The 71,570-nt window shown below is 39.1% G+C and overlaps 5 protein-coding genes across 8 annotated transcripts in view; 2 read left to right on the forward strand and 3 right to left on the reverse strand.

Annotated features, from left to right (window-relative positions):
* Window positions 1-22,678: 22,678 nt before the first annotated feature.
* On the reverse strand, window positions 22,679-32,043 carry LOC111229069 (major facilitator superfamily domain-containing protein 8-like). Its single transcript, XM_022755231.1, has 11 exons — window positions 31,968-32,043; window positions 31,547-31,732; window positions 29,947-30,009; window positions 29,722-29,841; window positions 29,378-29,457; window positions 28,625-28,907; window positions 26,586-26,659; window positions 25,917-26,130; window positions 24,820-24,942; window positions 24,533-24,663; window positions 22,679-23,440 (listed from the first exon to the last, which is right to left on the reverse strand). Exons 1-11 carry the CDS (start codon window positions 32,041-32,043, stop codon window positions 23,360-23,362), a joined length of 1,431 nt encoding a protein of 476 aa, XP_022610952.1. The 3' UTR covers window positions 22,679-23,359.
* A 1,604-nt stretch (window positions 32,044-33,647) lies between these two features.
* Window positions 33,648-37,561, forward strand: LOC111228906 (calcium-activated potassium channel subunit beta-3-like). Its single transcript, XM_022755018.1, has 4 exons — window positions 33,648-33,733; window positions 35,559-35,768; window positions 36,414-36,588; window positions 37,193-37,561. Exons 1-4 carry the CDS (start codon window positions 33,648-33,650, stop codon window positions 37,559-37,561), a joined length of 840 nt encoding a protein of 279 aa, XP_022610739.1.
* A 2,380-nt stretch (window positions 37,562-39,941) lies between these two features.
* LOC111228886 (phosphatidylinositol 4,5-bisphosphate 3-kinase catalytic subunit alpha isoform) lies at window positions 39,942-53,063 on the reverse strand. Its single transcript, XM_022754995.1, has 21 exons — window positions 53,028-53,063; window positions 51,697-52,112; window positions 51,216-51,425; window positions 50,824-51,074; window positions 50,217-50,462; window positions 49,893-49,978; window positions 49,683-49,788; window positions 48,877-49,029; window positions 48,233-48,367; window positions 47,874-47,998; window positions 47,612-47,693; window positions 47,262-47,426; window positions 47,012-47,115; window positions 46,598-46,769; window positions 45,098-45,204; window positions 44,615-44,736; window positions 44,114-44,192; window positions 43,742-43,912; window positions 43,449-43,566; window positions 43,212-43,363; window positions 39,942-42,973 (listed from the first exon to the last, which is right to left on the reverse strand). The coding sequence occupies exons 2-21, from the start codon at window positions 52,046-52,048 to the stop codon at window positions 42,703-42,705; spliced, it is 3,207 nt and encodes a 1,068-aa protein (XP_022610716.1). The 5' UTR covers window positions 52,049-52,112; window positions 53,028-53,063; the 3' UTR covers window positions 39,942-42,702.
* A 2,238-nt stretch (window positions 53,064-55,301) lies between these two features.
* Window positions 55,302-56,709, reverse strand: LOC111229141 (calcium-activated potassium channel subunit beta-2-like). Its single transcript, XM_022755336.1, has 4 exons — window positions 56,651-56,709; window positions 56,355-56,525; window positions 55,879-56,074; window positions 55,302-55,586 (listed from the first exon to the last, which is right to left on the reverse strand). Exons 1-4 carry the CDS (start codon window positions 56,707-56,709, stop codon window positions 55,302-55,304), a joined length of 711 nt encoding a protein of 236 aa, XP_022611057.1.
* A 7,753-nt stretch (window positions 56,710-64,462) lies between these two features.
* LOC111228960 (F-box-like/WD repeat-containing protein TBL1XR1) overlaps window positions 64,463-71,570 on the forward strand; it is a 29,292-nt gene continuing 22,184 nt past the window's right edge. For 2 of the 4 annotated variants that reach the window (XM_022755083.1, XM_022755087.1), the window contains exons 1-5: window positions 64,886-65,058; window positions 66,801-66,867; window positions 69,893-69,996; window positions 70,122-70,267; window positions 70,463-70,682. In XM_022755083.1, coding sequence (XP_022610804.1) covers window positions 69,939-69,996; window positions 70,122-70,267; window positions 70,463-70,682 — 424 coding nt within the window. In that variant the 5' untranslated portion in view covers window positions 64,886-65,058; window positions 66,801-66,867; window positions 69,893-69,938. Of the gene's footprint in view, window positions 64,617-64,885; window positions 65,063-66,800; window positions 66,868-69,892; window positions 69,997-70,121; window positions 70,268-70,462; window positions 70,683-71,570 lie in introns of those variants that run through there. The other 2 variants (XM_022755086.1, XM_022755085.1) reach the window with 2 other exon arrangements.

The raw sequence follows: 71,570 nt of genomic DNA on the forward strand, positions 1-71,570 counted from the left end.
CCTAGTACATTAAGCCTTAAAAGGTCATAAAAATGTTATAGTATGGTAAGGAATGAAATTACATAGTACAGTAAGGAGTGAAATTGCCAAAAAATGTCATATTATAGTATGGCATAAAATGTTAAAAAAACGTCCTAGTACATTAAGCCTTAAAAGGTCATAAAAATGTTATAGTATGGTAAGGAATGAAATTACATAGTACAGTAAGGAGTGAAATTGCCAAAAAATGTCATATTATAGTATGGCATAAAATGTTAAAAAAACGTCCTAGTACATTAAGCCTTAAAAGGTCATAAAAATGTTATAGTATGGTAAGGAATGAAATTACATAGTACAGTAAGGAGTGAAATTGCCAAAAAATGTCATATTATAGTATGGCATAAAATGTTAAAAAAACGTCCTAGTACATTAAGCCTTAAAAGGTCATAAAAATGTTATAGTATGGTAAGGAATGAAATTACATAGTACAGTAAGGAGTGAAATTGCCAAAAAATGTCATATTATAGTATGGCATAAAATGTTAAAAAAACGTCCTAGTACATTAAGCCTTAAAAGGTCATAAAAATGTTATAGTATGGTAAGGAATGAAATTACATAGTACAGTAAGGAGTGAAATTGCCAAAAAATGTCATATTATAGTATGGCATAAAATGTTAAAAAAACGTCCTAGTACATTAAGCCTTAAAAGGTCATAAAAATGTTATAGTATGGTAAGGAATGAAATTACATAGTACAGTAAGGAGTGAAATTGCCAAAAAATGTCATATTATAGTATGGCATAAAATGTTAAAAAAACGTCCTAGTACATTAAGCCTTAAAAGGTCATAAAAATGTTATAGTATGGTAAGGAATGAAATTACATAGTACAGTAAGGAGTGAAATTGCCAAAAAATGTCATATTATAGTATGGCATAAAATGTTAAAAAAACGTCCTAGTACATTAAGCCTTAAAAGGTCATAAAAATGTTATAGTATGGTAAGGAATGAAATTACATAGTACAGTAAGGAATAAAATTGCTAAAAAAACGTCATAGTATATTAAGCCTTAAAAATTTATAAAAACGTCATAGTATGGTAAGGAATGAAATTAAATAGTACAGTAAGGAATAAAATTGCTAAAAAAACGTCATAGTATAGTAAGGCATAAAAATGTCAAAAAATGTCATAGTATAGTATGGCATAAAACGTTAAAAAAACGTCATAGTATATTAAGCCTTAAAAGGTCAAAAAAATGTTATAGTATGGTAAGGAATGAAATTAAATAGTACAGTAAGGAATAAAATTGCTAAAAAAACGTCATAGTATAGTAAGGCATAAAAATGTCAAAAAATGTCATAGTATAGTATGGCATAAAACGTTAAAAAAACGTCATAGTATATTAAGCCTTAAAAGGTCAAAAAAATGTTATAGTATGGTAAGGAATGAAATTAAATAGTACAGTAAGGAATAAAATTGCTAAAAAAACGTCATAGTATAGTAAGGCATAAAAATGTCAAAAAATGTCATAGTATAGTATGGCATAAAACGTTAAAAAAACGTCATAGTATATTAAGCCTTAAAAGGTCAAAAAAATGTTATAGTATGGTAAGGAATGAAATTAAATAGTACAGTAAGGAATAAAATTGCTAAAAAAACGTCATAGTATAGTAAGGCATAAAAATGTCAAAAAATGTCATAGTATAGTATGGCATAAAACGTTAAAAAAACGTCATAGTATATTAAGCCTTAAAAGGTCAAAAAAATGTTATAGTATGGTAAGGAATGAAATTAAATAGTACAGTAAGGAATAAAATTGCTAAAAAAACGTCATAGTATAGTAAGGCATAAAAATGTCAAAAAATGTCATAGTATAGTATGGCATAAAACGTTAAAAAAACGTCATAGTATATTAAGCCTTAAAAGGTCAAAAAAATGTTATAGTATGGTAAGGAATGAAATTAAATAGTACAGTAAGGAATAAAATTGCTAAAAAAACGTCATAGTATAGTAAGGCATAAAAATGTCAAAAAATGTCATAGTATAGTATGGCATAAAACGTTAAAAAAACGTCATAGTATATTAAGCCTTAAAAGGTCAAAAAAATGTTATAGTATGGTAAGGAATGAAATTAAATAGTACAGTAAGGAATAAAATTGCTAAAAAAACGTCATAGTATAGTAAGGCATAAAAATGTCAAAAAATGTCATAGTATAGTATGGCATAAAACGTTAAAAAAACGTCATAGTATATTAAGCCTTAAAAGGTCAAAAAAATGTTATAGTATGGTAAGGAATGAAATTAAATAGTACAGTAAGGAATAAAATTGCTAAAAAAACGTCATAGTATAGTAAGGCATAAAAATGTCAAAAAATGTCATAGTATAGTATGGCATAAAACGTTAAAAAAACGTCATAGTATATTAAGCCTTAAAAGGTCAAAAAAATGTTATAGTATGGTAAGGAATGAAATTAAATAGTACAGTAAGGAATAAAATTGCTAAAAAAACGTCATAGTATAGTAAGGCATAAAAATGTCAAAAAATGTCATAGTATAGTATGGCATAAAACGTTAAAAAAACGTCATAGTATATTAAGCCTTAAAAGGTCAAAAAAATGTTATAGTATGGTAAGGAATGAAATTAAATAGTACAGTAAGGAATAAAATTGCTAAAAAAACGTCATAGTATAGTAAGGCATAAAAATGTCAAAAAATGTCATAGTATAGTATGGCATAAAACGTTAAAAAAACGTCATAGTATATTAAGCCTTAAAAGGTCAAAAAAATGTTATAGTATGGTAAGGAATGAAATTAAATAGTACAGTAAGGAATAAAATTGCTAAAAAAACGTCATAGTATAGTAAGGCATAAAAATGTCAAAAAATGTCATAGTATAGTATGGCATAAAACGTTAAAAAAACGTCATAGTATATTAAGCCTTAAAAGGTCAAAAAAATGTTATAGTATGGTAAGGAATGAAATTAAATAGTACAGTAAGGAATAAAATTGCTAAAAAAACGTCATAGTATAGTAAGGCATAAAAATGTCAAAAAATGTCATAGTATAGTATGGCATAAAACGTTAAAAAAACGTCATAGTATATTAAGCCTTAAAAGGTCAAAAAAATGTTATAGTATGGTAAGGAATGAAATTAAATAGTACAGTAAGGAATAAAATTGCTAAAAAAACGTCATAGTATAGTAAGGCATAAAAATGTCAAAAAATGTCATAGTATAGTATGGCATAAAACGTTAAAAAAACGTCATAGTATATTAAGCCTTAAAAGGTCAAAAAAATGTTATAGTATGGTAAGGAATGAAATTGCATAGTACAGTAAGGAATAAAATTGCCAAAAAACGTCATATTAGAATATGGCATAAAAATGTCAAAAAACGTCATAGTATATTAAGCCTTAAAAGGTTATTAAAACGTCATAGTATGGTAAGGAATGAAATTACATATTACAGTAAGGAACAGAATTGCCAAAAAACGTCATTGTATAATATGGCATAAAAACATCAAAAAACTTCATAGTATACTATGGCATTAAACCTTAAAAAAACATCATATTATATTAAGCCTTAAAAGGTTATAAAAATGTCATAGTATTGTAAGGAATGAAACTAAATAGTACAGTAAGGAACAGAATTGCCAAAAAACGTCATAGTACAATATGGCATAAAAACATCAAAAAACGTCCTAGTATACTATAGCATTAAACGTCCAAAAAACATCATAGTATATTAAGCCTTAAAAGGTCATAAAAATGTCAAAATATTGTATAGAATAAAAAAACATAGTATAGTAGGGCATAAAAATTGCCTAAAAGGATCATAGTTATAGTATTGGCCAATAAAACTCAAAAAACATAGTATTGGCTTAAAAAAAAAACATCATAGTACATTTAAGCCTTAAAAAGGTATAAAACTTCATATTATGTGTAAGAAATTAGAATTACATTTTGACTGAGTAAGGAATAAAATTGCCAAAAAACTCATAGTTTAGTTACCAGCATTAGAACGTCAAAAAAACGTCATAGTATATTAAAGCCTTAAAAGGTCAAAAAATGTTATAGCATGGTAAGGAATGAAATTACATAGTACAGTAAGGAATAAATTGCCAAAAAACGTCTTTTAGAATAATGGCATAAAAATGTTCAAAAAATTCATAGATATAGTATGGCATAAAAAAAGTTAAAAAAACGTTCATGTTATATTAAGCCTTAAAAAAGGGTTATAAAACGTTCATAGTAGGTAAGGAAATGAAATTACATAATACAGTAAAGGAATGAAAATTGCCAACAAAACGTATTCATAGATAGTAAGGCATTAAAAACATCAGAAAAAACGTCATAGTATACTATGGCATTAAACTTCAAAAAAAACTTCATATAATTAAGCCTTAAAAAGTTTTATTAAAAACGTCATATATAGGTAATGGAATGAACTAAAATAGTAACAGTAAGGAACAGAATTGCCAAAAAAAACTCATAGTATAATATGGCATAAAAACATACAAAAAACGTCATAGATATACTATGCATTAAACGTTTAAAAAAACCAAATCACATTATATTAAGCCTTAAGTTTATAAATTTTTGGGTGCGGGAGGAGGGGGCGGAGCGGGGAGGCGGGGGGGCGAGAGGCGCGGGGTGGGGGGGGGTCATAGTATGGTATAGATAAAACAACATAGTATATTAAGGCATAAAAATGCCAAAAAAACGTCATGTATAATATGCATGAAAATGTACAAAAACGTCAAAGTATGTAAAGTCATAAAAAGCTCATAAAAACGTCATAGTATGTATAGAATAAAACTACATTAGATATAGTATGGCATTAAACTTAAAAAAAAACATCATAGTACATTAAGCCTTAAAAGGTTATAAAAACGTCATATTATGGTAAGGAATGAAACTACATAGAATAGTCAGGTACAAAATTACCAAAAAACATCATAGTATAGTATGGCATATAAACATCAAAAAACGTCATAGTATACTATGGCATTAAACGTTAAAAAAACATCATACTATATTAAGCCTTAAAAGGTTATAAAAACGTCATAGTATGGTAAGGAATGAAATTACATAGTACAGTAAGGAATAAAATTGCTAAAAAACGTCATAGTATAGTAAGGCATAAAAACATCAAAAAACGTCATAGTATACTATGGCATTAAACTTCAAAAAAACATCATACTATATTAAGCCTTAAAAAGTTATAAAAACGTCATAGTATGGTAAGGAATGAAACTAAATAGTACAGTAAGGAACAGAATTGCCAAAAAACGTCATAGTATATTATGGCATAAAAACATCAAAAAACGTCATAGTATACTATGGCATTAAACGTTAAAAAAACATCACATTATATTAAGCCTTAAAAGGTTATAAATATGTCATAGTATGGTATAGAATAAAACAACATAGTATATTAAGGCATAAAAATGCCAAAAAAACGTCATGGTATAATATGGCATGAAAATGTACAAAAACGTCAAAGTATGTAAAGTCATAAAAGCTCATAAAAACGTCATAGTATGGTATAGAATAAAACTACATAGTATAGTATGGCATTAAAAGTCAAAAAAACATGATAGTATATTAAGCCTTAAAAGGTTATAAAAATGTCATAGTATGGTAAGGAATAAAACGACATGGTATAGTAAGGAATAAAATTGCCAAAAAAACGTCATATTATAATATGGCATAAAAATGTCAAAAAACATCATGGTATACTATGGCATTAAACGTCAAAAAAAACCATCATAGTATAATAAGCCTTAAAAGGCTATAAATATGTCATAGTATGGTATAGAATAAAACAACATAGTATAGTAAGGCATAAAAATGCCAAAAAAACGTCATGGTATAATATGGCATGAAAATGTACAAAAACGTCATAATATATTAAGCCATAAAAGGTTATAAAATCATCATATTATGGTAAGGCATCAAATGACATAGAATAGTCAACCACAAAATAGCCAAAAAAACATCATAGTATAGTATGGCATAAGACGTCAAAAAAACATCAAAGTATATTAAGTCATAAAATTGCCAAAAAACGTCATAGTATAGTAAGGCACAAAAATGTCAAAAAAAAAATGTCATAGTATAGTATGGCATTAAATGTCAAAAAACATCATAGTATATTAAGCCTTAAAAGGTTATAAAAACATCATAGTATGGTAAGGAATAAAACGACATAGTATAGAAAGGCATAAAAATGCCAGAAAACGTCATAGTATAGTATGGCATAAAACGACAAAAAAACATCAAAGTATGTAAAGTCATAAAAGGTCATAAAAACGTCATAGTATGGTATAGAATAAAACTACATAGTATAGTATGGCATTAAAAGTCAAAAAAACATCATAGTATATTAAGCTTTAAAAGGTTATAAAAACATCGTAGTATGGTAAGGAATAAATCAACATAGTATAGTATGGCATAAAAATGCCAAAAAAACATCATAGTATTGTATGGCATAAAACGTCAAGAAAACATCAAAGTATGTTAAGTCATAAAAGGTCAAAAAACGTCATAGTATAGTATGGCATAAAAATGTCAAAAAACGTCATAGTATGTTATTGCATCAAACATCGAACAAACATTATAATATTGTATGACATAAAAATGCCAGAAAGGGTCATAGTATAGTATGGCATGAAACATCATAGAAACATCATAAAAACATCAAAGTATTTTAAGTCATAAAAGGTTATAAAAACATCATAGTATGGTATAGAATAAAACAACATAGTATAGTAAGGCATAAAACATCAAAGAATCATCATAGTATATTAAACCTTAAAAGATCATAAAAACGTCATAGTATAGTAAGGCATAAAATTGCCAAAAAACGTCATAATATATATTGAGGCTTAAAAGGTCATAAAAGTGTCATAGTATGATAAGGCATGAAAATGACAAAAAAATGTCATAGTATAGTAAGGCATAAAACGTCATAAAAACGTCATAGTATGGGAAAAAAAATAGTACAGTAAGGCATAAAAATGCCAAAAAACATCAAAGTATATTAAGACACAAAAGGTTATAAAATCATCATATTATAGTAAGGCATCAAATGGCATAGTATAGTCAGGCATAGAAACGTCAGAAAACGTCTTGGTATAGTATGCCAAAAAAAAGTGAAAAAACATCAAAGTATATTAATTCATAAAACGCCATAAAAACATCATGGTATGGAATAAAACAACATAGTATAGTGTATGTGTTAATGTTAATGCCAAAATACTTCCAAAAATGTTGTAGTATAGTAAGGCATTAAATGTCATAAAAAGTCATTGTACAGTAAAGCATAAAAACTTTCAAATTATATTAAGACATCAAAAAGTCATAGTATTGTAAAGTATAAAAAGTCACAGTAAGGATAAGAATTGCCAATAAACCTAATGTGCACATTTTTATACTGCAGTAGGAAGTCTAAGTTCTCAGAGAGAACCCGCAAAGGCACAGGGAGAACATGCAATCTCCAAACAGAAAGGTCCCAGGCCTGGTGTTCGAACCCATAATCTTCTCACCGTGAGGCGAGAGTTCTAACCACTACCTACCGTGTCGCCCCATGAAGTAGTAATGGCAAGGCATAAAAAAGTCATAGTATTCACGTTGACATTTTAATGGGTTGTCTCGACAGAAATTAAACTCATACTTTGATATAGTATCCAACATTTTATATTTTTTCCTGTCACCAACCTAGCCTACAGAATACAGAAGCCAGGGTTAGCTTGCTAGTTACCACTAGCTAACATGGTTAAATAACATCAGTTGACATTTTTCTGGTGACGATAGGTACCACTGTCATATTCTCACATGATGTGAGCCTTCAGATAGCCCCCGCCCATTCAGTCATTAAAATGCTAGGACACATAAATCGGTTGTCTTGGAGACGTAGCCTTTTGTAAGGTACATTGGAATGATCTAATATGACTTTACTCCAAACATAGTGCGGACAAGTTAACTTAAATATTGGTAGGGACAATTCTGTCATCCCAAAAGGGAACATGTCCCTACTGTCCATATGCAAACCTATGCCCTTGGCCTAAGTACAGTCTCACAGACAGTAAGCTTAATCAAACTAAACTAAGATAGTGAAAAGGCTGAGTCTGAAATAATAAAGGGCACTATACAATATATAGTAGCCTAATAAGAAGAGATCAGCATTGTCATAGAGAGCATGCTGGCATGATGCATACCGCCTCACAGTAAGTCCAGTCTGAAAGAGACATAAACAGACTCTGTAGACTCTGTTTAAATCTAGATGTCAGGCTTTTTTTTTCAAAAGTCTACAAAGTATTTCAAGGTTGTAATTTGGCACAAAAGAATGATGCTTTTTCTTAAAGGGTTGTCGAGCTGGAATCTTGCAGTTGATTGTTTTTGTGGAGTCGAGTTTTTGTGGAGTAGAAGAAAGCTTTGCTCCTGACTGCTGTGTTCCCTATCTGTGGACTGCAGATAATGAGGTGGTATCTGTTAGCTGGGAGAGAGCAGCCCAGCCAGACCGCAGCATCAGTCCGGAGAGAATCGGCATCTCATGCAGTCAAACAGTAGCATAAGGTTTTGTGCGGTACATCCTGAATTCCTCCAGGTTTAATGTCTCCATCAAAAGAAGATCAAAAGGAAGGGATTAGAGCAACATAACAGAGGTAAGTGTGGAGAGGAGTCTTTGCTAAACTCCAGAGCGCTTTTGATAGTGCTCATCCCTGCCAAACCGTAGCCATGGCAACAGTGGAGAGGGAAGTGTGCGGCATTGATAAGAGTGCGACAGGGGATGAAGGGGTTGACAGATCATTTTGGAGAAGTCTGACCCTTCTGCAGAAGGACCGTCGTCTTGTCTGGGAAATTAATACCATACGCAGATGGTGTGTAGAGATTGACAGTCCCAATTCTCTCTGTGGGAGCAATTTAACACATATCATACTACAAAGTGTTAACTTCAGACACTAGTGAGGGTATTTTCACACTGTAAATGTCTGTGACTGTGGGTCCCTTCTTCGAGTCCTTTAGGATTTATCTACTGTGCCAAGCTTACTCTGCTTCACATTGTTAGGAGAATATGCACAAAACTCCACTACCATGCCTTTAGCCGGGCTTTAGCACGGTGCTACAGTATCACATGACATGCAGACATAGACGTTCAACATCAAGGGCTCCAGCTAAGGAAAGACGGGGTCACATAAGGCGAGAAATTAAATATCGACTCTCTTGCTCTTTGCTAATTTGTTAAAACTGCATTTCTTGCATAGTAGGATTTTGTGTAAGAAAAAAAAGACTGTAAAAAAGAAAACCCCTGGGAACTCTTCATTTCCTCTCTTCATCTCTGAACACATCAAGAGAGAGAAAAAGAGGAAGAGGAAGAGCAGCGTACAGTAGAAGGGCCTCCAGCCTGCCTCAGGGGCAGCAAGCCGGATACAGCGTATGATTTGACAAACAACGTTAGTTTTTGCACCACTGATTCAGGCAGAGTGTACTTAATTAGTAAAAATGGACACTAATTGAGCCCCAGCTGTATGTAGAAAAAAAAAAGATGTGAATCTCTGAGCACACACCAACCCAAGAGCTCCAAGTCTCTCTGATCCTCCTCTCCCCCCTGAGCTCCGTCTGTTCACTCACTGAGCGTAGCGGCTTGTTAGCACACTGGGAGATTTGTAAGGATAATGAAAAGTCGGGAGAAGATGGGAGATTCAGCATGAAGAAGAGGGAGTTTAAGACTTGTTCTTTGCTGGACAACATGTCCTGCAAGTGTTGAAATACCACTAAAAAACCCTCCATTTTTCATGACCAGTTTCACATGATTTACAATTCTCTCATGTCAAAATCAAGCTATGGAATTGCACGGTGCATTTCATAATACACAGAGAGCATCATTTGCACATTTTGTTCAGTGAAGGAGTGTCAAACAGTAAATATGATTTCAGGATCTCAGCCAGACTGAGTCAGCGGCTGCAGATAAATGAATGAACACAACAAACTTGAAAGCTGACTTTACTAAAACATGTAAATGAGCTTTTTGCTATGCTAATGAAAATGTAAATTTCCCCCAAAAAATAAACTATACAGCCAGAAGGCAAAGTAGAAACAGTTAAATACAGTGAATTTGTCTTTTCACGTCCAGAAGGAGGCTTCATGTTTTTTACACTGAATACAAATCTGTGGAAACGTTTTAAACCTCTAATTCAGTATATTTTTATTTTCACGTAATAATTGCCTTTAATTGTGTTACAGATGATATACTGACAGATGTTTCACACCGTGTTGTTACACACAGATGCTCTCACATGTCACACAGAATGATCGTGATCATTATAATCATTACATTTGTGTCACAGTTGTTTGTTCTTTTACAGTCATCTATCAGGCAGCATCATGCAGTATGTTGCCTAATGTGTCCCTTTAGACCCACTTAGCGATTTATCCCTTGAAACACAATTTAGGGACATAAAATAAATTCATTATGGCATGCACTTTAGGTCAAGAAAAAGTTAGAGTGTTGCCTCAGATAGATTTCTAAACTCTCTAAAGAATCATCTCTTTAATATTCAGTCTCATTTTGCACACGCACCCGTCATACAGCTGCTGACATCTTAAGTAAGGTCAAATGGCTAATCCAATCAGCCCTCTGGAACTGCATAATATTTTAGAAAACATAATAATGCATGACATGCTCACACTTAATAATCTACTTTCCTGTAATAAGACATAATTCCAATTAGCAACATGCCAGAAAACCTGTTAGATCTGTCTAGATGTACATAATTAAACTATTATAAGTGGTTAAGATGAATTATTTATAGCCAGTATGTTATGTCATGTTACACAGACAGCTGTTTCTCTTTGGCAGTAGAGCTTGCTTTTCATTCTCTCTACTTACTATATGTGTAAGAGATGGTCAGTCTGAAGGACATCTGCAATGCTGTGTTGATGCTGACTGGTGATGGTCTGCAAGCTTTTCACAAATGTGTCCCCAACTAAACTAAACTCAGTAGTTACACAGCTTTTCTGTTTCTAAGAAAAATGTTTTCTTGTGAGTTTTCGTGTCTTCATCGAATCATCAGAGTGTTGGCAGGAATTCAGATTGTAGGAGGACTGTAGAAGAAGAGACTTTCCTGCTGTTATTGGTTTAAACAATCAGGCAGAAAAACAGCAACTGGGAGAGCACAAGAGAGATATGAGTGTGTACAGATATGTGTTAAGGTAAAGAGGTAGAATATGGATGGTGAAGCTGTTCCTGACATGGTAAAGAGTCGTAAAAATCATAAAAATCATTTATGATTTTGACATTTTGACCTCAATATTTAATCATGAATAATAACAGTAATAATAATAATGAATATTTGATAATAATTTGATTTTACATTGATCATTACATGAGCTAAACAAACCTGGAGGACCTTTGTCAAGTCTGAGAAAATAACCCTGTTGATGTCATAGTGATGTCATCTCAGTCTGGGCTTGGCAACAACAAATTTTGAACATAAAATCTGTTTTGTAATCTGGTGGTATGGAGTTTGAAAGACGCGTGAATCTACCAGAAAGAGATGTTGTCATGAAAGACACGTTTGAGTTGTATTATGGGAAATGTAGGATCTAGTGTTTTTGGAGTTTGGCTTGTACAAAGGACTAAAAGTCAAGATATCTCTGCTTCTTCGGCTTCTTTTTTAAAATCTGTCCCTCGCAACTCGTCCAATTCTATGGGAGCACAATGCTGAATCTCTGGATGCATCCAAAGTCTGGCTTAATGTAAAGACAACAGGTTCAACAAGGTGAATGCTTCTTGCTTTAAGACACTTCAGCAGGGTGGGAATTGAATCAGTGTCACTTGAATCTGGATTTATAGTTGAACGCTGATCTCATTACATTTTTATGACTCACATTATGTTTTTCCTATACACACACACATCAGGAGCAATTTGTGGTTCAGTGTTTCTTAAACATTTATGGCACCACTTTTTAATAATAAATTACCAACTGCGTCCATAAGTTATAAGTGACTAATTATGGCATTATTAATAGTTAATAAATCATTTACTAAAGCTTGATGGATCAGTTATGAGCCATTAATAAGAACAACCTTTGGGTTGCCAGGTTGTGAAAGATTCCTTCCATTGAAGTTAAATGGATCAAATCCATTTATTAACAATTAATACTCTATTAATAACTTATAGTCCCAAATAAAAATGCTAAATACCTGCCAATTTTTCAAAACTGGCAAACCAACAGTTTATTAATAGCTTACAAGTGAGCTATGAAGCATTAGAAAATAATAAAGCCAAGTTTTTAGTCACAAAAAAAAGAATTGGCTCATATGCTGCATTAAAATCCTGAATAACAATAATATATTATTATAGCTTGATTTGCATTCGGTGTGTTTCATCATGGACACACTCATACAGTGTGGTAGAGGACAGAACTTTCACTAAATGTCCTTTAATAATATTTTGACACTGTTCTTCAATAATCTTTTACAATGTGATATATGATATACCTAGAACACAATGTATCCCAGTCTGGTATTCCCTTCTTTGCATACAAAAGAGGGAAAACAAGATTAATTAACTTGTTTTTAAGCCTTTTTGAAATGTGGTGCTTACTGTAAGCTTCTTTTTGAAGTCTTCGTCTTATAGCCGCAGTTTCCAGTTAAAGGTAAGTTGACCCTCTGTCTGTTATAGCTGTACAAAACGTACACTTTATCTCGAGTGATTTCCATTTCAGAACGAAAAAGACTACAGCAAGGACCAGAGTTTAATCTAATTCTAGGAGCTTGAATTTGCAACGTTATTCTTCAAAAATGTCCCGTACAGGTTACCAAGAGCTGCTGCACAATCAAAACAAGATATGAAAGTTTAGTGAAATGAAGGGCACACTTGATTTAATTAGGAGGGGGATTTTTCCCAGTGCCTATGAGTCACATAGTTGTTTTTCCACTACTGTGCTTTCCCATTATTTTCTAACATTCAGTAATGAAAGTCTGTGCTGATTGCAACCACACTGGTGGATCCTCTGCTCATTTTAACGCATTAACATAGTTTGCGACAACTAGATGAGCTCTTGATGAAAGCGTTTTGATTACAAAATGGTGGATGGTTATGACATGAAGGCTGGAAAACCTGTGTTAATTCAGCTCAGAAGAGTTTTATACTTCAGTTACTGATTGCACTTCTCCTAAAAAAAGACCCTTTAACACGGACACCAACACATTTTATATTACCATTTGCATTACTAGCAATTTTACAACCCTAAAAATGACATTGATTCAAACAAACAACAATTTACTATAATTCAAATATCAATAGTCTGTGAACTTGAGTGCTGATTTTCAGGAGCTTCAGGCTGATCGTAGCAGCATTATGGTGGAAAAAACAGCCCTTCAACCAGAAGAGCAACATTCAGTCCCCTGCAGGAAAGCAAAACACAGGATCCAAACACAGACTGTGACCTCTGACCTCCCTGTGGAGACAGGGAGGGTGAAAGAGAATTTACCAATGGAGATTATCTCACATTGTTACCCCTGGGTGAGTTTCAATGCCAATAAAATCAACCTTAAACATGACTCAACTGAGGTGTGAAAAAACTATCATCTAGTTGCTTTCAATTAAAATGAATTTGCTGATGAGATTCTATGCAGCCATTTAAATCAATAATTGAAGTATCAATGTGGCAGATTCATATTAAACGTTTGCTCTCACAGATGTAAATGATCATCTTGAGGATCCTGGTTTGAATCTATGAAAGGCTTTCCTAAGTATTATTACTTGTTTTGTTTTGGAATACATTAGGATACTTGCAATAATTTCAAGATATTATCATAATAAAAGTGGTAATTTGTGGATATACTATATTTTTCTTATTGGCAACAAAACAACAAAACTCATATAAAGACCAAAACTAACAATGTGCTTCTCTTTGTTTTTGCACAAATTTTTCTGTCATTTTTCCCGTGTTCAAAGGAGCGCAAGGCTATGAATGAACATGTTTGATTTCCAACACGTCTCGTGAACCAGTTGGTCTTGTTACAAAAGGTTCAGCAATTTCCTTAAAGATTTTACTTGCGCATTAATGTAGTTACCAGTAGAGTAAATAGTGCTTTTGGTAGGAATATTTTTAGGAGTGGATTAACACACATTCGGTGCCCTAGTGAGTACTTACAGCAGCAGAGTGGTGTATGTGGGACTGACTTAAAATAAACTACAGTGCCCATGTTCCTTGTAATGAAGGAACATGTCAACAGTGTGGCCCACTGATGTGTTTTTAATAGTTTTAATCGCTCTGTGACACAGAGGAATCAGCTAGACTGTATCAGGCTTTAGATACTTGTTAGCATGATCAGCTCCCTGTTGGTTTTGGTCTCTTCACGGGATTTATTGACAATAACAGAGATGTAGAATGTCGCCTGCACATATCATACATAAGCCTGTAGATTTGCTTATGGTCAAATCATTTAAATGATCAATTTATCTTTTTTTTTCCTTGTGGTCAAGACCCAACCTAGTTGCACTCTTTTCAAAGACTGAATTTATGTTTCACTATTATTTTTCTATGAATCGCAGCTGGAGACTAAAACCGCCTTCAGGGCCACAAACATGAAAACAGCAAGGTCAGTATTTACTCTGGCATTGGTAATATAAAGCTCATCTCAGCGCTAGTGTCTCCAATTACAAGAGACCACTGGGCTCGCTGCTCTTCCTTAATAGCTTCCTCCATATCTGACACTCTTCATTTCACCTAATGAGAGTCTTCAAGATGTGAATAAAGGTATGCATATGATTTGGTACACGGGCTGAAGATGAGGTATGCCTCGGGGCTCACTTCAAACAAGACAAAATTTGCAGCTCAAGAGAAATTCTGAGGCTTTAAACCAGACATCTGTTCTCCGTCCCTCATTGGGGCCAAAAGGAAGCAGCCTGGGCTCCGGTGCCAAGGAGCCTCTTGTGTAATTCTTTGCCAACTTATTTGTCACTGTGGCCTCATTGACCAGAAAACCAGCCAGCCACTCAGCCTAATGGTACGGTCATCTGTCGGTTCATCTCACAACTCGCACCTAAAACCTTATGACACAGAACAGCAGAGAAAAGTGGAGGAGGGAGAAGAAGGGGGAGGTAAAGGAGAGTGAAACTAAATCCCTGACTGGATTCACTCCCTGCTGTTAACACCGTAAAGCAACCTAAAGTTTACTGCCTGTCCATTTGCAAGCAATCCAAAGAGGGACTTTACTCTCCCAGGAAGCCTCGGAAAGCTCTTTAACTGCCTGACCTTCCTGTGTTTTTATGGAGCAGGGGAGCAATTTAACATGTTTTAGTTTCTCTGCTCCACCAGCTAAGATGCAAGAAAGTGATATAAGGCTGGAAATCAGCATCAGCTATCTGACTGTGAAGAAGGTTTCCATGCCTACAGTATTAAGAAGCTCATATCTGCCAGAAACATCTCGACCTCATTCGTCAGTGCTCAGCCCAGCTGGCCTCTTGGAAGTCTGTCCTGCTACAGTTTACTATAAAACTGGTTTGAAAGTGCATTATGCAATTACCTTGAAATCTAAGGGTCTGTAATAGAGATATTTAAGTACACAATGAAGCCGGGGCTGGAAGAGACATCTGACTGCATCAACAATAGACAGGGAGACAGGGTCGCAGAAAAGAAATCTCTGGAAGCCCGCTGACTCCCAGATAAAGAGACTGTCATACAGCCACAGCTCCAGTTTATCTTTTAATTAACAGCTCATACACCAAGACAAACACACCATCAATAATGCAACGGTAACATGCTACAATATTAATGTCAGATGAAATGAGGTAATTAGACAGGGGGAGCTATTTTAAGCACAGCTAGCACACAGAGCCAAAGTATTCAGTAAAAAAGAAAAAGGATCCCGCTAAAAAAAAAAAAAAAAAAGAAAAAAGAAAAAAGAGCCATGAGAGAAGGAGAGCAGCTGATCCCATGTGTGACTGTGGCCAAACAGGAGGCGACCGAGGGCCAACATTTTGTTTGTCAGGACGAACAAATGGTGACAAACGATGGCAAATTGGAGTGAAGGCCTCCTGCTGAGCTATGGTCTGCCCACTGGGGTCCCAATAGAGCAGAGGTGCTAGCTGGGAGAATGAAAACACACACACACACACACACACACACACACACACACACGTATAAAGTTATCGAAATGTAATAAAGTTCAAGGCGTGGCGTGCATACAGAAACAGCCTCTCACACAATAATAAGATGCTAGAGAAAGAAGCCATTGGAAGAGTGGCGGCACACACACAAAGGCTCCATGACTATCTAATCCAATGTTTCACATGAAAGAGTTGAGCTTCTGCTGAGGACTAAAACAGCATTTGGTCTAATCCTATAAATTTATATGATTGAGACAGATGGAAAGTAAGTTCTCTGTGTCTCTGCCTGTGGGACAAACCTCTAACCCTACACCCCTGGAGTGAAGTGAGGCTCTCTGCGGTGAGCAGAATGTAGAAGTGGTAACCACAACACAGTCATAAATAGATTCCAGGGGCCAGCTCCAGCCATGTACAAAATAGTGTATTTCATTTAATTGGCTGGATGAGACAAAGGTTTTTAATTTCCCCTGAGATCTGGGTTGCCAACTTTTGTTTTTACATTGCAGAGAAGAAGAAGTGCACTCAGAGCAGTGCCAGGAATTTACAATGCTCTCTCTTTCCACGGGCGATGCTGTGTTTTTTCTCTCCTCGGAGAGTTCCACAGATATTGGATTAATTATGCAGATGTTTAAATATCAACCCCGATAAAAGACTCTCACTAGTCTGTAAACCTTAGGTTGTCTGTGCTCAGTCTCCGAAGACCTATCATGGCATATGCTCTGGCACAGAGGACACACACTTACAGCTTTTCCTCTCTCCTTTCCCTTCCTCCCTCCTCCACACAGACAGGCCATTGTGTGCGGGCACAGATGAGATTTGCATGCATGTTAGACTGGATTACACATGCAGGCTCTGGGAACCTGGACCCCTGTGGTCTCCCTTCACTGTTTGGGCCCAAAAAACGGTGAGCTCTCCTTTCAATCTACAACTTCAAACAAATCTCACATCTTAATTGGCTCAGGAACATACAAAATCAAAGGTTAAATTCCTCGATTTGGGAGAGTGGGAGACAAAGTTTCAGAGTTTCTTTGCAGCTGCCTGCAGGAATTTGCCTCAAAATCAATCTCATGAGACGCCCCTCATCGTGTTTTCGCATCCATCAGTGATCAGATTCATAACTTAGGGAGATAAGAGTGTGCGAAAGGGTTAATCCTCTAAGTGATATGCATAATGAGAAGCTTAATCCTTGATCTGAAGATGCTGTGTGTAAGAGTGTGGAGATAGCAGATAAGAGCAGCCAAATCTCCTTAAAAATAGCCAAGGACACAACATCAGTCTGCCAGGAGATGTAACAAACATTTGATGAATTGATTTTAATTTCATATTGCTTCTATGTCAATACTTTCCTTGATCAGGTTTGTGTGTGTGTGTGTGCTTCGGTCAGGCCTATCCATCATCCATCATTATATTTATAGTGCATTTGTTGACAAGGAAACAGTACTGAAGTGCCTGCAAACACACAATAAAAAATAAAAAAACTCATCTCAAAGCACTTGTGTGTCATTACATTTATTCATATGAGCATTAAAGTAAATTGTCAAATGCTGTCTTCTTTAAGCAGCTAAGCCCTGCGGAGCCTCTCCGCTCAGCAGGATTATAAATGAGATAGGATTTAATATTGATCCTCGGCTGACCTCCTATGAAGTTCTCATCATTTTATAATATTCTTCACATATAGTGTTAATGAGATCAATGGGCTCCCACAGGTCCATGCGCAGATAAACCTTCACCTTAATGCTGTCAGACAACAAGCATGAGCAGGCTTTTTACTGCCACAGGAGGATAAAGGAGGGTGAAATGAAACATGGGGATTGGTTGTTTACTTGATTTGTTTACCACACTCAGTCATATGCAACAGTGAATAAGACGAGCTTCTTATTTTTCATCATTTCTTCAAGCAGGGGGCTGGACCGGCCGGCAACTAGCCACTGAAATAAGGTGTTAGTTTTGAACACTATTCTGTTTCGGCTCCGTAGCACATTGAGCTTTGCTGAGTAATGCCACCTTCAAAGGGCCAGACCGTGAAATATTGGATAATTTTTACCTCACACTGGAACGAAAGTGGTTGATGAGCAAATTTACTGTCAGCTCTGAGGCTCTCTGGTGCTGCTGCTGAGAAAAACAACCCTCTCTCTCTCTCTCTCTCTCTCTCTCTTCACAAAGCAACACCATGTTCATGAGCAAGCCACATACCTAAATGAGCCTGATAATTATCTGAATATATTTCCATTGCTATTACAATGGGGTCCAATCAATGAGCGAGGCTGCCTTAAACTCAACGCTTGTGTATGTCCCGAAGGCATTAATTTCACTAAGGCTCACATATGAGTACGGGGGTGGATGGTTGGTGTGGGTGGAGGCAATTGATTCAATGTATCTGAGGTGATGCCAGCCGCGCAGAATACAAACACACAGTGATATGAAATGCAGAGCGAGGCTACCTGAGCGACTGTAGCCTCGACACATATACATCCCCCCCGAGCACCGGCATCATATGTCATAAATCAAATCATTTGCCTTCCTGCCAGCTAGTCCTGTTTTTGATTCCAAAGCTGCTTATAAGAAAGGGGGACATGAAAAACTGTGATTTGTATTCATCGATACCGAGCCATGAGCACACACTGTCCCCTCTTCTCTCTTTTCTCTTTCCCCACTCCCCTGTCAGCTCATTAGTCGCCCATCTCGATATTGCTATAAGGTGTAGATTCAAACTCTCATCCAATTATGCCTGCTCACACACATAATACTGCAAATTAGATAAAGAAAAACTTTCACATAATTGGTCGCAAATTCCCCTCCTTGTGTGTGTGTGTGTGTGTGTGTGTGTGTGACAAGCAGTTCCTCTAAATCTCTCTCTCTCTCTCTCTCACACACACACACACACACACACACACACACACACACACACACACACACACATTATTGGACTTGTGCCACACCCTGGCAATGACATCCAGAAGTCAGAGCCTTAAGTCAGCAACAATGACGGTGAAACTGTAAATCTTTGACCAAGCTGGCAGGAGACCAAGCGCTGACATCTATTTAAAAAAAAATTTTAATGAATACTTTCACCAAGGAAACAAAATTACACCCTGAATAAATATATTCCTGTGAAATGAAACCTCTTATTAAATGATTTTTAAGGACAAATCTTTCTGCACAAAATATGGATTGGGGGGTGGGGGTGGGGGTGGTGAATCATGGAATATGAATATAGCTGGCCTGATTCTACTCCCCACACCCTCCACCCCACCCTTCATATTTTTCTCCAAACGATAACTCATCTATCATCTACGAGCCATTAACAGCCATCCTCAGTCCGGCTAATACCAGACAAAGAGGGGGGGGGGGGGGGGGGGGGGGGGGGGGGGGGGGGGGTGAATCATGGAATATGAATATAGCTGGCCTGATTCTACTCCCCACACCCTCCACCCCACCCTTCATATTTTTCTCCAAACGATAACTCATCTATCATCTACGAGCCATTAACAGCCATCCTCAGTCCGGCTAATACCATCAGGACGAGAAGAGCCACTCTCCGCCCCTCTGCTACCGCTAACATAATTGTTATACATTGGCTCCAGTCAAATGCTGTTTTCCTCTTTGTGACCAATTAGCTTTATCTTTGTTAGATGACAGCGTCAATTTGCCTTCTGAGCAAAAAAAATGAAAAAAGCCACCGGTAAATTCCCCTTTGATAAAATGTGAACATAGTTTATTAAAACATTACTGCATGAATTGTGTTTTTTGGAGAGATTTTTTTCTTGGAAGCTCTGGGTGTTATGATTATATATCAATAAGAAACACCCCATTATTTTTTATGTAATAATTCACCATTGTTTTTCCAATATATTTTATGAACCTCTGCCTCTGGCTTCACATTACCTCAGGAAGCAGGTGCTTTTGGTCGTGAAACAGACATGAGGATCCCATTTTCTGCACTCTGCCTTTGCAGAGGAAATACAGTATATTTGCATGATTATGTTATTCTCTCCTGTTCATTACTTCCACCAGTCACGTCAAAAAATGCTATTAATATGGATGGATCATTCTTGGTTTAAGACATATCTAATTCTGAGAAGAATATGTTTCTTTGTGTTGCCTCTACAGTGCTACAACCTACAAAACTGACCTTACTAGATTAGCTTCCCTTTGTCCCCAAACAAAACATTACCATTATAGAGCATGGTGTTACTGTTGCCTTAGAGCAACAATGGGAAACTTAATTTTTTTCCAACAAGTTATCTTGATTTAAAGGCGTTAAATGGTCAAATTTATCCTAAAAATGTGCCCCCCCCCTAAAAAATGCAACATCATAACAAAGGAGAGGTTGTGAGGGTCAAGAAGTCTGTGTATCGTCTCAGAGTAACGATAAGCGCAGAGATAAACCACCCAGGTTTGGTGTAATCTGTACCTCACAACAATCAAGGATAAGACTAAACTGTAGTTGCTTCACTGTTCAGTTCAGTGTACATCAACAACAGAAGTAAAGCACTGAACACCGACTAGTGGTTACAGCTACCAAGACATTTTTACAATCCACCGAAATAACCGCACGTAACCGAGTTATTCTTCCTCGACGTGGCATGAAAACAGTTAGTATATAGAAAGCAGACTGAGCCATTTATAGCCATGTAGTAGTACAACACGGGGATACTTCCACTAAAGCTCTGCTACACCTTCATCTGTTCCACAACCAGATCCACAGAGTAACAGGGATTCCACACTCCAATTACATAACATCATTTTATCTTTGGCTTCTTACTTTCCTCCTCACAAAACTGCATCTCCATAGCGACAAACTCTCATCCATGGTTCACAGAAATCATCGTTGGCTTCTGCATCAAATGGTTGTTCTGTGTATCTTTAAAATTTCATAACTTGTGCGTCTGTGCAGACCTTTGTTATATTTAACATAAAAGTCCATGGCCTCTGACTTTTTTATTCATGTCCTTGGGGGGTTGTGTGCCGCCTCTATAGGCTGTTACAGAGGCTGAGCCAGAAGATACTTGACTGCACTGATCCAGACTGTCTTGTGTATGAAAGCAGGATGATCACAATAAAGCACAAGTGGTTTGTCTTGGTTTGTCTCATATTCCGGTGCCACATAGAAAAACCTCTTACCGTTATCATTTTAAATTATATAATAACATAGAGTTGATGCAATCTCTTTAGAGGCCTTTTTACTATGAGTGATGGGGTCCTACATGAATATACTATTTTCTACCAAAGTCTTTCACATGAAAGATTTCTGTTCTCACTTTTTTGAGGTGGGCGGGACTTAGTTAGAAAAAGGTGATGTCACATACTCCTGAGAACCAATCAGGATTTAGCAACATTTGAATCAGATGACAGTTGATGGGTCAAGTTACCGTTGATCAAATCTGGTCAAACCACACCCACCCAGCCCTGAGTGTGATGCAACTCTGCATAAACACAAAAGACAACGTCAGCTGGTGAGGTACAGTGTATTTACCTCTTGTTTTATTTTTATATTATATAATATATTTATGTTAAAATGTAGGGTAACATTAGCAGAAGTGATGAATGTGCAAACTCAGTGATGTCATGGTTACACAGCTCAAGACATCAAAAGTTTGCTAACTAACGCTAGTTAACATTAGCCACCAGAAGCTACTGGTCATACCAGTAACCAATGACGCTGCAGCAGCAAAAGACTTAAGTATATTGAATTGAGCAAGGATGCATTTTTACTGCTCATGAATTCAACCTTTAAACAGTGAGAGGAACAATGTGCTTTATCTCACATATCTCACATATCTCACATATCTCACCTAGGAAATGTTGATTTTTTTTTTTAAAACGAATTGATGCTTGTTGAACAGTTAATATTTAATATTATAGAGAAAAACTGAAGATTGAAATGAAAGTCTTCTGGGGCTTTAAAAATAGTTTTGTATATTTAGATTGTTGTATAGGAGTTTCTTTAAAAACACAAGACAGCAGGAATCATGCTGAAAAAGCGAGTCAGTTCAAAGAGAGTAAATTCAGGCTTGACCTGATTCTATGCACCCTGTTATCTCCCTTAAAATGTCAAGTACCTGAATACGCTGATCAGGGCATGAAAGTACTTATATATATTATGTCCTTGAGTCCCTGAGATTAGAATTTCCATTTTAGGCGAAAAGCCTTTGGAAAGCCAAATATCACATGCTGAGTGTAGAAAACTGGAAAGGTTACTGAGCCTTATCTGCAATTATGCAAAAACACAGAGATTGGCCGAACCCATGTTCATTGGTACAAAGGGAATCTACAATGCCTTGATGTTGCTTACAGCATTCTCCTGTTAGATGCAGATGTGTAGCATACAGCACATCCTAGAGGAGAATATAGGCAAGAACAGCTGACTATACACTACTCACACCTTGTCATGTTTTGAATTATGAATATGGTCAATTAAACTTTAAATCCCCCCATAGTAAAAAGATAAAGAAAGCTAATTAACAAGTATTTTTTTTAAATTAGGTTTTAATGCAAGAGCTTCTCATTTGCACATAAAATATAGAGAAATAGATCCAGATAAAATCAAACTGGTTTCATTAGATCCAAGGCTTTGTGTGTTAGATCTTAACAATAAAAGTGCTCAAATTTCCTCCAACACTACAAGTAAATACCAAGAAATCTGTACAGCTTCATTCTCTTTGACCCTCCTCTTCTATCAGCTACACTGACATGGAGCTGCTAAGATGTTGACAACTCCACTTCTGCACTCATTGTGTCAACTGTTTCATTTCCAGAGGGATTTTTTTTATTTTTTTTTTTATTTAGAGGAAGAAAGACTTGGGACAAGAAACAAAAATTTTGGTACATGGGTCACATGAAGATACCTGCTCTCTTATCTTTTCATCAGCACATGGGAATATAAATAGTTCAGTTTAAAAATAATGGCTTTCATCTTCAATTACGCCCCTGAATATTCAATATGAGAGCAATGGTGCCCTCTTGTGTAAAATATAATTAATAGTCCGGTGATGATGTACATACAAGACGGATTCTAATAAAAATCTTCATATACAGATAACAAAGGTTGTGCATTGCTTAAAACATACGGTATTTTACCTGTGCAGTGTGATCACCTCTATGTCAGGTTCTGAGGTACAGCAGGTTATCTGAACATTTTTATTCCACACTCATACATTTTCCTCTGCAGCGAACTTATATCGATTCTCTCTCCGAAGTGAAGGGCATTCCCTCTGTCCGACTTTAGCCTCTCCTGCTCTTCAGACAGACCGCAGCTCTATCCTCCGCTGTCAGAGCTCTGGGCATGCTGCACTGCCCTGGGCTCAATCAGGTGATCGTAGGACAGTGCTGTCATAACCTGCAAAAATGTACAGCGTGATATGGCTTTAGAGAATAGACAGCACCAAGTAATAAGTAGAGGCTATCAAAGACATGCTGAGTTAAGGGTTTTACAGGGAATTACACCCCATAGCTACAGTTTTTCAGTTTGGGTATCTGGAAAAGAAAATGTTTTCTTAATCCACAGCTTTGGGATTCAAATGGAGAAGGTACACTGAGGGGGAAGAGTCAATTCCAGCTCCTAGAAAATATAAAAATTAAAGCAATAATAAAACCTTTGTTTGGAAATACACTCATTTGCTTTCTTGTTGAGAGTTAGATGAGAAGATTGATACCACTCTCATGCCTCGGCAGTAAATATAAAGCTACACTCAGTAGGATAGCTCATCTTAGCAGGAACCGAATGTACCCCAACACATAACCCCACGTAAAACCACAAATTGTAATTTTTATGTTGACTTTTGTAAGCATTAAACATAACTTGTTATCTACTGAGCTTTAGAGGTACTGGAAGGCGTATTTTAAATATGAATCTACAGACAGTAGACAATTAGCTTAGCTTAAAGACTCAAAACAGAGTGAAATAGCTAGCCTCGCTATTTTAGACAATTGAAAAAAAAATTCCTAACGCCACTTCCAAAGCTAACTAATTAAATATGATTAAAAATAACTAAATAAATAATAAAAATAATAACTAATTAAAGTCTTTTGTTTTGGAACTGTCTCAACAAATTAAATATGAAGTGTTTTATTAGTGAGCTAAAGATTGTTTCCAGTCTTTGTGCTAAAAGTTAAGCTAACCAGTAAGCTAACCAGCAGCTGGATGTAGCTTTATATACAGTTTATATCAAACTATTACTTAGTATGGGGCGTCGAGTGGCACAGTTGTTTGAGCAGGCGCTCCACATGTAGAGGCCACAGTCCTCGCTGCAGTCGGCCCCGGTTCGAATCCCCGCATGTATTACTTAGTACTATTAATACTAGTTCAACCCACTGCAAGAAAGCAAATGAGCATATTTCCCAAAATGTACTATTCCTTCATTTCAACATGTTACCACTTTTCTATCTGATTGATGCAATTAAATGTCCAAAGGAGCAGTGTTCTGCTTACTGTGATCATGATGAGGAGAGCTAGCATCATGCCCAGCATTATGTACAAATTATTGGTCAGTCCTCCAGCCCACAGAGGACCCAAGATGGTGGCCAGGCCCCCAATGGAGCGTCTGACACCTTGGCTGAATCCTTTAGGAGACACATCACCAAGAATTACAGGTTAATTATTTCATGTACAAGCATTAAAATATGGCTCTTTGCATCACATATACGCTGAGCAGCAACCTGTTGTTTTAATAGGCGACGTTTAATCAAGCAAACAGCGCCAAGGTAAAATGAGCCAACCTTGTGTTTTCTCTGCAGTGACTTTGGAGAACAGAGACACCTGAGACACGGCCACGAAGGGAAGCCCCAGCAGCTGCAGAAACACCCCGATGATGAAGGCTGTCAGCTCCCATCCATAACCACCTGGCAGGGATGGAAAGATAATACCACAGTATGACTGAATTACAATTGTTTGCCCACAAATTATATACATTATACATATAAAATTACATTTACAGGCTGTAATCATATACCACCTCTCACATATTTATAATGAATATATTTTGTAGCCCTCACAGCTATTAAATCATAATATTTTGTTGCTTTTTATTCCTGATATGTAGTGATAATGATTAAAAGTGTGTGACAGATCATACTTCAGTTGTCCAGCCCCTCTTCTCTCAGTTTTTAAGTTCCTTCCACAAATGGGTTGGCACCACCAGAGATGGCTCTATCTGAAAATGAAACCACTGCCAAGCTGGCAGCCACTACATTTTTGTTCTCTGCTGCTTTGCATCATGCACATGTTTGTGTGAATTTGTGCCCACTCAAACTGTTGGATGTTCCTGCATAAGCTGAAAGTCTATAATCTTACAATCAAAATTCATTTCACCCAGTCAAACATGTTTCTTTCTAAAGGAAAATATTCACTTTTCTTCAGGTGTCTGCATTGTAGGTTCTATTTCTTTGTCTGGTTGATTTAACTGTAATTGTAAAAAAAATTAGCAAACATGTAGGATATGCTTTAACAAATAGCATTTTTGTCTAATTAGATTACTGTAATCCTTTTATATGTACTGAGGCACTCCCCAGCTCCAGCACCTGTTACTTATAATCAGAGCGATAAACGTGACGAGCTGCAACAGACGTAGGCCAACATGACCGTACAGGATCCAGTTTGCCTGTATGATCTCCTGCTGGCCTGCCAGAGCCTGAATGATATCATTTACAGAGCACATTCAATTCAGTCAGTGTGTAACCCAATATGGCTCCGCTGTGCTCTACACATCCGTAGCACAGAAAGGATTTGGCACAGTGTACGAGCCATTTTTGAGTCTGTCTGTGCCTTTGCATGTGTGTCTGGGCGTGTTTGCATGTTTTCCTGGACAAGTAAGCACCTCGAGGGTTGCAGAGGAAGATGAGGCACCAGATACAGGCGGTGCAACAGATGACCAGGCCCACAGCCAGAACTGCTCGGTCCGCCACCTTCCTGCTCAGCCAGCGCACAAAGAAGAAGCCCAGGATGACCTCCACCCCACACAGGCTGTACATCAGGCTGTTGCCCAGCTCACCGAAGCTGAAGTAGCGCTGCGTCATAGGAGTCACCATGGTCTGGGGATTTTTAGAAAGATTTCACAAGGTCAGTCAGTTAGATGAAGTGATTCAGTCAGAGGTAGAGGAGGAGAGTCTTATTAGAGCTGAAACAAGCACCTTTTAAGTCCTTCAAAGGCTTCATTCAGTCCAGATCAAAAGGAGTGTTCTGTTTTGATATTAAAATGATTAGAATCCAGGTCAGCACTGTGTGACTATTCAGTCACCACAATTTAATGAGGAGAGAAAAAGCCTCTTCATTTTTCAACATAGGGATTGATTATGTTCACTTGTTACATTCGTTTTACTTTGAGCATGAAGCGATACTTGATTATTTTCTCAAAGTAGCAGCACAGGTCTTTCCAGGTAAGGCTCAGATGGATGCAGTGTGGATGAAACCCTGGGTAAAATACTGTGACATTGTGTGAAATGTTTGGAAACTTGGGCTGATGGATCTCAACGGTAACTGCTCTCACCTCCAGCGCTGTCTGATTGAAGAGAGTGATGAACTGAGCCGTGAGGAGAACAACCACCTCCTCTCTCAGGAACTCTGCAGAGTGAGAGACAGAGCGATATACTGAAAAACCAGAGAAGCCGAAGAGAAAACCATAAAACAAGCTCAAGTGGTAACATGAAATTGAAAGTTTCGACTGGCAAGGTTTGTCGAGATAAAGAAGTTTAAAGAGAAAAGAAAACTTGGACTATCTGAAAGTAATCTTTAGGCTGAAAGAGGCAGGCGTAACGAATCCTGGCTGGTTGGTCATGTTGATCCTCTAGTCCAATAAACTGTATTTCTTTTCAAGAGATAAGTGTGATTTCTTTTTTTCTTATATCCAAAACGATAACACAAGAAAAAATGTATTTTTATAAATTCCAGATTTTGACACCAGCTTTTCCTGGAACGCAGACTCCCTTATGGACTTGGAGAGGAGGGAAAAGGAGCTGGGCTCGCTGCTAAATTTGGACATACGTGCCAGATGGCTGGAAGAATGGCTTGATATTACAGTGTGTGATCTACTATGGTTGAGTTTCCTCTGTTTAGTGTTTGCAATGTTATTTCACATGAATTAGTTTTTGTATACTTTTGCATGTGTATGTGCACATATACATATACAGTTTGTTTGTAGGTAAATGTGTGTTAATAGGGCTCCTCAGGTTCATTTCCATAAAGTTGAGAGACTTATTAAAAACAAAAAAGCAATGCAGCAGAGATCAAGATACCCTGACTTTAAGTCACTATTGTGAGTCTACATCCCAAAACAGAATTGTCCAATTATCCCTTTAAACTGTTTTTTATTATTTATATACTGCTTATTAATTGTAAATATGGAAGGTTACAATAACATGATACTGATGCAAGTGAAAGTATGTATGCATACATGTGCACAGGGGATTTGCACATGTGTAGAAATACTGACCCAGTTCAGACTTAATGCTTTGGCAACAAATAGTATGACTTTCCCTTATCTTGCCAATACACTCAATATTCATTTAAAAAGAAATACATAAAAGAGGTAGAGGGAAAGAAAGACAGTTGTATAATTTTCCTTTTTCCAAAGGCAAAACTTCATACAGGTTTTAATTTCGTTGATCTTTTCTCCACGACCCGAACCAGAAAAACAAGACTTGATGGAAGAAAGTGAAAGATCTGTCCGAGTTTCAAAGGTTCCTCACTAATGCACAAAAAGTCAAGGAAGATCAATAATTCACAAGAGCCAATACCAGACATGCTGTAACGGCTAACAGACACTCATATAGTATATGCTAGAGCTGCAGATGTTCTCCAGTTTTGCAGATTTTCTTTAAAACAAAATGGAATCAATAAGACGAATGTTGGCCACATTAACAATTCTGCCTCCATTTCATCCACAGGTCAACCACAGCAAGCCAGTCAATAAAAAAGGAAGTCTGCTATCCATCCCTTTGCCACATCTTCAAAGAGTGAGAGAATCGATGCAGCAGTTTGACACACACACATGCACACACACGTGCACACACAGACACACAGACACACAGACACACAGACACACACACACACACACACACACACACACTCATACTGAGACACACTTTCCATTCTCCAGTTCTCTCTTGAGGAATTCTGCATGGCACGTCAGATCAGATTCCCTGTGTATTGATTGGTCTTGTGTGTTTGTTTCTGGTTTATGTCAGAGTGTGTATGTGTGTGTATTATATATGATGTCAGGTGTCCTATTGGATTAGTGTTATAGTAAGTTTACATAGGATACAAGCAGTGGTTACCACTATCGATTAACTTCTTATGTACTTTCTTAGTCTCTCTCTCTCTCTCTGCATGTGTGCGTGTGTGTGTGTGTGTGTGTGTGTGTGTGTGTGTGTGTGTGTGTGTGTGTGTGTGTTTGCAAGAAAATCAATAGAGCAGATAAGAAACATGTGCACCGGCAGTGACACGTCTTCCTACCTGAACCCCACAAACAGAGCTGAGGAAAACTGACAGTCATTGCTGAGGACAGGCGTGTCAAACCTGCTCGCTCACCTCTGCTGGCGCTGAAGTTTCTGAAGGGGTTCGAGACCGTGGAGGAGCCATGGATGGGCTCCGTCTCAGACGAGGTGGAGATCTCCAATTGGTTGGAGCTGACAGCTCTGTAAGTGTGCACCGGCTCCTCATCGGAACCCATCAGCGGCACCTCCTCCTCATCGTCCTCCTCCTGTTTCATCTCCACCATCACGGCTCCACCCTCTGAGCTGATGGGTGGTACATCCCAATACATAGCCAGGACAACGCACTGGAGCAGCATCCACAACAGGCACATGAAGATCTGAGAGTATGGAGGATACAGACAAGAATATTTTAGAATTTAACATAAAAAAATGCTCTTTTCCTGACATCAGAATCCTAGAAAACTATCAGGAGAGATGAAGTATTTGATATACGGAGGACAATGTTAAAAAATAAATCAACCCGGAACAGTTAAATCAAGAGACATGCAGTGTCAAATTATGTGGGAAAATGGAAGAAGGCGTAGAGAAGCTTTGTTATTTCTCATTTAAGCTAAATCCATGCTACAGGTGTTTTATTCAGAGACCCATGAGATGGAAATAGATCGATATGGGTTGTTACGGGCCTGAGTATTGCTGCAGGTGTTTTGTATTCTTACTCAGAGGAGAACAAAAACTACATGTGAGGCAGCAGGAGTGCAGAATGCTCAGCGACTATTTCTGTAGATTGTTTCTGTATTCATGAGGCTTTTGTAGAACCTTAGATTACTGATTATGTGGATGCTGTTACCCCAGGAGACGTATACTTGTTCACAACAAAGGGCCCCAGTTTGAAATCACACAGCCGCAGGAACAGGTTGAACGCCGGCCCTGGAGAGACAGGAGGAAGCACTTTAAAGAGGAGATGGAATAAAAACAGAGGATGTGTGGAGACAGTATAGCCTCAACCTTGGTGATTTTATTGAATGTCTTCTTCTCACAGTTGAAACTGCACATCAAAGAAGACATCACAAAATCTCTCTCTGTCTGATATTTCTCAGAGGACAGAGGAGGTGGAGAGAGTTGAGGTGACACCTCTCTCTGCGGTAAGATGAAGGGTGGGTGTGGGGGGAGGGAGGTGGAGGGGGGACAGACCGACAAGGAGGCCAGCTTGTCGACAGGCCATGATGGCAGCGAAGATACTGGCACGCTCCTCTGGCCGAGTGCTCCGAGTTAGGAAACCAAAGATGGAGGAGCCTGCTCCTGCGCCGACACCTGAGAGATGAACAGCATCCTTCTGTTACATGGTCTCAATGTCTACATGTTGCTGGTACAGTACATGCTCAGGGTGTTCATTACATGTATGTGTGTGTGTGTCACCTGCTACAAGTCGACTCCATAACAACAGCCACTTTGAATATCCAATAAAGTACATGAAGTTACCTGAGAAATGAAAAATAGAAATGAAAAAAATGCATCTCCGTTTCAGACAAATGCTCGACTTGAATGTCAGTTTTAGCGATACTAGCAGCAGCATAGCTAAAATGTAAAACTGTCTTGGGTGAATTGCCATGACATTTTGTACAGACATTCATGGTGCCCAGAGGATGAATCCTAATGACTCTGGCTCACCAGCAAATGATCATTTATGATTGTGAGTGAAACAACTCAACAACATAGATTGTCATGAAATTAGTTTTCCTCCAGATAAATTGTGACAACCTCAACATTTTATCTAGTGCTATCAGATCAAAGTTTAAATTTCTCCAATACTTTGGTTTAAATGCCTGTAAATCTAATGAGTTTCAGCTGTACTTTGTATTTAGAACTAATTAGCAAATGTTAGCATGCTAACACGCTAAACAAGGTGGTGACCATAGTAAACAGCTACTACACATTGACTTGTTAGCACTGTCATGACATGCTAACATTAGCTTTAAGCTATTATTTAAGTAGTAATATTAGTAGTAGTAGCTGGCATTGTCGTCGACTCTTTCTCGTTATTATCTTTACAAAAGACAAAATATTAAATATAAAATAAACATAGGCTTACATATAAAAACTATATATGAAACTTATTTTAAATTGGAACAATTTTATATATTGACATACATGTCTAGCCCAGACAAACGTAATTTTAAGTATGTATGTTTATATCGTAGATATATGTTGTGTAAATATATATCCATCCAAAAGCCTGTCAATATATGTTGATATTATATACAGTGGGTGTAAAAGTCTGAAACCACTTCCCAAGAATGGGAAGATATTAAAATTAATAAGAAATTAATAAGAAAACATATTCATTTTTATATGTATGTTGTTTCAATACATTTGCAAATAAAGCCTAGACTAAATATATATTGTTAACATATATGCTTGTAACATGTTATAGGCCAACCATATAAAAGTTAATCAGATATTTTTAATAAATGTGCATGTACAAATTTTACTATGGGTGTTTCATATATGTTATAAACATATATCTTCGTATTTCCAGAGGATGCATATATGTGATAATAATCTATCCCTTTATAGGTAACATATGTGGCAACATCACTCCTGATATAGAGACATATATGTAAAATATTACATTTCTCTATGGGCAGCGTTTTGTCTGAATGACTAATCTGCATTACAACCAACATAATGAACTCAAATGATCCCCATAATGCATTGTAAAGAGCAGTCTATAATTTGTGTTCACAAACTGAGAGGTAACTTCCATCATGCACTGCGCAGACAGTGTGAAAAAAGGAACTAATTAAAAGGACTGACCTAAGACCTGAATTTTTTGAGTCTGTTATCTGAGGCACTTTATAGTCCTCTACATGGAATTCACAGTGTTGTGTGTGGTGAATAGTAAATGAGTGAATGGTTTCAGACAGAAACCAAATAAGAGCTACAGAATATCTCTCAACAACTGAAAACATACGCTAAATCTCTGTCATGTGATCTGACATCTGGTGTGACTACTCACCGGCAATCTCAAAAAGATTAGAAAAAAGAATGATGGACTTTGTGGTTTTGCACCGGTCTGACCAGAACCCAAAAAGCGGGCCTGTGAGCAGCCCGCTCAGACTGAAAGCAGACAGACCCAGACCCAGGAAATAAGGAGGGGCCTCCAAAATCTGCAGGTACCTCCATATTGTAGGCAGAATGACGGCTGAGACCACCAGAGACAAATGATGAAGGACGAGCACGGAGGAAAAGGAGGGAGATGTGTAAATGACAAGCTTCGTTTACCCACAGCAAAATATATTTGAATTACATCAGATGCCATATCCTCAGTGATGTGAGCATACAGCCAAAATGCCAAGCACATTTTTTTTTTCCAGTCTGCTTTAATGAGACCATTATCACATGTCTTCAAGTCTATAAAGCTGTCATAATGAACTTACCATACTCAATGCCGCTCAGCATGAATATCAGTCCAATGGTAAGAAAAGTTAGATTCCTCTTTTGGTGATTATCCATTGTGTTCAGTGGCTTACTGCCTTTTATACACCAACCTCTGACTGCACATGTTGTTCAGAAATGTTGTTCAGAGACTTAATCAGATAACAGGAGACACTGTGTATCCAATTACCACTGCTGGCCCGGATAATCAGAGGAATTTGTTGCACCATTGTACAAGACCATTTCAGAAACTCACACAGATAGTAAACAGAGATCATATAAAGCTTCTGCAATAGAAGAGGCTCAGCAGGGGTGAGACATGAAACGCAGGTCAGAACACATCAAATCAGCGTTGGAGAAACTTCAGTCCAGTTTGAAATGAGTAGTCCATTTCCATTAGGCATTTATGTTAAAGATGAAATTCTGTTTGAGACACGTCCACGGTGCGGCACCATGCAGTGAGCATCACGGACAAGGCAATGTCTCGGGTTACTAGGTGAGGTAAAGTACACTGAGCTTTATACATTTTTAATCTTGTTTTCTTCAGTTTCATCAAAAGCACTTGGTTCTCCAACAACCCTGTGAAGAAAAGTGCAAGGCCTGTATCTTCTCTTTTGTAGGTTACAGATATGAATAACTTTGCTGTTTTTGCAACCAAAAAAAAAAAAAGAGAGAGAGAGAGAGAGAGAGAGAGAGAGAGAGACTCCTTTTGCCAGTTCACAAACACAATAAATCAAATATAGTCATAAAGCTATAGAGGTAATAAAATATATCAGATAAACCATGATAACATTTGCCAGAATATGGGGCTTTAACACCAGAGTGTGTGATAAGAGAGAATATTCAAAATAACACTCTATTGTATTCAATACTGAATATATTAGGTATGACATTGCTGTCTGTTATATTGAATGGTTGGCTCCATTTCCAAGCTGCTGTGCTGTTCCTAGCCTTGGGCTTGTTATATTAAACAGAACTGTCACCGAGTTAATACCTCCATATGTTTTTCCTGCAACCCATGAATAATACAAGGAGTTTCGATTGTTTGAATAACAGATATAAACTTGCTCAGTATGTTGCACTCACACACTCACAAGGTGTCGGGACAATCTGACAGGTCTCAAGCTCAACAGCCCAACGGGATAATGAGATGTCGCAGGACACATGTGTTTGGGTCAGTATTTTTTCTGAATGTGTGCGTTATTGTGTGTAAAGATGGTTGATCTGACTTACAGTTGCCACTTTATGCCTCCTCCTTCTTGTCCTGCTCTCTGCCCGTCCTTCAAGCTGACTTAGTTTCAGTCTGTGCAAAAAGTTAATAATCAAGAAGCGATTCAGGTTTTCCATGACAAACTGCTGTATGCAGCTGAGCCTCACGGGCCCACTGAGAGGCTATTAGCATCCTACCTGCCTTACCTGTGGTGGTTTCTATAGAAACACACATGAGAGTGGAAGGTGTTGTTGCACTCACCTTTGAGCCTTGGTAAACAACAGGGAGTTCCCCGGTGAATAAACTACAATCTAGTCCTCTCAGTCAGTCACTGCGCTGCACTGGAGCCTGTTGAAGACACGGGATGATCTGTGAGTTGTTGACAGAAAGACATTTGACTTTCAGATAGAGAGGAGCTTGTTAGGTGGCTACACTTACTTGGAGCTAGGAGGTGGCAGCGATAGGAGTGGGCATGTTCTTGAGCACAGCTTCTCCCCGGAGGTCGTTCAGCATCCCCATTAACATCAACCTGCAGGGTGCTCGTAGGCGGCAGACACGGTAAGAGAGGACAATCGACAGAGCCAGGCAGCGAGGCTTTGAAAACAGTGTTGGGAGTTCATTATGAAGGAAACACACCAGTGAAGTTTAACTCTTCAACTCTTGGGCAAATATGAGTATGTATGATTATACTTACTTTATTTGTTAGTGCTGTAAAAAGAGAGGGGGAGAGTTAAGTAGTTAAATATGCAAAATGCATAGAGCTCACAGCTTTGTATTGATTAAAATTCAATCAATATTCCACCGATTCTACACATAAAGTTAAATGTACTTGTCATGGAAACTACTATCAGTCTGTAAACACTTCTTCTGTGGCCCTGGAGAAAGTTTCCAAGAAAATAATCCTTGTTGAAGGTACCTTGTGGAGTTTTTGTCTACTAGCTATTACGAGTGGCTTTGGTTTTGTTTGTATCACAGTGGTGACATAATACACCATCTATCTGCTGGTTTCACGCTTTCCTGCTGATTGACATTTGGCGGACATGCACCCGTCCGTTAACAAAGACAGTGAAGAGGAAGATCACTCGTAAATAAGCATGGATTTATACCATACAGGCTTACTTCCTCCTCTCTCAGCCTTCTCTCTGGAGCTCTAGTAACAACAGGTCAATGAGCCAATCAGAAGAGAGGTTCTGAGCCTCTCTTCTGATTGGCTGCCTGTTTTCTGAGTGACCACATAAAAATATAGCAGATTTCAGGTAAACAATAAGGCTGTGTCCAAAGTGCTGTATGAACATATAGTGACTATTATTATACCCTATATAGTGGACTCGTAGTATCCAAAATGCAAAAGGTAGTGTACAACTGATGGTCACTAACCAAGCAATATACGTATACCATCATGTATAGCAGTTGCGCTGGAAGACAGAAAAACTGTGCGGAGAAAATGATCCAAGTAGTGTCCAAAAGTATTTTTCATTTTACCGATGAACATACAGTCCTCTACATTGAACTCCCTGGAGAGTGAGTAGGGAGGAGTGAATGAGTGAGTGATTTCAGACACAACCTAAGAGAGATCAAATCCTGCAAGGTTTGATGGTGGCTCTGGGTGGGCGGGGCTTGTTACGGGAGTCCTGATGGCTCGTTTTGAGGCTCAGTTTCTGATTACAGGCTTTGTGCATTTCCCGGTGGACTGAGTGATACTTTCACAGTATTAATATAGAACCTACATCAAAAAAGACATGAAAATCTCACTTTATACTATACTATATAAGAGCTTTAAGTGAAATTTCTCATATTTAAAAAAGAAAAAAGAAAAAAAGCCTGTGTTATGACTCGGATATCTTGGCCTTGATTGTGATTTCTCACAAGTCACATGGAAGTAAAATACTAGACTGACGGTGAAGTGTATCTCGTCACTGAACAGATTTCTGTTTATAGCTAAGAAATGCAGATAAAGCACTAGTTTTGACTGGTTAAATTTTTATGAGCTCTCTGTTGTGCAAAGCTGAGTAAAAAGAGGAAATCCTAGGGGAAGATGTTTTTTTTAAATATTATATGGACACACAAGCAGCATCCAGTTCAAACTTGCTAATAAATATCAATCTTTGTACTAGATCTTAAGTGTTTTCAATTTCAAAAATATAAATCTAACTAAATCTGTTTTGTATTTTCTCCCTGAAGAGGAATCATGTTGTTTGAAATAACAGAAAATGAATCAAATGAACCAAATCAACTCAAGAGTCGAAGATGAAATTTGTTGATGCATTGAAACAAGAATTAAATCTGAATCGCTGTTGGATTCAATCATTACATCCCTGGTGGCCGTGCATGTATTCATATGTGTGTGCATGTCTCCCCATGTGTTTGTGTATTTGTATGAGAGACACAGGGATGGCTTCCACACCACAGCAGGGCAGGAGCACGAGTGGATCAGAGGGGTGAATGGATGGGGAGGACAGCGAGCTCGGTCCCAGATGCCGGTGTCGAGTGTTGGGGAGGACAGAGCCATCCTGCTGGGCTTCACCATGATGGCCTTCTCTGTGCTCATGTTCTTTGTGGTTGGCATCACTATGGTCAAACCCTTTGTTAAAAGGTACACTGCAGTTTGGTGATGCTAACAGACAGTACCACGACTTGTAAATGATTGTTTAACAACAACATAAATTTTATTACATAGTTGTTTACTCATGCAAATGTCTTCCAGGATGATGGAAGTACATTTAGGGCTGCAACTACAAACTACTTTAATTATCAATTTATCAGGTGATTATATTTTTGATGAATTGATAAATTCTTGAATTAAAATTGTCAGAGACACAGTCCATTTATATTCCAAGCTGGAACCAGTAAGGTTTTTTTTGCATTTTTGCATGATAAATGACTAACTGATTAACGAATAATTGATTTTCAAAACTGTGTCAGTTGTTTTTCTGTTCTTTTATAATAATAATTTATTGCAAAGTCAGTTTGAGAAATTTCTCTCTAGATCAACAAGGAAACATTCCTTAAACATCAACAGAGTTATGGAAGACCATTGCCGCAAAGTAAACATGAAAATTTAGACCTAATAAAATAAAAACATTTGTGACAAGTCAAAATAATGAGATAATAACTATCCCACGGATAAGAGATCTCATAAGAAACAATTAGTGCATTTGTGGTTTGAGTTTACAGGTGTTGGGGACGAGAAGGTTGGGAGCTGGGTATGCCCTGAACCTTCCTGCCTCTTGTCTTCCAGTAACTGGGTGGAGGAGGCCAGTTGTGTGCTGGTGCAGGCTGACATCCTGAAAGATTGGGTGGACTGCAGAGGTGTGAGCACAGTACCATGCCTCAGGGTGATGGTTAACCTCACAGGCTCCAACCAAAGTGCTTTTCTACACTTTGATGAAGAATCGGTCCTCCTCGCTCCTGAGGTAGGGATTTATTGCAGTAAAATCCAGCTTTTAAGGCTCACCTTTTATTTTTATGAGACTCAGGCTTGGATCTGCTTGGCACCAGATGTGGCTTGTCGAGAGCCAGGAAGGAATACTCAAGACCCAGGAAGAGTGGATTTGAGCATTAAAGTTTTATGTCTATGTACTACAACTGACATGTAGGACCTCTCTGTTTAGTAGATGCTTTTTTTTCCTTTTCAGGACTCAGGGTAATCCTGGTTTTCATATTAGCCATCTAAGCAGGGACTTAAGAAAGCACCTGGGAAAGCGGCAAAGGCAAAAAACAGAACTAGCTGACAGGATGGAAAACTGGAAGTGGCTATACTCCTGTGCCCTTGCGAATAAGCCAGCAGACATTATCAGGAGGTGCTGCTCTTCTGCTCCATTCAAAGAGATTGTATGAAACATTTTTCAGTACCTGTGCAGCAAATGGAGGCTAGGCAGGGCTTTTCCTTTTTTAACAGAGCTCACACTGCATAAAAAAGAAACTTGCAGCTCATCTCACTGAATGTAATCAGTACTACCAACCGTATCAAGCAGGTCAATGACAAAAATTACACCTGTGTCATACCTTTTCTTTCAGTGTTTCTACATACCCAAATGTCAGATGGAAAGAGCAGATCTTCAAGCTGAAGTCCAGAGAATGAAAAGAATCTTGGACACTCAGCTGGGGAGCACTTCATCATGCTTTACCGACCACACAAGGTACCCCAGGGACGTCATCTTAACCAGGAAGTACACTTTGAAGAAGGCCTTGTTTGCACTGCTGTGGCCCTGTCTGATGCTGTGTGGTGGAGCCCTGCTGGTGGGCCTTGTGAAGCTGACACAGTGCCTAGCTCATCTGTCCTCTGAGGTGTGCAGTGACACTACAGGGAGCAGACTGACATTGAGATCCACCCAGGGCAAATTGTACAGACTCTTGCGGAGGTCCAGCATGCAGTCGCCCTCTTGACAAATTCAGTGGTTAGAGCAAGGACAGAGAAAGCCTCCTCCATTGACTATTGGTGGACAACTGGAAGGAGCCTGGGACTGGGAAATGCTGGCTGATTTAGGCCAGCATCTTACAGCCCAATCAGAAATAGTCACCACCACCCTGGGACCTGACCTGGTACTCTGGTCCAACAATCTGAACACCGTCTGCTTCGTAGAACTGACAGTACCCTGAGAGGACGCTGTTGATGAAGCGAATGAGAGGAAGACGCTGCGTTGGCATGCTGAAATGCCAACTGATGCTCAACAACAATGTTGGAGAGCAATAGTCCATCCAGTGGAGGGCACTGTAGTGACATTCACCACTGACTACTACTGACTACTGAAGGAGCTGGGAATCCTCGGCAAAGCCCTGAGCCAGACCATCAAGGAAACATCAGAGATTGCTGAACGCTGCTGAGAAGGAGAAACTCCAGCTGGGCGTCTAGATGATAGTGACACACACCCAGTTCTGCTCAGCCTGTGGTGGGTCTGCCTCAGCAGAGGGTGTATTGTGAATAAAAGCCTGGAACACCCAATGATGCTGAGGTACACAACTGATGATGTGTCCCTAAACTAAATGTGGCCGAACAGGGGACTCATGCTCACAGCCTGTCAGTCTGCATTGTTATTGTGGATGTGTGTGATGTTAACCACATTACCATGACCTGATCACATCAGTAAGAAGCAGCAGCAAAGATATAAATGTTTAAAGTTTGTTAATATTGACATGCTGTACCTCGTTAGCTCAGATAAATTATCCACAGTCTAACCGCTGAGTTCATTTTTCAGTAACTATGTGCACAAAAGATTCATTAATTTCGATTTACTGACACGTAAACCAGCAGGAGGTGAAGCGGTGGAGACTCCCTACCTGTTGACCGTCTGTCTGTTCCTCCATTATTTATATTCCTTTAGTCCGGAATTGTCCGCACATAAAACATCTAAAGGGTTTCTCATAAAAGTATTCCAAGTTATGAATATTGTTGTCCGAAGTGTTTGCAGACTGTCCAGCGTCTTGAGTCGCACCGCTCTTCATACGTCTCCCTCCTTCCGGCTGCGGGACAGTGGGTACGCTCGTTTTCGACTCCAGTCCAGCTTGTAAAGGTGGATCGGGTCTATCATCTTCTGGTTCAAGATCGGACGTACCTAAGCCACCACAACCGTTGCGTGCGGAACGTATAGTTGCCATGGTAGTTGCGGCAAGCTGACCAATCAGAGCACACTGGGCTCTGATTAAGCTTCAGAGTGCCGAGTCCTGAGCTCTAACAGAGCATTTAAGAGAGGGTTAATGGACTGCAGCATAAAATATATAGAAAAAGAAAAAATATATATTTTCAGAACATTAAAGCATGTAAATCTATTTTGGTAGACAACAAGAATGAAATGATTAACACTAAAAATGGCCATAATCAATCCTCTTTGAGAATAAGTGGCAAGAATAAACCATAAATGTTAAAGTCCAAAGACAATTCTGATACTGATGAAAATATGATTATATGTTGATAGAAAGATTCAACTTATGTTCAAACAGCCACACAACAAGAAAAAGATACTGAACTTGACATGGTTACTTATGAAAAGAAAAAGCAAAAAAAAAGATTTTAAAATCATTTACTATATTCCGTCTTTAACTTTTAAGAGTTATATATATATATATATTAATTCCATCGATTAACTAATGCGTAAATAGTCTCATGGATAGTCTCATAGTCTATCGTTGCTTCAGGTACAGGTATGTCCAGGTGAGCCCTGGGGTCCAGCTAGCTAAAATAATCTAAGCTAGCTGGAGGAGCATTTTGAATGCTTTTGTTTTCACTTTCATCTGAGTTTCTGATATGGAGGATGAAAAATGTCTTTTAATTATTATTATTACTAATATTATTATCATTATTATTATTATTATTAATATTATTATCCTAAAGACAAAAGTTTGCCTACAGAGAGAGAGGTGTTACTTTATTTTAGTATTTATAATTGTATATGATTTTGGTACTGATGGATGATGAAAGCAAGACTTCAGATCAGGCTTCAAATGACAGTTGTGCAATTTAGAATATGTGTGTTTTGTTTGAGTTGTGTAATAGTGTAGTAATAATAATGATAATAATAATAAGTAGGTTCTCTTGTTTATCTATTTGTGGGATGAAAGACTTGTGCAGTTTAGTAACTTCTAGGACATGGTCTAACCCTCCATACCATCCTAAAGACCATGCCCTAGAAGTTTTATACATACTGGTCCAGTTTGCCTCATAATGAGTCTTGTGTGTAGTTTCTAGGGTAAGATTGAGGAACAAACATCTTTTTTCGTTTACATATTGACTCAGGCTTTGTCCCACACTGTCAAATTTTATTATGAAGCAGAACAATGAAGAAGTGCCATGTAAATAGCAGACATTTTGATAGTGTAAAACAATGTAATAAAATAATCTATTTAGATAGGGAGAAATGTTTTTATTCAACAGTACAATAAATGAATGCATACAGTTTCTTATCAGACATGTTCATATGAGGATGACTAAAACAAATATCTGAAGAGGGTTTTATGATATATACAGATGGATAGATAACTAACATATGAATGTGGTTCTTTTTAAAACATGCAGGGTAGCTTCTTCTTCCTTATTGTGCTTACAGACTTCTACATAGGGCAATTGATCTCCACCTGACATGAAGATCGCACTCTGACAACAGCATGAAGTCCTTGTCCTTCATTCAACAATTCACCTCTGCTTTGTCATTCATATCAATTCAACAACTAGAAGCTGTCTACTGGGTTTTGTATGAGGATGGTGCACATTTTGCATGATTCCTCCTTTTCTTTTTGGTTAGCAGTTACATATATGAGTTTGCTTACATTTAAAAATACAAAAATATATTACCTCTGTAGTTATTCAAGGAAAGCATTTGCACACGTAGTAGCAGTATCAGTATCTGTTACCTTCATTGTGACTTTGTTGTACCCCACACAAGTAACAAGGTCATTTCTATACATGAAATTCAAGTAAACATCATCAGGTCAAACAAAAAAACAAAGTAGATATTTGAGGACCTCATGCATAATGCAGTGTGAGAAACAGAATACAACCATAACAAGTACAAAGGGAAAAAAGCATCATTTAGCTAATTCTTCCATAAAGTATATGGGGTCTAGTTCTCTCAGTTTGGGTCCGGCCCACTGCTCTGTATCCTGTACAGAAGCACATGCATGTTGGTAGGATCGGTTTCCTGAACATTTTTAAACCATGAACAGAAAACAAAAATTCTACTTTCAGACAGACTCGAGTGTCCAGGAAACCGCCCTGTTAGATATCATTTGGTAAAGCTAGAACATTTACTGACCTCTTACATATGTGTCTGTGCAGTGAGCGAAACTGCAAAGACTATTCTTCCACACATAAGGGTGACAATCATAGGAAAGAGTAGGGAAGAAGACACTTGGAAGGTTTAAAAAAAAAATTCACTTCGGTTTCTTTTCTTTACCTGGATGTCACAATCTGGGACCTTATGGCGAATGTAAGGAGAGAGTCTGTCTTAAATTATCTGTCATATGCGATCGAGAACAAGGAGACGAGAGCAAAGCTCGACATCTCAAACATTTTACAGATGGCTTAGATTGAAGCTCCACATAGAAACCTGGTAAGGAGAAGCAAAAGGCAGGGTAGAAAGGCGTTTCTCACAGTTCTTTTTGTTGGGAAGAAGTAGACGATACTGTTACAGTGCAGCAATGTGCATTTTTTTTCTTCCATGTACTGTCTGTACAAAGTTCACTGACACACTTCTGTGTGTGAGCATGTCAGGGGAGATGCGTTCCGCTCTCTGCCTTGACATCAACTTCTCACCTTTTTTTTCTTTTCTTTTTTTCTTGCAGTATACAGTACATATTAGGATCACAACTTGCATAGTGTAACAGCACAGCACACAAAAGGAACACTACGCATCCTTTTCCCCTGCGTTTCTCGCCTTTATCAGCTGAATAACAAAAGAGCAATTCATGACACGTCATACAGCTGGCCATCAGAACGCTTTTCTGCAGTCCATCTGCGTTCCAACTGCGTGGGGTCGATGATGGACATTTGTGCCTCTACATCTGACACAGAATAATACTGATAGACAAAACAAAACAAAAACAAATACTGCGGAGATCAGTGCTATGAGTACACGAGACTTGGAATAGTAGTGACTTTTTTTTTTTCTTTTTTTTCTTTTTTACAATAAGACTGCTGAGTAGTGGGGTTACACATCTAGTACTTTGGCTCAGTAGAAAATAGACTCAAAAAGGAATATGTGCACCGAATGCATACAAGTCTATGGATATACCGCTGTACAAAAGTCAGTTATCTGGCGTTGTGTGATTTCTAAACTGAGGACACGTCGTCTGTCGGCTACAAATTACTCATTATTCGAGTTGCTCTGAAAGTGTTAAATGTGTAAGTGTGTAAGTGTTGTCAACAACATGTCCTCTGTCAGTCCTGCACTTAGAGTGTTGGTGATTGTTTCTATGATTGTAAAGGGAACTATGATTTTGTGGGCACCTGCCAGGCTTCTGTGTCTGAGCTGGCCTGGTTTGTGTGCACCAATATCTCCCCCATCTTCGTCAGTTCAAAATAGCTAGTGGAAATAAACAGTCAGTTTATCATTAGAAAAAGCCATCTGTGCTCATGGTTTACCACTTCATGATGTTCCTTTCTTAATGCTGATGGTTGTAGATGTGTTGAAAGGAATTTAAAAAAAATAATAAAAATAAAAATTTGTCCATATCTTTTTCGCATGAAGAAGGCCAATTTAGTCGAGGTCCATTACACTTGATAAGTTCCTATGAAGAAGGCAGATGAAATATAACTCTACCCTGCCTTCTCAAGTTCATAGTGCAGGGAGAAGAAATTCAGACACCTTTAGAGACAGAAGCATTTAGGCATTATGTCCCTGAAATAGGCCCTTCTGAGCACCCTTATTTTGTGGTGCGCTGGCAGGTAATGTTTCAGAGTCATACGCTGGCAGAAATATTAACCAGGCCTTGCTGTGTTCGGGGAAAATACCTCGCTCGCTTCCCACTTTTCTTTTGGTTATTAGTGTGCTGTTGTTGCCACAGTCCTTTACTCCACTCTTTCCTTAGTTGCCAGCTTAGTTCATGGCATGCTGGCGGATTGTGTGAAAGATCCAGTCCATCTTGGTAGTCCACCCGCCATGGTGAGCGTCATTCATTTGCTTCATGAAGTAGTCGAGGGCCTCTTGCTCCGACTTGTCCAGGGCCAGGGTCTTCCTGATGTAAGCGATGTCGTCGAATGACTGCAGCTCGGGCATCCCAGAGCCCAGCATCATGGAGAAGAGGTTGATGAAGAGATTGGCGTGCTGCCGGATTGCCAGGTACGCTTTGTAACACATCTCCTGGAACCTGGTCGGCAGAAGGAAAAAGATTACCAAAATGGATGGAAGTGGTGAAGACATATGGGGACAGAGAAAACAATAAGAGACCAAGTGGGAAATTCTGCCACAACGAAGAGATGAAAGCTCAATCTCATAATGCCATAGAAAATTGCTCAACACCAATTAAGCTTTGTTTGTTTTACTAAGTCACGGATCATTTTTCTTTCATCCCAAGATAACAAACTCATGTCGACCGCTGGTGTTACCTTTCAAACTCCCTTGTTTTGGTGCACTCTTGTGTTCCTTTGCTAATAACGATCAGGAAGTCCTGTGTGAGAACGAAGGGCACACGTTCTCTCTTGTACCCAAACTTCTTCTTTTTGTGGTCGAGGAAATGGCCGAAGTCAATGTGGAACAGCTGTGAAAAAAAAATTAAATAATTATCAGAGGCAAACAGAAGTATCTATATATAACATAGAAAGAATGTCAAATGTAATCTTTACCTGTCCGTCATCTTTGACCATAATGTTGCTATTGTGTCTGTCCCCTATGCCCAGGATAAATGTTGCTACACAGTAGCCTGCACATGACCGTGTGAACAGATCTATGGCCTGATCATACCTGAAAAATCAAACAAATGGAAAATACTTTAGTCTCAGAGAGGATCCAGTAACAGATTGTAAAGACTATTACTCCAAAAAAAAGTTTTGTAAAGTCTTCACATTAGTCATAATATTATCACTAACACCACCTCTACACCCCACAGAAGACCAGAAAAGCTGTATGAATCACTCACATCTCTCCCTTGTTCTTATCCTTGAGCCACTGATGCAGCGTGTGGCTGTTGAACTGCAGCGCCCCCTTCAGGCCTCCTTTGCACTGGATCTGCATGATGGTGTGCGAGTTCCTCACTACCTCGATCAACCCCACACAGTCACCGATAGACAGGCAACCGTATGGCAGCATCCTGTGAAAGGAAGGACAGAGAACATCTAGAGAGGCAGAAAAAACGAGGACAGCAGTGATGGACTTTATATTAAATGGCCTGAGGTGGCTGGCAGGGGTTGCCACTAATCTGCATTCGAGCGTGGAGTGCAGAACATGAAAGGTCCAGCGCCTGTTAATGTGTACTTGCATCCTCGCTGTCATGGTGAAGTGAAGAGCCTACCTGAGATCAAGGCCTTGGTTCTGCCAGATGTTCTCCATTATCCTAATGATCTGCAGCGTCAGCATGTCCTGCCTCAGATCTGCGGAGGCAGAGAGAGACAAGGAGGTGGATGACAGTGAGGTGAATATTAGCTGCTTAGCTGCTCTTTGATCAACTCTATGATGCAGTATGGTGCAGTGCTGTCAAACTCAGTTTGGTCAAAGATGGTGCAGCAAAGTGCAAAAGCAGCTACAGGAAAGTGAGATTCAAATAACGTGACTTGTTCTTTCTGAATTCTGTGTAAAAAGCATAGATGAGGTTGTGTTTGTGTACCACGATATGCCCTGCAGGCTTAGACTGAATTATGCTACATGCTCAGCAAGAGCATTTTCAAGTCTGTGTTTGTGTGTGTGTGTGTGTGTGTGTGTGTGTGTGTGTGTGTGTCTCAGAGAGGCAAGGATGGACAAAGAGGTGGAGAAACAGTAGAGAGATACAGGGTATAAATACACAGACAGAACTCACCATCTCCATTTTTGAAGATGATTTCGTTGTTCTGAAAGAGCAGCTCTGACATCATATCTGGGTTTTCCCAGTTAAGCCACAGAGGTCGCTTTGCTGATGACATCATCCTGCATTCTTCCAGACTGAAAAAGACACAGGGATGTGTTTTTATGAGAATGAAAAAAGACAGAAAGGAAGACACTAATTTCTCAGTATTTGTGGCTGCACTTACGAGTCACAATGTATACATTACTTCTTCCTGACTCAGTCATGTGGCTTTACTGCAAAATGAGGCTGTGTTCTAAGAGCAGCGAGTACGTTCTGTCCCTAAATGTACTTTTTCATTTATCTCCATACAAACTCAAATGCATTTTTTTTTTTACTAAACCGATAGTATAGTATTTTAAGCCTTGAAGAAAGAAAGGCAAAACACCTGCAGAGGAAATAAACATTAAATGCCAACCATTTAAGAGGAGAGAGTTAGATAAGACAGTGCTGATGTACCGGAGGTTTCCCAGCTGATGTGCTGGATTCAGTGGGGAGGTGAAGTTCTGCAGTGCATCCATGTAGTCAGGCCTTCTCATCTGCTCCACCAGAAACTTCATTTGAACCTTACAGGAGATAAACAAACGTATCAGTTATCAACAACCTGGTGTTGAGCAGCTGGAGGAGTAGGCCAGCCTGGTGAATATGCAGTAAATACAGACAGCTTACTGCTGCTTTTCTTCAGCAAAATCATTAACCTCTCACAATGAGGTAATGCTGCTTCAAAGATGGATTTTGGGTAATGGCATGCACCCTCTAGTGGCCATGTTGGAGGTCCACAGATCTTGGCATTGTCAGTGAAAATAGTTTGAGAGATTTTGAAACCTATGACTGATCTAAACAGCAGAGTAGAGCAGTTTTATGCTGAGTGGATGGACACTTGGCAATTTCCTCACGGTCACCAGTTAGTGATCAGAAAATCTAGTCTAGATTCAGCAAGTCAGTCTGCTCAATAGCTAGCTAACCAACACACCAGCTTAGACAATTAGAAAATTAACTAGTGGCTAAAACCTTCTTGTAGCCCAGAGTTGGATATTAAGTTGGATATTATTACTTTTTACTTTGCTTAGCTTCTTTGGTGGCTAAAATAATTTGTTTTGATTTTTTGTATCATTAAAAATAAAATTGTTAAATCACATCTACAAATTATTTTGATAATCTAATAATGAGTAAGTCTTCAATAGTGTCCAGTGCATTTATTTTTCAGCCTGTCCTCCCTTCTATTTCCCCCTGATTTATGAGTAAATTCTAGTATTTTAGTAACCAATGTCCTGTTTTCTGCTTTAATTCGCGCTTGCTGTGTTTTATGTTAATGCAAATTCAACATTTCCTCTCTTCGTGAAAACAGTTCCAGCAGTTAAGAGGACATAATATTTACTTCCCTAGAAGGCCTTTACTATGAAACATCTACAACAGGTGTCTACCTTCATTAAGAGCAGCTTAATATCAACATGGCACAGCAAATTACAGCTGATTAAAATTAAACAGCACATGAAAACTGCATTCCTATTAAAAAAAAAGGGTAATCTAGGAGGTACTGATATTGATGGAAATAATGCTGTAGAAATAAAGATTATGTTAAATGTACCATCCCAACATTATAGCACAGGTACCAATAATTCAAATTTTTTTTACCCAATTTTACCTCTGGCCTTATTGGGAACTAAACTTAAATTAAGTACCAGCTTTTATTTTATATATTATTTATTTTCTGTATTAATTTTAATTAATTCATCTTAATCTAAGCTATTTTAAGCTATTCTAAGCTATTTGTAGGAATGGCTCAAATTTTTCAAGATGTATTATGCTGGTTTGGTTGAAATGCATTTAGCTGCAAGCAAACTGAAGGCAGCTCTACTACATTGTGGCATTTCTCTGGCCAGATTGGTCCAGATGTTGCTGAGATTAAACTAGACGATTAACTGGATCAAAATTAACAGCTGTCGCCTGTTAGATTACCTTCTGTGCCTCATCTTTTTTCTCCTGTTTGAGGAGGTCGGTGAGATTGATGAGTTTCTCCATGGCCTCCACCTGTCTGCTCAAGTGCTTCAGATACATGCCACAGGCCCGGCAGTACGACTCCAGCAGCAAGCCGAACCGCTGGCTCACCGTCTTGTTGTGCATCTCTGACCTGCGCACGTACAAGCAAGGAAAAAAAAAAACTCATTGAGAGGTTGTTCGTGCCCTGAAGGAAATTGTGTACAATTCTCCACAGATACTCACAGACACTCAGTATCCCAAACACTGACTGACATGTTTCCAGAGAACTTTCAATGTGATTTGGGACCAGACAGTTAAGTGACATTCAAACAAGAGTTTAACCTTTGAGTCACACACAAACAGCTGAAAAGAGCCCTTTTAAAATTAACTCACTTTAAATGCCAGAAGAAGAAATGTCCTATCCTCTGATTGGTTAATGCCTTTTTCAGCAGGAAGCGTGCAAGTGGGTTATCGAGGTACTGCTCATACTTTAGAACCTGGACACAGAGAAAGCACCACAAAAACATTGTTATTTGTTTAAAAAACACTACTAGAGGACATCAAGCTGAAACATCAACTTGCCATAATTAACACCATTTACTTACAAACATTCACAGTACAGCAAAAGAAAGATGCAACGCACCTGAACCAGTTGAATGAGATACTGAGAAAGTTTGTCATCAGTTAGGTATTTCTCAAGGCACTTTACGGCAAAGTCTCTGATCATCGGATCGGGGAAGTTGCAATCCAGCAACTCCATGGCTTGTTCTGGCTTGATAGCAGGCCAGTCCTTCAGAAGGCAATACATCTGAAATGAAAAAATAAACATGCACATATAGACTAAACAACCCTGAGACAGTGCGTGAGTGTGCACTATCTGTGTAAAGATCAGCCGAGTTGCATTACTATAACAACCAAGTTCGGCACATATCTATTACGCCACATGATGTCCTTCAAAATAAAGGTGTGTCAGCAGTAGAAACCTGAGCTTACCTGTGCAACCTCATCTCTGGAGTTCCATTTCACAGCCAAGAGGATCTTGGGAAGGATCTCTGGCATATTGACACAGTCTTGTCTAGGACAGTTTGTAGATTAAAAAAAAATGAATTGGTTTTATAATATCTAGGTCAGGCAATTATGACAGTAGAATGACTTTTGAGTAAAGTTTAATGGTTTTGATGACAGAATGTTTAATGTAGACCCCTCACACATCCTCAAAACCCCATATAAATGTAAACAGCCACAAACACATTACCTGTGCCTCCACAGAAAGTCTTTCTCCTGCTCAGTGATTTCAGACAGCGGGTCTCTGTTGCACACCTGCCGTAGCTGCTCATTGTCACTGTCAGTCAGGGGGTTGTCACGTGCCAGTCTGTTACTCTATGACACACAGTTTAATAAAATTAACCAAACAAGAATAAACAGCAGCACATTGAGTTTTACAGTGACCTGTGTCACATAAAACTTATATGTGAATAAAACAGTGATATCAGGTCGCTCTCTGTGATGTGTGAACTACAATGTGACAGCTGCTCAGAATGAAAATCAGATGTCATGATGAATCTGGTAAGTAAAGCAAAAGACACAATGAAAAACAAATGCATGTTAACTTACCAAACCGGTGTGGCAGTAATTAAAGCCAAGCTCTCTGGATATATTCCAGTTTGCATGGTCCTCAATGGTGGTCATATCAGGGAACTTGACGGGGCAACTGAAATGGTCGAACTCCAGCTCAAGACAAGGGGTTTCCTGCATGTTCAGAAAGGGAAAGGTCACGCAAAGTGTTTACTGTCATCAAAGAAAGGTGCCTGTGACAATGAGTAATTAATTAAGTGGGATAAGAAGCTTGGTTGCTTAAATCAAGGCGGCTTAAATCCAGCTCTGAAACCCTACAGCTGGATCAAAACTGGTTTTTGAGGCTTACACGAGGTCAGTTGCAGACACAAGCATAATACATATTCATATAACTTAAAATAGTGGGGGAAAGTTTATGTTTTATTTATTATCTCCTTAATGTTTCACGATGGTCCATTCTGATCCACACAACTGAAAGAGATCTTTGATAACCTGTGTATTTTAAATTCTATTATAACCCTTATATTTATAACAAAAAACATTTCCAGGGTAGATCCACAGAGAGCAGTGTTATATTTGAAATCACTCCATCACCTCAATATTTGCTCTGTAAAATAATAAGAACCGCTACTGCAAACACAAACAGTGAGCATTATGTTCAAACGGTGACATTTGCTGTTCACCTTGTTGGGGTTAGAGCCCGTGACGCCGATAGGGTTGAGCAGGTCCTCCAGGCCATGTGGGACAGGCCACAGGTTGAGAGCCATCTTCCCTGCTACTAGTGTGTGGGTGTAGTCAAACAGGTTGATGTTGCCCCAGGCGAGGGGACAGTGCTCCTACAGGAAAATACCAGTAAGATGATGCATATGAAGATGATTAAACAGGCAACAGCTCAGGGCTATGAAACAGACAGGTGCAGTGCAGAACACAAGAAGCTGTTGATTCTTATGCAAATATTAACCGACTGTTAACTGCTTTGACTCATAACACAAATAGAAATTTAAATGAATACGTTGCGTCTTAACATTTGAGAATCCTAAAGTAACATTTCATGTTATAATTCTTAATATTTCCATGAAATAACAGGCCATTTGTGATTTACGGTCAGCATTTTTTCAGCAATAGTCATTAAAATATTATAAAGAATACTGCTAATGCTAAACAAACAATTGCTACAGCTGCTGCTTCACATTAAAAGCTTTCAACCGGTGAATCAGTCACAGGAAGCACATTCATCAGAAATACAACAAAGCATTGCATGTTCCTTTTCTTTTCAGCACTTTTTGAAAGTTGATCAGTTTTAAATTGGAGTAATGGAAGTAATAGTTGGTTGGTAACGAAAACAACCAAGCACAGTGAGCTGTTAGATGAAACGCTGCAGGCAACAGGCTGCTCACCTCCAACTCCACAGCAACAGAACCAAATCAACCAAGACTGATGCCTTATGCATTAAAACTTTAAGGCAGCATTTCAGCATTTCACTGCTAACCTCTTTAGCTCCCTTCCTCCCTTTCACAGAGCAGATGGAGAGACAGAGTCGGGCAGCACGGGGGATGTCTGGAATGTACATGTCGTAGTTAAGCCACTCATTCCACCTGGAATAAACAGGGAAACAACCATTACCATAATTAATACTATTACTGTCGCAAATCTGAGTGAAATCCCAGAGTATAACACACAATTCTTCATTGTGTCCTACCTGGGGTTCGAACAGGGCACCCGCTGGGTGTTGACATTGTCACACAACTGCTCTCCACCGTGGTATATCCCAGTCCTAACGTAGATCTACAGCAGTCACAAGAACAGCAAATTTATATACTCATCCATTGAGTGATAGATCTTTCACTGCCTTTCTGAATGTATAAAGTCAAGGACACTGTCTTCAGATAACCTCCAATGTACTGGAGATGTGAGATTTTAGTCAGAATTTATTTTAGTCAAACTAGAACAAAGCAGAGAATATTAAAATAAAAAAAAGACAGGGTAGCCACAGCACCAGGTTGATGCACTGATGCATTTGTACCTTGTCAATGTCTCTGATATTGACATTGACGTAAGTGGCGCACAGTATCCTGATCCTGAGCGTTCCGTTGATAGTCCACAGAGCCTTGGTGGCTGTTTCCCCATTCATGTAGGGTGTTGCTGTGGATATTCGCCTTGCGTACGACGGCATGGTGAAGTTGTCCATGGGCAGCTGGGAATACAAGCTGTCTTTTGCCATTAGCATCAAGTTGGGCATCCGTCCCAGCATGATACAGCTGCGCACATACTGTTGAGGGCAGACAAAGTGACATTTTGAAGTAGCTGTGACTGTGACATTTTGAAGCCATTCATTCTGTTTGACATTCACATGATTACTAGGTTTATCAACATGTAAATTATTGGATTTTACAATTACAACTCAGCAACAGCTGAAACATTCAGCACTTTGTACTTAATATACCATGATATGTATGGTCTGTTCCTGAAGCAGCACATTTTACAGGCAGCATATTTTCTCATAAATTTCATTTCATGTCATAAATGTCAAGCCCATTTGAACTGGATGATAATTTGATGTGAAGTGGATCTCTCCCCCCTTGAAGTACAATAGCATCAGATGCAGCTAAGCTAAGATTAAATTAGATTACCTTGTACTGACTCAGAGGGTATTTCTCCAGTAAGTACTCGTCGCAGCCACAGACTTTGAGGATGTACTTTCCCTGATACTCCTGCACACACATCTTTAACTGTTCCTGGGAGAGCAGCATGCTGCGTGTCTTCTTACGGATGGCTTCTGCAATCACCTGCTCTGGCACATAGTCATGGTTGATCTTCAGGGTATACTTCTGTTTGTCATTGCTGGGTGACACAATAACCCAAATGACCACAATGATTTGACCTGAGGGAAAGAAAATAAAATATCAAATCTTAAAATTTTGCTATCATTTTGCATACACAGAGAAAGTGTTTGTAAAATATATTATTGTAGTTTTATTGCAGTGAGTATTTGCTGACCAGAGCCTCGAGTAAAATGTCTTACCTTTGTCTAGCTTGTTATAGATGTGCCTGGGAAGTTCTGCTGAGGATTCTACATTGGGAGGGTACACATATAAAGCTCTACTGTGGGGTCCATTACTATCTCTGAGGTCCACAGCTTCTTTGCAAACATTTAAAATGTTCCTTCTGAAGTCCTGCACTTCTGGGTCTTTCACCAATTCAAACTCACATATAGGCATTCCAATAGCAAAACCTTCAAGGAAAAACAAATGATTAATAAAAATTAGCCGTGAGTCCTTTAACCTCTAAATGTTTTAAGATACATTATCATGACGTGAAATAATAATAATACAATGCAATTACATCATAACACAATATATGTTGTGGCCAGTTAAACCCAATGGTATTATGTTAATCCTCCTCACTGTGGGTAATGACATTGCCAAGGCCAACGGCTGTTACAGTACATTACTGTATAGCACAGTAGGTTGTTTTGTATCTGCGAAAGAAGTCAAGGATCATACCTATCTCTCTGTTAAGAATTTTCTCTTCTCTGTTGCCTACTGGCTCAATAACTTTGAGGAAGGCCTGGAAGAGCCTCAGATCACATAACCTCCTGGTCTCATCGTAAAACTCCTCCCGCTCTGCCTCCTGGGTGACACTGACAAAGATGTAGGAGCTCTCCTCCTGCAGCAGATGGTAAAGAGGGTACTTCCTGGCTTCTTTGAAAAGCTCATGCTTGACTGTGATCAGTGTGGCCTCCCGGAGGCACTCCAATGTGAGAATCATGCCATTTGGCAGAAGGCAGTCCACTAGGATGCTGGGGGGCATCAAGTGCATCCCCCATAGTTCTCCTGAGGAGGGCCTGGGAGGCATGGTCGTGCCAGCAAATCTGCTCTTTTCAGAGTCTGGTAATTATCAGATGAGCGATGTCAACCAACTGCGAGAAAGAAGGAAAGAGAATTATATAAGAACCACTGACTTATGTTCAATCATGCGAACACATGTGGTAAATATCTGACTTCAGTAATGGTAGAGTTGCATAGCACCAGAATATAAAAATGTTACATACACACTCCTGAGGGTATCCCCAATTTAACATGGGTTTCTAAACGTTTTATACCAAGTCTGTAAAAACAGTACAGGGGAATGAATAAAGGACTACTGTATATTGCTTTCAGGTTTTTGAGTTCACCACACTGCTAACTGCATTTATGTAAAGGTACTTTCGCTCAGTTTGACAGATAATAACAACACATTTATGACAGCTCTAAGATGCATGTTCCAACAAATAAAGATGTCACTGCGTTTATATATAACGCTAGCACCTAAGCTAATGACCATATAACTTGTCACTGCATTAAGTAGAAAAAAAACTTTCGCTTTAACGACTTTGTGTTAAACTAAGTCATGCTCAAGTCAAAGAGGGGGCGATGAACCAATAAATATCCAGTGGTGTAGAATGAAAGTGCTTCAAAAATCATGTAAACAAACTTGTTAGCTAACAACCATTACCCACACATTAGTTAAGTGTGGCTAACACGGCTAAGATTTCGCTTTATGCCCCGGCTTGTCACCTCGACTAGTCACTGTGTTGTTCTGCTGCTTGGTGGGTTCAACATTAGGTGTTATTTCTTGGCTAGCTAGCTAACCGTGCTAGCCAGGTTCACTAAGCAGATCAATGTCATTTGAAATATGAAAACCTCGACTCATATACAAGCTAATGTTAGTCTGACGTTACTACAATATAGGGGTGCGACCAGACAGTTTGTCGTGTGAGTAACCGGGTAGCTGTTTTGATCAAGACTAAAAGCGAACACACAACAAAACATGAAAAAAACAAATATAACGCTACCTGTGTCAGTTAGCTGACGCCAACCGGTTAGCCGCGAAGCCAGTCAGCCAGCACAATCATTAGCAGCGGCTAGCTGAGTAAATCCCATTCGTGCCCGCTCTGGAAGTCTCAACCAGTGGTGCTAGGCTAGCTCTAACCTTAGTTCATCCAAACAATGATACTGAGGGGTCGGGACAGTCCCGCTTCATACAGAGAAAAGACGTCCCTATCTCCCGATGATGTTGTCAATATGCTGTAGTGGAATAACCGGATAATACTTCATGATGTTCTCCATTGTGCTGTCCAAGGAATACACTACACAGTTTAGTAGCACGCTAGCTCCAAACAACTAGCCTGCTCGAGGACTGCTAGCAGGCTCATCATCATGGACCGCCCTCCCATACACAAGAGTGTGTTTAGCTGGTGGAGAGAGCAGTTTGTCATGAGATGAGACAGGGGAATTATCGGGAAACCGCTTGTTCACTGTTTTCTTAGATGGGAGATGAAATGCCTCTTAAGAAAAGCTACTGAAGGGCACATGAGAAAAACAGAGCCAAAGTTGTTGTGTTGTTACAAACAGTCATATGCAGAGCCCAGAGCAAATTCTTTCTGCAGCATGCGCGTGGTTGAATGGATGCCCCAGCCCTTTTAATATTCCCTGTTATTGGAAAATGTTTCTGTGGTATTCGTGTCCTATGACCTCATAGTACCACAGGTAAAGCATATTCTGTGGTAATATATCACAGAGCCTGTGGTACTTTACCATAGATTAACCCCAACCTGCATTTTCTAGGGCTGTGGTTTCCCAAACCCTATCGCAACAAGGACCCGCATTTGATAAGATTTTCTCCCAGGGACACCCATCTGATAAGATTTTTGCTTTTATCACAGAAAGTGTTTGAAACCCCCCGGCCAAAATAGTCATACATTCTGTCATTGTGTTACTTAAGAATGGAACTATAGTGACAATAAATGATTCCCCTTTTTGCTGGGGAACCCACTCAAGGACCCTTGGGGGTCCATGGAGCCTAAACTAAGATGAGGTACAATATCACTGAACGTGTCATACGGTCCTATGATAAACATCCCCAGATAACCACACAACCCTCTGAGTCGGCTGCTGCTACATGAGCATGTGGTACACTGCCACAGAATGTATGGTATATATTACCACAGGATGTGTAGTACAGTGCCACAGAATGTATGTTAAGGGAGAGACACATTATTAAAAAAACTGTCTGCTAGATGGAGAATTCATACATTGTGTTTTATTGTTTCTACACAGAACATCATGTTTTCCCCTTTTCTTGTTGTTTATTGATAATAAAATTTCAATGGAATTCAATGGAAAGTTGTAGGCCATGGGCAGAGGTAACGTAATGTTCATGACCATCGTTCAGCAGTTGAACAAACAAGTCATACATTCAAGGAGAGGGATATTCTCTAAAAACGATAACTACCATCAGCCAATCAGTATCATCATCACTGTGTGTTTTAAATGCAGATGAAAATGTTGAAGAGAAGACTGTGCAGCCCTTGCAGAGGTATGTGCTTGGTTTGTGCTTTCTAGTGAATAAATATCATACTGGCAATGGTCGTCTATTACAGCTGCAGAGCCACTGTGTGTGACATCACAATGACAGCATTTTCTGTTTCTATTAATGAGATAACCTGAAGATGGATGCATTAGTTGCTATGTTGAGTGAGCGTGTGTGTGTGTGTGTGTGTGTGTGTGTGTTGGTCACTGAGATAATGTGTATAAAATAAGAACGTATTGTTTCAGAAAACAATCACATGATTATCAAAAAATTAGATTATCAAAGTTTGAGAAAATTCTCAAAATTGTACAACATTGCTCAACATTAACAACCACAAACATACAAGATATTTTTGGAAAGACAATAGTGTTTCTCTCTGTTCAAATGTAGGTTGGTATTATCATATAAGTGTCATAGCAAGCACACACTTATAATTTAAGATTACAGGCAGAATAAACTTCCTTGTAAACATGTAACTTCAGAGCAGTTTACAATGCTATAACACCATGCAAAATCCAGCCATAGTTTTCCCTGTATAACAGCGAGTTACATGTCTGACAGTTTCCACCTCAGAACATTCAGTTCACTTTTATAAACAGTCACATCCTCAGTCCGGAGTGAAAGTCAGCTGTTCCAAATGTCTCATCTGAAGGGGAAAGTTTGCAAGGTCACAGCAAGATTGTTCTCAATCCGTTTCATGTCATATGTCCATCACCAAACCGCCATATGTTCAGCTTTCACAGCTGCTGCACCCATTTCACCTCTTGATCTTCCCTATCTCTTCACACAGTCTGGAGAGGTACTGTGTGAGCTTCACCATCACGATGATGAGGGCCCCTCCTGCCAGCATGCAGGAGGGCCAGAGCAGTGAGTGGAAGACGACGCTGTAGTCGTACAGTCGGGTCAGGAGAACGGTCTCCTGCTGCTCGCTCGGGTCGTAGTAACAGGGGACCTGCTGGTTCACCTTCAGGCGCTCAGAGATGTTCATAATCATGGTGTGCATGGCCGCAGTGTCCTTCTGGCACCTGGGCACATAGAAGCACTGCAAGGACAGGATTGAAGGACACTCAGGTTATCTCGAGGGCAATCAGTCAGTCATACTTATTGCTTTAGTGATTGGGGGTCTCGAGTTTCATTTACTTCACAACACCGAATACATCACCCGTCACGTATCATCTTTTAGCTTGACCGGGAAAAATTCCAAATCCTATCAGCTAACATTTTCTGCATTGGGAGCAGAGTACATCTATAACCAGGCCAACATCTGACAGCCGCTGTAAACATTCGAAACGGTTCAGTAATTCCCTGTATTTTCCCTCTGGCGCAGTACTCACTTCAGAGCTGGCGTCCTGGGTCTCTTCATTGTGAGATAAACGGCTGACACGGCCCGTGTTATTGACGCTCACGTAGACCTGCAGACAGGGGTATTTGGAGACTCTCCAGCAGTCTGACCCACAGTTGTAGGAACAGTTCATGTCTGCTGTGACCGTGGAGTTGAGAACAACACACACACCCTCCTCTGTCCATACACTGTGTTGACATTTAAATGAAGATCCAATTTAATGGGGGGGGGGAAAAGCATTAAAGGGGGGGGGGGGGTCACAGTATGAAATCAACTTGGTTTGGGGTGTAATTTGTTCCTGAAAATCTGGTTTCATAAAGTATTTATTTTTGCAATTTTCAGCTTGAGAGAGCACTGAAACATTTTGTCAACAAGCACATCTGATGAATAAAACATGACAGGACAGGAATATCAAAGTTAACTCCTTTATACAGTATTTTTTTTTTTTTAAAGACCATAGGCCCGTACCTGTCTGCATAGGAGCGTAATATGGTGATCCCCAGGACAAAGTACATCATGACTGATGAGAGGATCATTCCAAGACCGAGGAGAATGGCCCGATCTTCACCAGGCTTTAGAGCTGTCACCGTCTTCTTCTTATCCAATAAATCTACCTCACGAAATTTCTTGTAGATTGACCTGATGATGGAAAATGAGGAGGAATCATTATTTAAAAGCTCTTGTACAAATGACATGAAAATCAAAGTTAATGCAAATCTCCTTAAATGTGAATTTTCAGGCCTGAAATGGTGTAAACCTGTTACCTCCTCTCATTTCCTCCCCCCGATCCTGCAGTATTTTTGGCCCCTGCCACAAAGAACATCTTTCCTGATGATCCACGTCCTCCTTTGCTCACTGAAGCCGAGCGGAAAGATTGCTGAAAAGACCTAAGAGGAATTACAGCCAATTTTATATTTAGGAGTTCTTACACTGAAATGAACTTTCAGCACCAGGAACATAAATATAACAGAAATCATAAACCGGCGGTTACAAAACAAAGAGAATGACAAATCATACTGTACCTTTGGTGCATATTTGCTGTCAAAGTCACTCACTTTTTGTAAATATGTCCAGTTTTGTACAAAAAGAAATAAGTGTATGCTTCTCTTTACAACCCTGCAGTTCCTTATGATGTGCTGGGACAGGAAGCACCCCTGATACAGTCAACTACACCAGGTAAACATCTCTTTTTAAACACAAAGAAACGCCACAAAGGGTAAACAAGATGACAGATAGCCAGAGATAAAAGGTGTTAATGATGATGAGAAAACAACCTACCTGCTGTATCCTGAACACTTCAGCTGTCAACACAAAGTCATTGGGTCCTCTCTTGACACAACAACAACAACTCCTTGCATGTGCCTCCTCTTGTTCTCTGCAGGTCCTACAATTGGCAGAAAACACAGTATTCAATACTTCACATGAAGCTTTGGGTCCCATAAATAACATTAGCCTTAATTCAGATGCAAATGAATGGGCGACCGAGACATTATGAGTAATTAGTTCTGGGTCGGCTAAGGGTTAGTTTGGGGTTAGTGTTAACGTGAGGGTCGATGCAAAACCACTCATGAGATTGCCAGGGATTTATTCAAAAAAACATTTTGGGACAAATGAGCTTCCATGGCTGTGTTATTAGTTATGTGTGGTCATTTGTTCATATCAAAGCAGTAATGTCACTGCCTTGTCAAAAGCAGAAGTGTGCTCCATCTTGAGCCAGAAGTGAATAAGAAATATGAATAAATCAAGTGGGAGTCAACAAACAAGTCACATTGTTTATTGACTCCCCTTCAGATGCAGAATGATCAGTACAGAATGGATTAGATTTTGTATTATTGGACATTCTGTAGCCATTATTCAGTCCTCTAGCATTTTCATTTTTGCGGGGGATGACGACCTCACCAGAGTGCTGGGAGCAGAATAGTTGGAAAACAAGCCAACAAGTTCCTTTTAGACGAGTAATTTCCTCATTGTATTACATTCCCAGCTGCTTAAGGGAAATTTTGCTGAGGGGCAACGACAGTATGACACAAGACATCTGCAGGAAACCATAGATGTTATCTGCATTTATGCTTTCCTTGAAACATTCCATACAATACTGCATGCATACCCATAACAAAGAGTCACACTTACATTATTTTTTTTGCTCTGTCTTACAACTTTCCAACTTTTCTCTTCTGTAAAAAGCATGCTGAGCATTGCCACTCGAGTGCCTCAAGTTCCACACATAACTGTATTGATTTCAGCTAAACATGGAGACACACACTTTCAGAAATACTGCCTTGCCCCTTGTGTCTACTTTACAGCCAAGCAAAGGATTTTAAAGGTTTGAGAGCTGTAAAGTTGTTGGTAGCTGTGCCTCACACTTCATGGAGGCTGGACTTACAGTGGCAGGTGACTTCCTACCTAATAACTTATACGGAAACGGACAGTGACGCTGTCCTTAATGACATGTGGGGCAGGCAGTCTCACTCAGGCTTTGAGCCTGACCTTGCAGGACCTTCCATGTAAGCTCCAAATGAAGGAAACTTATTTAAAACATTTAAAACAAAATGTTCCAAATGTAATGTGCATATTTCCCACATTCCAGATAGGTCTCAGCAACATGTTAACAAGACAACACTGTTTTACAATAATAATTTTCTCATTTATTAAAACTGACAGTGATGGAGATTTTATTCATATGAGCAATAAAAAAGTATGTTCACTCCAAAGTCCATGAGACTCCTGAAAATCTGACATTATTGAAGTGAAATGGCTAAAACAGTGCATCACAAATTGTATCATCGCCACAGGATGAAAAGTGGTTCTGAATGACAGTCACCAGCTTGAAAATTTAAATATGGTTGTACCCTTCCTCACATCTCTGCTTATTCAAAAAGCTCCTGAGTCTGCAGTGTTGCCTTGTGAAGCAGTGGAGGGAGACAGTCTTTGTGTGTCTGAAGAGATGCTCCAACACCCAGCACTAGTGTGAAACTGCTTATCCCAGCAGGAACGTATTGTTCAGATTTTCCTATTATCAGTTTAATGAACTTCATATCCGGAGCCAGAAGCAGATAGGATCATCTGACCTCACTGTATAGTCTTTATGGGTGTGTCCTTGGTTCATATTTCTTCCAGCTGCCTCTCTCCCATCTTGTGAGACTAAAAGCGTGACTGAATGAGTGAGCCACCAATATGGCATGTTGTGGACCATGTGGTAGATCTCATACATGGGCCCGCACCCTGGGGTCCGAAGGGTCAGACAGACAGCATCTCTTCATCTCATATCAGTGGGATCTGCTGAATTACTGAAGTTCAGGTGCAGTTTTACAGCCAACAGCAGCAACTGAGAATTCTGCTTCACCTGCACAATGTCACCAGAAGAGACGCAAAACAAATGCAAAGAGATGCATAACGACCACAAAGACGAAATACAACTACAGAGCTGCAAAACGACCATAAAGTGACAGAATATGGTCACATAGAGAGAGAGAATGGCACAAAATTGCAAAGAGATATGAAACGACACAAAAAGCCTACAAAAGGGATGCGAAACAACCACAAAGACACAAAACACCAACAAAGACAAGAAACAACCACAAAGAGTCACAAAGAGTCACAAAAAACACAAAACGACTACAAAGAAACACAAAATGACCACAAGGAGACACAAAACATCTACAAAGAGATCCAAAAAGACTACAGACCCTAAATGACAAAGATACTACAAAAAGAAGCAAAATGACCAAAAAGAGGCACAAACAGCCAAGTTGTTTGTGGTGGTTTTGTGAAGCTTTGTATCTATTTGTTCCTGCGCTGTGTAGGAGGATGGAGGGACCTTTTACATGTCTATGCCTGGGGGCCCCATTGTCTCATAATTCATCCAAGGTCTTATCTGACTATTTGTATCTCACCTGAGATCTGAGGACTCAGCTTTGATCCAGAATATTTTTTGCTTTAGTAGGTGTTTGCGCTCACCTTGCGTGTTTAACAGCCATGTGGCATTCAAAGCCTGGCCTGCTATCAACGCGCTCTTTGATGAAGAATGTCTCAGGATGTATTTTCTGCCTTGTCCTTCCAGTGATTATTGCTTCTCTGTCAGGTGTCCCAGTGTTTGGTGCCTTAAAAAAAAGGTCACATGCTCCACTGGACAACTGCACAGCACCCCATGGAAGTATAACAAAGCAGTAAACACTTACCTGAGGTCCACACACTGGCATTTGAATAGTGTGAACAGAGCAAGGCACAGCCTACTAAACTGCATGTCACAAGCTTATTGCACATGCTGTTCATATTATTCTACACAATGCTGTGTCAAAACCCAATCATCCATTTATAATTGTATTATGCGTATTTCACAGTTGTTACCATCTTGCTGTGCCTCAGAGTGAAAAACAGCATGTGCCCATTAAAAATATCCAATTATGATTCACTGGGCACCTCAAGATGAAGAACTGCAGTAAGCAGCAGGTCAGTCACAAAATCCATGTGGTTGCTAAATCTGAGACTTGTAAAAGTATGCAACTCTTCTGTATTCCCAGCTATGTGCTGTGAGTTTACCCTCTATTGTGTGCTGGATCATTTTTAGGCACGTTTGGTGCTGCGTGCGTGTTTGTGTGTATGTGTGTGTGTGTGTGTGTTGTCACGGTCTCTGTGTTTCTCCCTGGTGCTTGAAATAATCTCTTTCTTTGCACATTCAAATTACAATAAGCCCCATCTTTTGTGTGTAACTAGTGTGTGTCCCGAGTAGAAATAGCAGTGGTAATATGTCCAATCTGTGAGGTCCTACCTCTTGTCCACGGGTTGTTATGATAATCCAGACTTTGGGCTACAACTGTCAGCAGTGACTCTCCAACATGGTCTGGGCTCCCAGGGACAGCAGCTGGCTACCTCTTATTTAAACTCTTACCCCCCAAGTGAACAGGATGCTTGCCATACCTGTGCGAGTAATACGAGTTCCCTGTACAATGCCGTCATGCTTAAAATGAGTTGCTCCAGCACAATGAATCTCAACTGTACCCTCAAATATCTGGCTCTGAGAGGCTGCGCTGTGGGCCCACTGCTATGTTTGTGGCAGACACTGCTGCACATCCACAGAGGAATTCAGGAGCAGTCATTTCAAACACTTCTGCCTTTTCATGTTACAAATGTACAGTATGTATGGGCGACTTCAAAGACTATGACAAAAACTTTGCAACATATGACCACAAGGTGTCTCTGCAACCTCAGAAACTAGAGAAAAAAATAAAAGGGGGTGAGGGTCTTTGACTGATTACCAGCAACAGATCAGATGCTAGGATGGATTTTTGTGGTTGATGCTTTCATCTTGGTAAAAGAGGAAATGTAAATGTGTTAAATTTTTTTTGGGAAAATATGTTAGTGTGTATGGAAAAAGCTAGACTGCTCAGTGTGTTGGGTATAAATGTATAAAGTTACATCTTTATTAGTAGATTGGTTTAGGTTGCATGCTACAAAAAAGTAATGAAATCACAGGTTGTTCAGATATTATAGAGTAAATTAATGCTGTAAACATTGTTAGAAGTTTTACAGGAATGCACTAAAACTTTATACATAATTTGAAAGCCTATATATACCCATTAAAATTGTCATATTGGGAGGAAGAGGGGAGGAAAGAGATGCATTGCAGATGGTCTTCTTTCTGATTTTTGTTCATCAGATGTTCGACCATTTATGCATTACTTCTGTGGAATGTTTTTATTTTGAAAATCAAGTGTGATTTTCCGCAGCAGTATTGGTCTGACCAGATGGGGATTTTTCCCTTGCAGACCCCAGTCCTTTATAACAGCAGCATCATCTCATATTCTGCTAGAAGTGCACACTGCTTACCACTTTACATTAACTGCCTTCTCCAAGACCAATCCCAGCGCTGACCAGAGAGTACAGTATAATGAAAGGCAATCTCCCCAAAGAACTCCGGAGCTCCTCAGCTCAGATGCTTTCCCCTTTAATTATGTGTTGGCCTTTAGCCTTGAAGAAAAATAACATCCCTTTTGCATACAGTAGGACAGGAGGAAAACACGTGCACAGGAATAGCAGGATGAAAAAAAAAAAAAGACTCAAGGGCAGATGGAAAGGCATTCGTATTTATTTGAGGAAAGGCCTAAACATAGCTACAAAGAGGTCCACGCTGTCTTCAAGTACCACATTTGGAGGTGAAACAACATAGTTACACAGGGGATGAAAGGCGATTCTGCTTCTTTGTTTCTCGGGATCTAAAAATAACTCTTGCTGAGCAGGCAGTGAAGCTGAGCTGCAGTCCCTTCTCTTGCTCCATTTTCCTCCTCATTCTGTCGCTCACTCTCTCTCACACATAATGCATCATGGTAATATCGCATGTGAGGTGACTTTTACTTCAGATGTGATACAGTTAGTGGGTGAGCTTGGTCTGGTCCTACGAGAACTGCTGTTATCTGACATACAACATGCACCTTAGATACAGGAAGTGTTGTTAATATTTGTACAGTAATTGAGAGTAAAAAAGTACGAATGTACAAACATCTCTGGGCTAATAAGGAAAATAGAAATTATCAATTTGTCAAAGATGTGTTATTTATTTTAAAGGGTTTGCAAGTAGAATAAAATTATAGTTTCCAGTTATTATTCATAGCTTGAAATTGTTTCTTTTTGTTGAAAAAAAAATATAGTCACTAATCTCTCGAACACACACACACACACACACACACACACACACACACACACACACACACACACACACACACACACACACACACACACACACACACACACACACACAAAAAGGCAATACTGCCGTTGCTAAAGCAGGTGATAAAGTTTGCTGCCACTTGTGTGGCTGTATCCAAGCAATTACAAAATGCCAACAGGTCCAGCACATATTTATCAGTGTTGCCACTGTGCTCACATCCCTAGCAACCTTGTGTTATTGTCCTGCAGATTAGTTCCCCACCCCCACACACACAGATACCATACTGCTGTACCCCTCGTGATCTCACATTTATGGAGGGAAACAGTGCTAATCTCATTCTATGGAGAGATAGATCTGTAGTATACGGACGCAAACACATTTAGAGATTTTCACAGATGAATTCTGACGTGTATCTTTTATATCTATTAATGTACAGAATACAATATGTGCACATGCTGTATGTAAAAATTGATGAGTAGGATTTACAGTCACGAAGAGGAGGTGAGTCAATTCACAATATTTCCCCCTAGAGTGAATCATATATTGCGTAAAGCCTGGCATTGGAGAGGAGGAATTTGTTTTGCATTTCTTCACTGGCAGCCAAAACACCCTCACACAGTGGGAGTGATGGAGCACACATTTCTGTTTATCCTGGCTCGAGGAGAAAGAAACAAGGGGCAAATCACCCATGAATGGAACAATGGAGGCAAACAGCACTGAAACTGAAACCTGTTTTGCAGAACAGTTTTGTGTAGTGTGCATGAGATTCAACCCCAATCCTTGGAGTTTTAACATCGAGACCACCTCTGGTAGAGTAGATAAATTACAGTGCACTGTAACATCCAATCACCCATCCATATTAGTGAATGTGTAGCACAAGATATTAGACCAAGAGGTCCCTGGTGGACAAGTTGCAAAGATGCTGACAAAGGGCCAGATGAGCACTGATATAACTGAGTGGGAAGATCAAACAGCTCAGAGACTGGGAGGTAGCAAAGGAACAAATCAGTGGACTGCAGTAACATACATTATCTGCTACAGCCAAATCCATCACTCAACAACACAGTTAATCAGATAGGCTATACAAATAATTTCTAACCTTTTAGACTTTTACCATCTGATTGCATGCAAATGCAGTATCTCTGCTATACTATCAGTGTTGACTTGGCTGATGTGTAAATGCCAAACTATTCTAACAATGCTAAAATATTTGTCTCACAAAATGATATATTATTTTGATGATGGGGATGTTCTTTGGTTTCCTTGTGTTTGTTAAGATGCACAGAGCGTGATAAATTGGAAAAGGATGTTTCAAGTGCATCTGTGTTCCCAGAAGAGATTATTAGATTTGTGGCAGCGAGAAAAACCACTGCAACAAAGGATTTACTGAATATGCTGCACATTTTCTGCTGCTGTACAATAAATCTAATAGTCCCCAATTCAGGATTTCATGATATGTCATCATCTCACAAAGGAAAAGGCTAAGACAGTGTAGCCACTTAAATGGGGACAGTCAGCGATGACAGCCAAACAAGATGCACTGTGGATTTTGACAGTGAGCATCCAGTTTTTACTCAAGTAAATCCTTGAAATTTCATAAATCTTGCAGCATGAATGCTTTCAGGCTATCATCTTCACTGATTACATTGGGGAAATTAATAATATTATGGATTATGTATACAGCTAAAAAAAAATGTGTAAAACACAGATTGCACTGATGATGTAAGCTTGTTGTTGACTTTCCCAGTCTGAATGACTGAGCAAAGGATAGGGGGTGGGGTGTCATTAATCCATGGCTAGTGATGACCAGACAAGCAAAAAAGAGGTGTAGTGGGGGATGGGCGAGGACACTCTTGTTGTGACTGGTGCTTGGCTGCGGTACAAACTTCCAGAGGCCTAGGCATTTTTTTCTTTCCCTTCTCATTGGTCGGTTTCAGTGAGGAAATGTGGCTCCATTTTGCTGTGAAAACGTCAAACGGACCAGGAGTTAAAATTTAATCAACGCTGGATCACGGCTTTCAACTTTAATAAACCACGACGTGTTGTTTGCGCTTTTGGAAAAATAGGTTAGTTGTCTATATAGCATTATATCCTAGCGCCACTTGGTAGAAATGTGAAATAACGCTGTTGATAAGTAGGCATCTGTTGGCTACTATTCTTACATAAGTTACCAACCCCACTCTGCCGTAGACGATGGAGGATACGGTGAATGCACTGTCCATTGTCGTCGTCACGGGTTAATCGTTATATTGCGCTTTAGCGAGTAGAGCTTTGAAATAACAGTAGTTACAGGCAGCTCATTTTTGCATGTCAGGTCACTCCACTGTGTCGAATGTCTGAAGCCGTTGCTGGCTTCTTACCGCCTGGCTTTAGCTTTAATATTATAACCTAACGATAGTTAATATATGTGCGAAAACCATCTGTCTTGCAGTCGATTAAATAGATAACATGGTCTGACTTGAACACAAGAGCTGTGGAAGATATCGGCAATTGAAAGGTTATATCCAAGTAGGTACGAGATTATAGCAACACTGTCATTAGCATAGCATGCTAGCGTTAGCTACCGCGCTAGTCTGTCTCGGTTTGGACCGATAGCGACGGGCTGACGATCTCACTGTACTCATCAGAAATGCTATTTTAAAGAAGCTAACTTAACGTTTTGGGGTGTTGTCTAAAAAACTTAAACTATGAAACGCTTAACTGTAATGTTTGGTAGCTAACTGTAATGTTTGGTAGCTTACTGTTGGTGTCCTGTTTCAAATTAACGAAATCTTAGACCGCCTTGCCTGAGTGGCATGTGGGGTGACGGGTACGGCCGCCGCCAAGGCAAAATTAATGTTAGCTCGCCATTAGCCAGGGTGCTAACGTTGACTAGCTCATGGCAGTGTCTTAAATCGGTTTGAAATGTAAAGTTCCCTATTACATAAGTTGGCGAGGTAAAAAAAAAGACGCAAGTACCAAGTGTTTACTTGACAATCACTTAGAATAAGTTCTGATAAAGCCCGTTCCCATTTCCCCTGTACATCCACTTAGTGACCCATGACATGTGGGCAATTGTCAGCCTACTGTTAACATTACATCTTTAATGAGTTAGATTAAACGATTACTACATTTAATTGACATGGCACTGCGGCATATTTCAGTGTTCCACAAACAGGAGTGGACATTTGATTCAGGCTTGTCTTATAGAAATAAAGTGCATTTTGAGTCATTCATCGATACAAACTGTGCCACAAATCTGGCGGCTGCCTGCTTCAGATAGCGTGTCGGTTAATGCACGCACTGTAGTTTGTTCAGCCCATTCACTCGCTACCGTGTGTGGGGGGGATGGGCAATGTATTTCCGCTAGTAGTTTACCATGCTATCTTGCTAATTAGCTACCGGCAGATTAACATGGTGACATAACTTGTATGTATTTAACTTGCACGAAATAAGTGTGAGCTGAGAAGGACCTGCAACCACACACACTGAAATGGCGATAAAAACAAAATCTGAAAGATGCAGCTATATGAAACTACGTTAAAAAAAAAAAACACCACCTCAGCCACCTGTTTATGAACCAGTACCAGTGAGCTGTTGGCTAAGTGGATATTGTAGGAGGCAAGCATCTCAAACATGTCTTACTAAATTCAATTCACAATGACATGTCTGTGTTTCATTTACTTAATACAATACATAAGCACACTCCCCTTTAATTAGAGTTCTTCAGGGATAGTTGTACCATGCATAGCACAATCCACTGGCTGTTCTGGCTTTTTACATTGCTGACCCAGTTTCTCTCATTGTTCGGTGACACGCCCCTTTGTACATAACACTTTCCCTGGCTGCCTTTTCACCCACTCTCTGACACACTGCTGCTAAAATGTCCATTCTAATTAAGGTAATTTGTCACAGCACTGATAGAGAAACACTGTTATCTGTGAATACTATGGCAAGGCCTGTGTGGTTCGTGTGCTGCTTGCTGCTACACGTTACTTTATACATAACTTTGGGGAAGATTACTAAACTACAGTACATGATAGGAGATGGTCTGAAGTGTATAAAGCAACAAGCAGAATATTGAATGGGATTAATAAGTTTTATTTTTCTTGTTTGCCAAATTATTGATAGGGATACTACAATGCATGATACAGAATATTGAAACATTTTGAGAACAAGTGATTTCAGCCTGGAGAAACAGTATAATCTATCATTTATATAATTTAGATATGATGACAATCTGTGATTCATTTTCTGTCTATTTCTCTCAGGGACTGAAAGTTCTTGCTGGGGACAACGGAGATATGATGCGCCTCTGAAAATACCTTGCTCACATGGGTAGTGTATCTTGTTTCTGTTCCATATCCAAAATTTGGTTCACCTCTTTTTATGGCTGCACACATTTATTGAGGTCTGGAAGATCACTTCACTATAGCAAAGTGTCAGGAGTCCTATAGAGATGGCAATTTAACTATCTATTCAACCAGTGGTAGGATGGTATACAGAAATGACTCAGACAAGACCAACTGTTAGTATTATGCATGCCCCAATAATGGCTAAGAACATACAAATTTTTAACCTTAAAATATACCTAAAATAACCCAATTGTTAACATAGCTGTTGCAGTAATCAAGTGCTTTAATCAATGACAACTAATGTAAGTGTAATGAATATCCTGCGTGCTTGTTGTTTCAACAATGAACCGAATTTTAGTGTTGGAGAGGTGGTTGTTGTGGCTTCAGAGAAGAGAGATATCAGTAAAGGCCATACAACATTATTTGCATTCATTGTTGTTTTGAAATCATGATATTGGTCTGAGTTGTGGTATTATTATTGTGATTCCGCAGCTAAATTGCTGTACACTGCCCAAGGTTTGGTGGAGTGTGGCACTGGGTCAGTACACATGTTGAAATTATTGCTGAGCATGTACTGCATGTTCAGAACTCAGGTGTGTAATAATGGAAACAATTGCTTTGAATCAAATAAAACATTGGTTAAGAGTGTGCAGTACAGTACTTCCCACAGAATTAGATTCTACTTGTTGCGATAGCTGACCACTGGGCTTTCTCAAATTAATTATCAAATATTCCCATATATAAGATACTCTATTGCAAATATTATAATATATAAATATAAGTACTTTATGACAAATAAATAGCTGAACAATGCAGCGTACAGTGTAATTTCTTCACGTCATGCCCAGCCCCGGCATGCAGCACACTCTGCACACCCTGAAAGACAGGCACACAGACAGATCCATTGTTGATGTATGGGAAACACTGCTGTAATACTTTTTTGAAAGAGCACCAATTGAAGGTCCACAGTGGGTTTTGGTGGACTGTTTTGTTTGTACACTTAACTCATTTGCATGTTGTCTTTTACACCTGTGCAAATTATTTGAAACATTTGGTGGATGGCCATTGTAAGTCCATCAGTATGACTTGTTGAAGGTCCTGTCCAGGGATAAACGAGGCTGAAACGGGGAAGGGAAGTGAAAGCACAATGTAGCATAGAAAGCAACTAGTACTCTCATTTATAACTAATAAGATTTAAATTTCTTATGATAAAGAATCATAGGCTTCCAACTGCTGGAAAAGTGAACTTGAAGTTAGAAAGTGACAATGGCCTTTTTATTTTTATGTAGACAGGACATTGTGCCATTGCATTTTGAGATTATTTTCCATTAAATATTGAAATTTGTAAATAACTGTTTTGGCATGCCTGGCTGAGTGGCACTAACCATGGTACTGAAACTAGGATTTAGCCTAATCGTAGCATGTTAAATTAGCATCAAGCCTGGTGTATTTATGAGTTTCAACCATGAACTATTAAGTTGATAAGCTTTTAAGTGTGATCCCATAAACTTTAAAGATAACGAAGAGATTCTTGGAACAATTTGCTTGTTGCATAGACCATCTTTCATGTAATTAGCTACTAATTAGACTGTCTAATCCTTTCTCATGAAACATACAACTGAATATCTTGTAACATGATGAGACTCAGTCAGCTAAGAATGGGTCATTTTCATGTTGACCTCCTCAGTCTTGTGAGTAGCTAGATTGCTCCCCCAGAGAAAGAAACACAGCTTGATAAAGCTGATGATCAGCCCTGATGTTCATAAAACATTCAAATATTGGACACAATGCCAGCGAGATGAATTGGTTGACCTATTCTTGTAACTGTGCTCTGACCCTGTTCACTGCTTTCAGACTTGCATATTAATGTAATTTTGCTGGCACCCTTTGAAAGCAGGTTAATATCCGATAAGCACAAGTGTTATATCAACATGATTGTAGTGCACCGTAACCATACTGAACCTTAAAGAAAATAATGGAAAAACACAGTGTGCTCTAGCAGCCTGAGTAAAGTAGTGGTGCACCCACTTGAATGTGAAAGTGGTCTCAGACTTTTGGACCCTACTGTATATATAAAGTAAGTATGTTCTTTCTATGTTGAAAGATTGTCATTCATTGTTTGTTTCACCCTGAATAGAAGCTCAATCTGTTAGATATTGTGGTTGTATCAAGCCATTTGCTAAGTGCTAGTGGTAGTGCTTCATTGTGAGAAACATTAGCCATCATGACTTGTGACCACCTTGTTAGGGATTGCTGAAGGGTTTCTACTAGATTCAAGGCCTCTTGGTTCAGTTGGTCTTGGACCTCAGCCTCTGGGATGCAGCAGGAGACATGTTGACTTTTTCAGACGGCTGGCATGATGGAAACAGGAGAGGTTCTGTCCCTCATCCAGACCCCTTGTTTATTTCCACAGTCTCGTTTAAACAGTGCGGGTTCCGCATGAATAAATATGGAGGCCGGACACAAGAACTGTACAATCTGTTATTGCTGAGGTTTAAAGCCCATCTATTCCAGACGTTTTGGTCCAAAATACCCCGCCTACCTTGTGAAGACGGCTGGTAATTATTTCCAGTTGTAGGTTAATGAATGGAAACTTGTGCCCTGCTTAGAGCCAGGAGGCTTCTGCAGCCACCAAAGATAGAGAGGAACGAGACATCATTGTTTATCAAATGGCAGATCACAGTTTGCCTACTTCCCTCTTCTAAAGTTGCAAGATCTAGGTCAAGCAAGGTGATGTCTTTTCTAACCTCTTCCTCTTCTCGGTTTTCATTGTGTGTGCCAGTTTGGAATTAAGCTTGTAGTGTAACACCACCCTCGGTGTAAGTGTGTGTCAGGTCTCTTTTACACCTGGATCTGTGAAATAACATGTCCTCTTACTTGTTACTATCCATTTATGTTTCTGTGGGATGTTAATGCATGTGAGCGATGGAGATACTTTCAGGATACAAGTAAAAGCTCCTCTCAGCTCATTTCTGTGATGTGTAATACTCTGTGGTTTGCTTTTACAGGCTCCTATCCTGTGCTGACCCAATGGTTTAATCACCAGGACTAAAAATGAGCATAAGCAGTGATGAGGTCAATTTCCTGGTTTACAGATACCTGCAAGAGTCAGGTAAGTGTGACAGATTTTATTTACTAAATTACTAATTATTTAAAATCTAAAATTTTACACTGCTGCTGTTGACACTCTGCTATTGAACTTTGACTCTTATTTCCAAATGATTGTGCCTCTTCCAGGCTTCTCCCACTCAGCGTTCACCTTTGGCATAGAGAGCCACATCAGCCAGTCCAACATCAATGGAGCCCTGGTGCCCCCTGCTGCCCTCATCTCCATCATCCAGAAGGGCCTGCAGTATGTTGAGGCAGAAGTCAGCATCAATGAGGTCAGGGTCCATCTTTACACCATCAACTGCTATTTAGTGTATCCCTAAAATAAATTGGCAAGAACTGCACAGTCAGCTTTATGTTTTGACTCAGGTGTTCCTGTTGGCTTATATGTTGGAGAATATTTTTTCAATGATATCCATTATTAACATAAGGAAAGTGTGGTTATATAAAGTTTTGTGTTTTCTGCGTAGGACGGGACCTTATTTGACGGGCGGCCCATTGAGTCGCTGTCTTTAATCGATGCCGTGATGCCAGATGTGGTCCAGACCAGACAGCAGGCCTACAGGGACAAACTGGCCCAGCAGCAGCAGGCGGCGGCAGGCAGCGGCAGCAGCACAGGACCCCAAGGAAGCACGAAAAACGGAGAGGGCGCTGCCAACGGGGAGGAAAATGGATCCCACGCCTTAGCCAGTAAGCTAGCTCATGGTTGTTCAGTCTCTGAATCAACTCTTTAACAAACAGCTGTGTTTTTTTGTGTTTGGGTGAAAAAAAAATGTTTGGCCACACTGCAGGAATTTATTTTCATAATCTTCTGCAGGATGCTTGGATATAATAATATTAAAGAGTGAAAGATGCTGTGTAAGCTTTTTATCAGCTCTTTATCAGGCTCACTGTATTATTGTCCCCTTTCACTTGAAAGTCTGACACAGTTATATAAAAGCTGTAATTTTGGATGATACCACAGCAGAAAGTTGGCACATTTCTATAATAATAATAATATAAGTCCAAAATAATAAACAAAACAAATGTATGGCTTGGTGGTATGACCTAAATATCTACCACAGTAAATTTATTTCAAAGTAATGATATATATCGTGGTATAGAATTATGTCCCTAGTAAAGGAAAACTACTGCTTAATTCATGAGTTCAATGTTACATGGCTAACCTAACCCTTTGTTAACCAGTTCGTGAGGGGAAACCTGTTTATGTGTGTGTGTGTGTGTGTGTGTGTGTGTGTGTGTGTGTGTGTGTGTGTGGCCTCGCCTCTGCCTCTGCCTGTGAGTATGATTTGTTCCCTCTTTCTGATGACAACTGCGATACAACTTTAGGATTCTGTCTGGTGTGAAATGTTGCCTACTTGGTATAACATAAAGCTACTCTGGAGTTTTCCTTAAACCTGCACGTGCTTCCACATGGTTTTGTTCTGTCTGTGTCTTCATGTCTGTTCTCACCTTTTCCCAGCGTACACAATTGTTTGTTTATTTTAGCGTAGGAGGAAAAATGTGGTCTGGTTGTTGTCCCTCAAACCCTCTTTTTCCCAACAATGATAACACCCCAGGCCTTAGAATCAAATTTAG

The sequence above is a fragment of the Seriola dumerili genome, unplaced genomic scaffold (genome assembly GCF_002260705.1).
Source record: "Seriola dumerili isolate Sdu_G_001 unplaced genomic scaffold, Sdu_1.0 BDQW01000226.1, whole genome shotgun sequence".
Lineage (NCBI taxonomy): Eukaryota > Metazoa > Chordata > Actinopteri > Carangiformes > Carangidae > Seriola > Seriola dumerili.

Coding starts and splice junctions, on each gene's coding strand:
- LOC111228886 (XM_022754995.1), bottom strand. CDS start 52,048: ATGCCTCCCAGGCCCTCCTCAGGAGAACTATGGGGGATGCACTTGATG. Junction 49,979..50,216: donor ATATCAGAGACATTGACAAG/GTACAAATGCAT, acceptor TGACTGCTGTAG/ATCTACGTTAGGACTGGGAT. Junction 45,205..46,597: donor AAAAAGATGAGGCACAGAAG/GTAATCTAACAG, acceptor ATCTCCTGTAAG/GTTCAAATGAAGTTTCTGGT.
- LOC111228906 (XM_022755018.1), top strand. CDS start 33,648: ATGTTCTTGAGCACAGCTTCTCCCCGGAGGTCGTTCAGCATCCCCATT. Junction 33,734..35,558: donor GCTCGTAGGCGGCAGACACG/GTAAGAGAGGAC, acceptor TTTGTATGAGAG/ACACAGGGATGGCTTCCACA. Junction 35,769..36,413: donor GTCAAACCCTTTGTTAAAAG/GTACACTGCAGT, acceptor CTTGTCTTCCAG/TAACTGGGTGGAGGAGGCCA.
- LOC111229141 (XM_022755336.1), bottom strand. CDS start 56,709: ATGTTCTTTGTGGCAGGGGCCAAAAATACTGCAGGATCGGGGGGAGGA. Junction 56,075..56,354: donor TTACGCTCCTATGCAGACAG/GTACGGGCCTAT, acceptor ATGTCAACACAG/TGTATGGACAGAGGAGGGTG. Junction 55,587..55,878: donor CCCAGGACGCCAGCTCTGAA/GTGAGTACTGCG, acceptor CTGTCCTTGCAG/TGCTTCTATGTGCCCAGGTG.
- LOC111229069 (XM_022755231.1), bottom strand. CDS start 32,043: ATGGATAATCACCAAAAGAGGAATCTAACTTTTCTTACCATTGGACTG. Junction 29,842..29,946: donor ATGGAGTCGACTTGTAGCAG/GTGACACACACA, acceptor TTCATCTCTCAG/GTGTCGGCGCAGGAGCAGGC. Junction 23,441..24,532: donor CTCTCCTCATCATGATCACA/GTAAGCAGAACA, acceptor ACATTTTTGCAG/GTTATGACAGCACTGTCCTA.